The 72089-nt window shown below is 36.2% G+C and overlaps 2 protein-coding genes and 1 long non-coding RNA gene across 5 annotated transcripts; 1 reads left to right on the plus strand and 2 right to left on the minus strand.

Moving 5' to 3' along the window:
* Positions 1-12416: 12416 nt before the first annotated feature.
* Positions 12417-12882, plus strand: LOC127088202 (uncharacterized). Its single transcript, XR_007790146.1, has 3 exons — positions 12417-12511; positions 12593-12706; positions 12853-12882. It is a non-coding gene; the product is annotated as an uncharacterized LOC127088202 (long non-coding RNA).
* A 4784-nt stretch (positions 12883-17666) lies between these two features.
* LOC127083362 (protein MAIN-LIKE 1) lies at positions 17667-26586 on the minus strand. 3 transcript variants are annotated; one of them, XM_051023670.1, is made up of 4 exons: positions 26271-26586; positions 19248-19417; positions 18488-19162; positions 17667-18391 (listed from the first exon to the last, which is right to left on the minus strand). In XM_051023670.1, the coding sequence occupies exons 1-4, from the start codon at positions 26497-26499 to the stop codon at positions 17729-17731; spliced, it is 1737 nt and encodes a 578-aa protein (XP_050879627.1). In that variant the 5' UTR covers positions 26500-26586; the 3' UTR covers positions 17667-17728. The 3 variants fall into 3 exon arrangements, with proteins under 3 accessions (XP_050879627.1, XP_050879630.1, XP_050879628.1); XM_051023673.1 differs by lacking the exon at positions 26271-26586 and adding an exon at positions 19981-20112; XM_051023671.1 differs by lacking the exon at positions 26271-26586 and adding an exon at positions 19668-19812.
* Positions 26587-26949: 363 nt separating this feature from the next.
* LOC127083363 (zinc transporter 8) lies at positions 26950-28801 on the minus strand. Its single transcript, XM_051023674.1, has 3 exons — positions 27965-28801; positions 27727-27876; positions 26950-27486 (listed from the first exon to the last, which is right to left on the minus strand). Exons 1-3 carry the CDS (start codon positions 28586-28588, stop codon positions 27181-27183), a joined length of 1080 nt encoding a protein of 359 aa, XP_050879631.1. The 5' UTR covers positions 28589-28801; the 3' UTR covers positions 26950-27180.
* Between the last annotated feature and the right edge of the window lie 43288 nt (positions 28802-72089).

Here is a 72089-nt window from a genome sequence, read left to right on the forward strand (position 1 = left end):
GACTTCAAGGCAAAGAAGAAGGGATATGTCACTTATGGAGACAACAACAAAGGAGCTATACTCGGCAAGGGTAGTGTAGGTAATCCCTCCACCACTACTATTTCAAATGTCCATTTAGTTGAGGGACTTAAACACAATTTGTTAAGCATAAGTCAACTATGCGACATGGGCTATAAAGTGTCGTTTACAGAAACTTGCTGCATAATTGAACATGTTGAACAAAACCTTGTGTTTAAGGGTGTAAGAGTAAACAATATCTATATGCCTGACTTGTTTGATGTACCTTTAACAAATACTAAATGTCTAGTCACCTTGAATGATGATTCTTGGCTTTGGCATAGACGTTTAGCGCATGTTAACTTCGATTTGCTAAATAAGGTTGTATCTAAGGATCTAGTAGTCGGTCTACCAAAAATAAAATTTTCAAAAGACCACCTATGTGACGCGTGCCAAATGGGAAAGCAAACAAGGGTGTCTTTTAAATCTAAAAATGTAATTTCAACTTTACGACCCCTTGAGCTTCTCCATATGGACCTCTTTGGACCTTCTAGGACAAAGAGCCTAGGTGGAAATTACTATGGCTTTGTAATAGTTGATGACTACTCTAGATTCATTTGGACTATATTCCTTCATAGCAAAGATGAAACTTTTTCTGCTTTTAAAAATTTTGCAAATCTGTCCCAAAACAAAATGAATTCCAAAATAGTTACAATTCGTAGCGATCATGGTGGTGAGTTTCAAAATTATCACTTTGAGAAGTTTTGTGACAAGTATGGTATTGAGCATAACTTTTCAGCCCCTCGCACTCCACAACAAAATGGCGTTGTGGAGCGTAAAAATCGTGTTTTAGAGGAGTTGGCAAGAACAATGCTTAATGAGGGTGGATTACCAAAATACTTTTGGGCTGATGCTGTCAGCACAGCCTGTTATGTTCTAAACAGAATCTCAATTCGCCCTATTTTAAACAAAACTCCTTATGAACTTTTGAAAGGAAGAAAACCAAACTTGTCACATCTTCACGTATTCGGTTGTAAATGTTTTGTTTTGAATAACGGTAAGGAAAACATTGGGAAGTTTGATGCAAAAGCGGATGAAGGTATCTTTCTTGGTTACTCACTGTCAAGTAAAGCATATAGAGTGTATAATAAGCGTTTACTTACTGTTGAAGAATCTGTTCATGTTTCTTTTGATGAGTCTTATCCGAAAAATGTCGGAAAAGGTATTTCTTTTGTTGACGCAGGTGTATCTACAGAAGACATACTCAAGGAAGCTGTTGAGGAAACTGATCAGTCCAAATCAGCCGCCCATGAGAAGGAGGAAGATACTAGTCATGAAGAAATTGAGGAAGAAAAGACAGCTGAAGTGAATGATCTTCCAACAGCTTGGAGATCCTCAAAAGACCATCCCATTGACAACATCTTGGGAGACATTTCAAAGGGAGTAATGACTCGTTCTAAGATAAGTAATTTTTGTTCTCACTTCGCGTTTGTTTCACAAGTAGAACCTAAGAATGCCAAAGAGGCCTTGATTGATGAATTTTGGCTAATGGCCATGCAAGAAGAGCTTAATCAATTTAAAAGAAATGACGTTTGGGAACTTGTCCCTCGTCCGCGAGATCATCATATCATAGGCACTAAGTGGGTTTTTAGAAACAAACTTGATGAAAACGGAGTGATTACTAGGAACAAGGCACGTTTAGTAGCACAAGGGTATAACCAAGAGGAGGGCATAGACTATGAGGAAACTTATGCTCCAGTTGCTCGCCTTGAAGCTATACGTCTTTTGCTTGCCTATGCGTGTTCTAAGGACTTTAAGCTTTACCAAATGGACGTAAAGAGTGCCTTTCTTAATGGTGTCATAAATGAAGAAGTATATGTTTCACAACCTCCCGGTTTTGAAAATGCTGAAAATCCAGATCATGTTTACAAATTAAAACGAGCTTTGTATGGTCTTAAACAAGCCCCTCGGGTTTGGTATGAAAGGCTTAGCAAATTCCTAATTGATCATGGATATTCAAGAGGTAAAGTGGACAATACTCTCTTTATTAAACACAAAGGGAAGCACATTCCTTTAGTTCAAGTTTATGTCGACGATATCATATTTGGTTCAACTAACATACACTTGGTCGAAGAATTTTCTAAGGTTATGCAGGGTGAATTTGAGATGAGTCTAATGGGGGAGCTGAACTACTTCCTAGGACTGCAAATAAAGCAACTTGATGAGGGTACAGCAGTATGTCAAACAAAATACTGCAGAGAACTACTCAAGCGCTTTGGAATGAATGACTCAAAATCGATTGACACCCCAATGCCTACCAACGGAAATCTAGATAAGGATGAGCACGGTAAGTGTGTAGATGTCAAAAGGTTCAGAGGTATGATTGGATCTCTCTTGTATCTTTCTGCTTCTAGACCTGACATCATGTTTAGTGTTTGTATGTGTGCACGCTATCAATCAAATCCTAAGGAATCGCACCTAAAAGCGGTGAAGCGCATATTTAGATATCTTCACGGAACACCTAAATATGGGCTTTGGTATTCCAAAGGAAGTGGTTGTAGCTTAGTAGGGTACTCCGATTCTGATTTTGCTGGCTGCAAATCAGATAGGAAAAGCACAAGTGGTACATGTCACCTGTTTTCAAATTCCTTGGTCAGTTGGCATAGCAAAAAGCAAGTTTCTGTGGCTTTGTCAACTGCAGAGGCAGAATACGTTGCAGCCGGTAGTTGTTGTGCTCAGATTTTATGGCTGAAGCAGCAACTACAAGACTTCAACATTCAACTCAAACGTATTCCTATCAAATGTGACAACACTAGTGCCATAAACCTTACTAAAAACCCTGTTTTACACTCACGCACTAAACACATAGAGATTAGACATCATTTCCTTCGTGATCATGTTGAAAAAGAAGACGTTGTCTTTGAGCACGTTGATTCCAAAAATCAGCTTGCTGATATTTTCACTAAACCGTTGGCAACGGAACCTTTCTTCAACATTCGTCGCGAATTGGGAATCTTAGATCTTTCTCAATTGATGTCATAAGCATGTTACCTCTTAATTATATTATGCCTCACCATGGTTGATAAGAGCTGTTTTAGATGTCAATTATCCATCACGAGAGTTCTCCAACAGAGGTAATATCAATCCTTTCTACAATTTTCTTATTGCTAAGTGATTGTGTATGATAGAACAAATGTTCTTACTCTAGTTGATATAAAATTTGATTGCATATACTCCTTGTCCACATTGTGTGCACATTAACAATCTGACTTCTGAATCTCTCTTGAGCATAATCATCATGACATAGTGCATAATGCATATTCATACTGCATTAAAATTCATTAAAAGCTAGTTCAGCATCAGTATGCATCGACACAAACGAAGCATGCATCGATCCATACATTCTGAAATTCAAATTTTTTAAACACTGCTTCAGGATGCATCGATGCATCCATCGCATGTATCGATACACATGCCCATTGTGAATATTTGGCATCGACGCATGACCATCTGCATCGATACATACTGATGCTATCTGAATTAAATGCATTTCTTTCTCTCTCATGCATCGACACATCAGCCAATCATATCACTTCCTATCTCAAGACTTCATATCATCTGCCCTCAAAAACCCCAAAACCAGTGGCTAACCCTAATCCTCATCATCTTCACTCTCTCTCTAAAACCCTAAATCTCACATCACCATGCCTCCACGCACTATTCCAGCCAGAGCCAAAGGAAAAGGAAAGGGAAAGGAAATAGCCGGTACATCTCAGCAACCACCAGAAGTTCCTTCAAATGCCTTAGAGCTACTTCATCCTGCTGTTGCTGCTGAATTTGAGGAGTCCTTCAAGACAAGGTTAGTCATGAAACCTCACGTCTTTGATAAAACAGATGCTATTCACCTACACCTAAATGAAGTGGTTGAACTCTTACATGCACAAAGACTTGGGTCGTTTCTGTCAACAAAGGATGATTATCATGAGGATTTCATTCGGGTCTTTTATGCTGGCTTACAAACTGGTAGAGGCTATATGTTCTGGTGTTCTATCGGAGTCAGAACATATACCTTTGAAGCCTCTGATTGGGAAACGGTATTTCAAATGCCGCCTCCGTCGATGGCTTTCAAGTGCTGGCATGACCTGCATTTTGATCCTGAATTTGACATGAAGGACTTTACTCCATCTATCCTAAAGATAGACAGACCGTTGAGTGATGATGAACACGTCACGTCTGGTATGATCAAGCAAACTCCGCGTATTCTTCACTGGATTATTACACATATTCTGCGTCCAACAAACAGTGGACATTCGCGGTTGGACAGGCCCAGCATACATCTTCTCTACATTTTGTAAAATAAAGTGCTCTTAAATTGGGCTAATTACTTTGTAAAACGTCTATTTTTCGTGCGAGACAGCTCCAAGAATGTGGCTCTAGGTTATGCCTCTCAAATAATGAAAATTCTTAAGTTTTGGAAAGTTGCAATACCTATTGTTCCTCTCCTATCTCCATCCGCTGCTCAAGAGTTTGACTCTGCCACTCTATCGCATATGGGATATCGGTGGGACAAGGACCGCAAATGTTTCTATTTCTTCGAAAGAAAATCCAAAACCAGAATTTACAACTTTGACGTGCCCTCGGAACGCATCTATGTTGCTGAAGATCAGCCTGGTGAAGAAATGCAGGATGCGGCGGAAACAGATGCACCACAAGCTGAGGCCAATGCTGGTTGGGGTGATTGGGTGCCACGAAGGTGGTCTCCTACCAACTATGTACCTGAACCTACAGCCCCTCCATTCTCCGGTGCTACTTCAGCCTCAACACCAAATGCGGACATCACTCATATGCTTCAACAGATGGAAATTGTCAACAAAGAACGCCATGAAGAAGCACGGTACTGGCATGTTCAACAATCTGAATGGCACAACGAGCATCGGGACTGGCATGATGAACATACACGGATGTATCAAAATCAACACGCTTGGCACCAAGATTTGGTTAAATGGCATCAGGTTTTCTACAACGAAATGTCTGGCTTTATGGACGACTGCCGTGAAAATCCTGGTATTATGGACAGCTTTAGAAGCATTGAAGTTCAGAACCGATTTAGGCAATACTCCTTCATGGGCCAAAATCCGGACACAATGCCTCCTCCTCCGCCTCCGCCAAGCTACAAAGATCCTGACAGACATGATGAGGAGTCCTGTGGTGGCCACAATCCAAATTAACCAACCACTTTTTCATCTCACTGCATTTCATTTCATATTGCTCAAGTTTTATTTTGTTGCACAATATATGGTTTAGCTTATGTAACTCTTAAACTCGTTTGTATCTTTAAAATACTTTTCTATTTCTGTTTATCTCTATTGTTATTGCCCTTATTCGTCATTCTTTGTGAATGATTCTTTACTTTGAAGCTTCATTCTTTGTGATTGATAGCCTGTTATCCATCTTTTGCCATGTCCTGCTACACTATGCTACCTTGATAAATCTGTTTCTTCCTCTTTTTGATGTTGACAAAGGGGGAGAAAATGCAGATATGCACAAACTCAGGGGGAGTATCACACATCTTGCCAAGAATTTGCCATCATCAAAAAGGGGGAGTTTGTGAGAGAATTCTTTACCTTGAATTAATTTTTAATGATAGCAAATTGTGTGATCATCATCCAAATGTTGGTTATGCATTGCATTACATGATACATTTGTGTTTTTATTATGTTTTCCATCCCACTCTATTTGTTGCATAACTGTACATATAAACCTACATTGATACTTCCCTTAAAATAACAATTAAAATGCATTTTATGTCAGTATGCATCAATACATAAGCCTCTGCATCGATACATACAGCATGTGATAAATCACTAAACCTTTCTGTTCAGTATGCATCGATGCATACGAGTCATGCATCAATACATGGAAGGCTAAAGACTCTATGCATCGATCCACACGATCCCTGCATCGATACATGACCAATTGAAACAGCCTGTGTATCAATACATGCGCATTAGGCATCGATACATACTAGTGAAATAATCACATGCATCGATACATACGAATTATGCATCGATACATGATTAATAAATTTCACCAAAAATTCACATATCTTACAGTATGCATCGATACACACTCTTATGCATCAATACATAAAGCTGTTTTGTGTTATAACAATAACTGTTTTGCAGCATATATAAGACAGGTTATGACAGCAGTGCAAATTACAAATTCATTGAGGGAAAACAATTGAACACAAGATCAAAAGCAGTGTTGGAGCAATTGTTTGAGAGCAATTAGAAACCTGAAAGAGACTTCATCTTCTTCATCTTCTCAATCACTTTTCTTCAAGAACATTTACACATAACCATTCTTGTTCTTTGGATTAAAGAAGCATCGAGATAACGTTCAGTGGTACGATCAAGGATCTAGCTGTGGTTTGCAGTGGAACGATCGAGGATCTAGCTGAGTTGAAGATTGAAGGGGGTTTCTAGGAAAAACCTACTGGTTTGTCCTTCAAGAACTGGAGTGTTCTTGAGGGTTTGGGAGTCACGTTTGCAGAACATATTCAGCCGCAGCGTTGCGTTTGGAGATCGGGGGATTTCGCAAGCAGGTCGTGGAACCGGTGAATTGTTTGCAATTTCGTGCAGGAAAATTTTGATCGTGCTCAGATCAAGTGAAGGTTCATACAAGAAGAGGTTCTTAGAGTTTAGAATTCTGTCTTTGTATCATAACCTTGTATCAACGGATTCGACAAAAATTGATAATCAAAGTTCTCAATTTCATTTGAAATTGAGAGGGAGACGTACCCACACGCGAGGACGACGTGGGGAACTTCCTTACCAAATCTCTGCGTATCGTATTCTTACCTTACTCCTCTTTACGTTTTAAAACTGTTTTCGCAATTTCAGTTAGTGTGTGGTGATTGTTCCTGTTGCAAGACAGCAGTGGCAAGAAAACTTTTAATCAAACTCCATTGCTGTTTATCATCGATCACATACACACCAACTGTTTGACAAAACGGTTAGCTAGATTTTATTCATTGGAAATAGACTTTAATGATAAGTGCATTCAATTAGTTAAAATTCTGGTGTGAATTGTTTCTGTCATTCTCATTAAAATCCAGCAATTAAACTTGTGTGTCCGGCTTTCTAGTAGCGGTTCAGAATAGACGGAAGTCGATTCGGGACTGATTTTTCCGCCAACTTTGAAAACTCTGATAAAATTTCAAATCCGTTAAATTTCAAAGAGGTGATCTATTCACCCCCCCTCTCGATCACTAGCCACACCGTCTAACAGATATACACTCCACCAATTCATTGATAAGAACTTACCCTTCCGAAGATCCAAAGAACAAATCCTGAATGAACCAAATCTTGAGCTACCTGACTACATTAAACCACCTTACCCGATTCTAAAGAAGAAACCTATGGAGGAGACAAAAGGTAACCAATTCAAAAAGTTCATGGAGATGTTGAATAAAATAAACGTTAACATCCTATTCTATGAAGGTCTTGAATATATTCCTGTTTATGCTAAACTCATGAAGGATCTCTTATGGAACAAATCTTCTTAGAAACAAACACAATCACGTTCAGATGAAATCTAGAAAACAAGTTGAGGCCAAATGCTGGAGCATCGTGTTCCACATGTTGCCTCTACACAAAATACATCATGTACATATTTTATTTTACCTAATGCAGCCAATCACATAGAACAACATTATTCATCCAAGAGAGTACACATGTTACGAAAGTAGGTTTTGTGTAAAAGTTTATCTCTTTTCTATAACTTGCTATGTTTTTCTCGTATTCGATTCAGAGAGTCAATTGGGTGTGTCGATATAGATAACCGTGTATTCTATGTCCTACTTTTTATTTTGTTAATTTTATTCCTTTTCACTGAATCCCCAATATTTCAATCGCCTTATCTACACATTGCTAGACTAAAAATCGGTAATCAAACATATCTCCATGTGGTTCGATATATATTGTACTGCTTTCCATTATCGTGCACTTGCAGTTTGCATCAATCATCATATAGATAGCCTGGTTTATTTTATGCAGCATGAATATAGAGTTTGAAAATTCAAATTATGATTCTAAAAGGATTGGTTAGAATATTGAAATATGGATTTGTTAAATGGTGATTGAAATATGCTTATTTTTTATTTGATGTCAGTATGATGCATCCTAATGATGTCTACAAAGCTACTACATCTAAGGATGGTAAAGCGGGTGGTGTGCAGGTTGATGTTCTAAAATTATTTACTAATAAATATGATTTTACTATATGTGAAATATACTTCATTGGTTATGCCCAAAGGCTTCCAAATTAGAGTTTTGAATTGTTATTGGGAGGTCGGATTATGGTTGTGATAGAATACATGCATTTATTACAATGAGATGCAAAAGAAATGGAAAGTATAATGAACCTATCTGAAAGTTAAAATTCAATGACACTAGAACAAGAAAATTATGATGTTCTTTTAAGTTGTGCGGGTACCATAGGGTGAATACTACATGGACATTTAATGTACATTACATTAAAAGTTAGTTAGTCATCTGATTATATATCATTTGAATGCTGAAGAGAATAAACTTGTTCCTAACATGTCATTGAGCATGTTTCAGCCAAATAACATACTCGTAACTTTGAAAAGAAAAAGACCCGTAAGTGTCATAAATATTAGGCAATTATACAATGTTTGCATTTGAAACAACAAGGTGATAAGAGGTCCAAGATCTGAAATGCAACAATTATTAAAATGGTTGAATGATGATCATTATGTATCTACTTATAGAGTGTGTGAGGATGGCAAATTGTTCGAGATATATTTTGTAGTTATCCTGATTCCATCAAGTTGCTCAACACCTTTACCAAAATTATTTTCACGATTATCTTATACCTTGTCTTAATGGTGAATCACTAGAGGCAAAATGAATGTGTTTCTTTGAAATTGATCATTGATCAGTGCATTTTGATGCACATTCTTCTATATTTATACTTATGCATTTCCATGTTCTAGTTTGGTTATTTTCCCCTTTTAATGTGTTTTTATAATTTATCTTATTTTTACACTTATTTGTTTTTCGCAGTTTATTTTCAGCATTAGCAGTCTGCATGAATAAATTCATAACTGGAGATAGGAGTATCGGATCGAGGCGTGCTACCAGTCGTTGGAAAGCTAAGAGAAAGGGCTACAACTTTCATGTTGAAGCCAAAAGTTGATTCGGAGTGAAGACGTCTCAAATAATTCGTTGAAGTTTCGTACTTTAGGAAATATTTTCTTTTGGGCCATTTGTTGAGCCGAATTTAGGTTTTCCGGCCCAGTTTGAATTATAAGTGAAACCCTTATTCTGTTTAAAAGGGGGCAACCTTGGTACAGTAGAAAATACACATTATTGATGATAACTTTTTGTTTTTTTTCATACTTTAAGTGCTTTTCTTAGGACCTTTCAAATTGTTTTTACAAATTATCTTGTTGAACTTATAATTAAAAGTAAATTATGTTGGTTAATAAGCTGAAGTAAGTTAATCCAAACATTCTTAAGTCATTGTAGAAATTCATTGCATTTCATTTTCAACTCAAATAGCTATCATCTATTTTCATGTTATTTTATCTGTTAATGACTTTTTTCAAATAGCCAATTTTTACTTGATTTCTATTTTAAATTTTGCAACCTGCTTTTCCTTCAATTCATGTATAATTCCCTAAATTTTGTTCTATAAAGTATATTTTGTTTACTCTACTCAGTTTCAAAATGACATGTCCTTATTGTATTGTAATGTTATAGTTTAGCTTTGTGGTTATGACTTGTGAGATGTATATTGTATTGTTACAGGAACTTTTCTTATAACTCGTGAAATTTGCAAGCATCTAACAAGAGAGTGTATGTTGAAAGAAGAAATTGAAAAGTCTAAAGCAGAAAACAAGTAAGAGCTTGCACCATTTATTGTTTTTTTTCATACTTTAAGTGCTTTTCTTAGGACCTTTCAAATTGTTTTTACAAATTATCTTGTTGAACTTATAATTAAAAGTAAATTATGTTAGTTAATAAGCTGAAGTAAGTTAATCCAAACATTCTTAAGTCATTGTAGAAATTCAGTGCATTTTATTTTCAACTCAAATAGCTATCATCTATTTTCATGTTATTTTATCTGTTAATGACTTTTTTCAAATAGCCAATTTTTACTTGATTTCTATTTTAAATTTTGCAACCTGCTTTTCCTTCAATTATGTTGATTATGGCTCCTTCATTTTTCAGTGATGGATCAGCCTAATCAAACTATACCTACTCAATATGTCATGAATGAAGTTGGTTCAACAGCAACAACTGAAGTTGTTGGAGCAGAATTAGTTAATACCCAACCTACAAAGAAGAGGAAAGCTAGTGCAAGTGGTTCTAGGCAATCATCTGCTTGTTGGGAGCACTTTATTAGATTACCAGATGACTTAGTTGATACACCAACTGCAGCTTGTAAACACTGCCACAAAAAATACCTATGTGACCCTAGGACTCATGGCACCACCAACATGAACCATCACATTCTAAAATGTGCAAAGAAGCCTAGAACCACTGATCCCACCCAAACTATTCTGACATACCCCTCTGCAGAAGGATCTAGTCTGGGTCATGTTAGCTCCAAATTTGACAAGCAAGCTTGTAGAAAAGCTTTGTCAATTTTTGTGGTTCTAGATGAACAACCATTTAGTGCAGTTGAGGGGGAAGGTTTTAAGTACTATTCTAAAGTAATGCAGCCCCAGTTTACTCTCCCATCTAGGCGTACAGTAGCTAGAGACTGTTTTCAGTTACACTTGGATGAGAAACAAAAACTAAAAGCCTTCTTTAAGTCTGACTGCAATAGAGTAGCACTTACTACTGATTGTTGGACTTCTATCCAAAATCAAAACTACTTAACCCTTACGGCACACTTTGTGGATAACGAATGGAACTATCAAAAGAGAATTATAAGCTTCACAGTTATTCCAAACCACAAGGGTGATACGGTAGGTAGGAAGATTGAAGAGGTGTTAAGGGATTGGGGAATTAGGAATGTGTCTACCATAACTGTTGATAATGCAACTTCAAATGATGTAGCTGTAACATATTTGCATAGAAAAATATCAACTATGAATGGGATGATGGGGGTTGGAAAATATTTTCATATGAGGTGCGCTGCTCACATATTGAATTTGGTGGTAAATGAGGGTTTGAAAGATAAGCATTTGTCTATTACTAGTGTTAGGGATGCTGTTAGATTTGTCAAGTCCTCACCTCATAGGGCAGCCAAGTTTAAAGAGTGCATTGAATTTGCTGGAATAACTTGTAAAAAACTAGTATGTCTCGATGTTTCAACTCGTTGGAACGCGACATATTTGATGCTTGAGGCTGCAGAGAAGTTTCAAGCTGCTTTTGATAAGCTTGAGTATGAAGAGTCGAGCTATAGGGAGTTATTTGGAAAAGGTAGTCCTCCTAGTAGTGATGATTGGGACATTGTTAGAGCTTTTATCTCTTTTTTGAAGTTATTATATGAAGCAACTAATGTTTTTTCCACCTCTCAAAGTGTGAGTTTGCATAGTGCTTTTCACCAAGTGTCTGCGATCTATTGTGAGCTGAAGCAAGCTACTATGAACTTGAATGGTGTTTTTGCAAGTGTGGGTGGGGACATGATGGAAAAGTATAATATATATTGGGGGTGTGCTACTAAGATGAACAAGTTGATTTATTTTGAAATTATTTTGGATCCAAGATACAAGTTGAGTTATATTGAGTGGACTTTTAAGGATATGTATGGAGTCGGATCTGTGTTTGCTACCGGGTTGATCAAATCTATAAAAGAGAGCTTACAAAAATTATATGATTGACATAAGCAAGCTTATGACCAAAATCATAATAGGCAACCTCTTGGTAGTGGTGAAAACAATGTTTCCAATGATGAAACAACAGCTGGCCGTCCTTCACTAATGGCTAGAGCCGATGCTTTTGAGCAACATTTAGAGGAACAAGACTCGATTGATCAACAAAATGAGCTTGAGGGGTTTTACTCTAGTAAGTGTGTCAAAAGGGATCCTAAATTTGACCTTCTTGTGTGGTGGAAACACAATTCAACACAATATCCTATTTTATCTACAATAGCTAAAGATATTTTTGCCACACCAGTGTCTACAGTTGCATCAGAAAGTGCCTTTAGTATGGGAGGGAGAGTCTTAGAAACTTATAGGAGCTCCCTAAAACCTGAAATGGCAGAGGCATTAATTTGCACCCAGAATTAGTTAAAGTCGTCTTTTACCTATTTCAAAGACTTGAACCTCATGGAAGATTTTGAGCTTTCTGAAGATATTATAGCAGGTAAAATTATTTTTAAAAATTTTATATCTTTATTTCATAATTGTTATATATTTCTAAAAAAAAAATTATTTCATTATTTTAGAATTTGAAGAAATTTCTTCTACAACAAGAAGAGGATCTTTACCGTCTCAGCCACAACCTTCTGGTTGTGCTTGAAAAATATGGAGGTATATTTACTTTATTAATTTGATTTATTTATTACTTTATTCCTTTTTAAAGCTTAATATTTTTCTTGTTTAATTTTTCAGTTCAACTATGTTTTTTGAAGTCATATGTGACTTATATTTTGTGACTACTCAATGGTCAAACAATATATATTTTGTCCTGTGGATTTTGAAGATATTCAAGCTAGCCAAATTTTGGTATGCATCAAACAATATATTATTGTATTAATTATCATTAGTGATTTTTTAGTTGGATTTACTACTAATTAATTATGAGTTGAAGTTGGTAATGTCATGGTCAGTTGTCCATTAGTTATATGAAGTATTGCTAATTGTGTCAATAGAACATTTTGAGGCCATGCAGGAACAACTTGGTAAAACTGTGACGATACGCTATATAGCCAGGATCAATTGATACATTTTGCAACATCTTGGTAAATGAGCAGCAACATATGCCATATAGCCAGGATCAACTTGGTAAATGAGCAGCAATAGAGGCCGTGCAGGAACAACTTGGGCTGCAGCAAATGCAAGGTAAGGTAAGGGTTATGATTTAACATTCTTGTTTTTAGGCTTATTGTAGTTATCATTTTAATAGGTCAATATGAAGTATTGCATACATTAAAAACTTATGCCATACCCAGATTGCCTAGCTGATCCATTACAGACTGGCCAACAGAACATTCTAGCTTACGCAATCGCAGAATTCCAGTTGTTATACAGCCCATGGATTCAATTTCAGGTTTGCATAAAAAAGTGAGGCTCTGGAACTCATCCTTGGATATGGCCCTGTTTGGATAAACAACATAATCTGCAGCTTATGTTACTTTCAAAACTTTAGTTAATGGTCACTTTCAATTGATGATAAGATATTTTGACGTGTGCCCAAAATACACGGTAGTTACTAGTTAGAGTAAGTTGTTGACAGCAAAATGAAAGGGAAGTGTAAAGTTACTGTAACCATCATTTTGGACTGGTAATTTGTAGTTGTATATATTTACTGAAGAGAGAGCGTGGTAATATTTAAGTAACATAATTTGGATTCCAGTAGTTGGATAAGCAACCATTCCAGTAGTTAGAGTAAGTCTGAGTTTTGGAATATGATCCTGTTTGGATAAGCAACATAATCTGCAGCTTATAGCATAAGTGTTTATCATATAGCTGTGATTCTTGGTTCTATTTAAGTAAGTTATTTAAACTTTATTATTTAATAGTGGTCCCTGTTTTGTTTCATGTTTGTTTAATAGTGGTCCTAATATATTTATTTGATTTTTGTTTAACAGGTTCAGATTTTGTGGTCCATTTCAATTTCTCTTATGTGGTTATGTGGTTTAACAGGTTCAGATTTTGTGGTCCATTTCATGTTTCTGTTTATGTGGTTATGTGGTTTCTTTTAGTGTGACTAAAATGTAGTTTAATTTTGACAGGATTTGGCAACAACTTGTGTGAAGGTTCTTGGAAATGATAATGTTTGTCAAACACCCTGTCAAAAATTAGCATTTACATATGACAATACCAACTTATGTATTTGATAACATTTACTCATAACAAAAATATTTCAATGTTGTATTAATTTGGATTTATATTATATTTAATCATCTAAACTAGACATTGATAGTTTATATCCATTGGTCATGTGAATAATTATTGAATTTTTAGATTAGCTTATATCCATTGGTAAAATAAAATTTAAAGAATTTTTTAAGAAATAATTTAAAAATATTTTTGGGATTAAATATTGGATTAGTCTATTAACCCGAAATACCCGTATGTATTAACCCGAAATCCGTCTAAACCGAACCCGTTAAAACCGTATTTAAATTTGGGTGGAAATGGATCTTTAAAAGCTACCCGCGGTTTGGGTGGTGGTTTTGGGCCCGAACCCGCCCAACCCGGCCCGTTGTCCAACCCTATATATGACTCATCTCCTCTCTTCTCTTTGGAAAATTTTACCTTGTACCCCTACAATTAATCCCATACCCCTACAAAATTTTAAAAATTCCCATTTTACCCTTAATTGGTTTTAACCAATTTACCATTTCATTTTTACCATTCATTTGAAAATTACAAAAATTACACTTTCACACCCCTCGCACCGGAACTCTTTGGAGAAGACTTCCGGTATGTATTTTTCAAACCGGAAGACTTTTGGGAAGACTTCCGGAACACAAAAAAAGCAAACCGGAACACTTAAGGAAAGAGTTCCGGTTCACATAAAAAAATTTCAAAAAAAATTTGCATACCGGAACTCTTTGGAGAAGTGTTCCGGTTTGCTTTTTTTGTGTACCGGAAGTCTTTCTTTAAGTCTTCCGGTACGTTTTTTTTTTAAAATTTTTTTTTTTTTTTTTAATTTTTTTTTTTTTTTTTTTTTTTTTTTTTTTTACAGAAATGGAAAATCTTCCCAAAATATGTGTAGATATTACTGATGCGTTTATGACGACGGAAAGATTTGGTACACGAGAAGAGGTTATCAGATGGATTAAAGAGGTTGGAATCGACAATAAAGTAACTGTTATTATCAGTCGTTCAGATACTGAAACGGGGAAGAGAGGGAGAAGTAACAAAATAATATTTGGCTGTGATAAAGGTGGGAAACACAAGATTAGTGATAGTGGTACCCAAAGTGCGTCCAAGAAATGTGGATGTCCATTTAAAATCAGGTCGACTCCGACGAAAGATGGATCTGGTTGGAAGATTGATGTAAAATGTGGGTTACATAATCATGGTTTACCTGATAGATTAGAAGGTCATTCGTTTATTGGTAGGTTGACCACAGATGAGAAGCAACATGTCGCTGATTTGGCGAAGAGACATGTAGCACCTAGAAACATTTTGCTTTCCTTGCAAGACAAGTTTCCTGAGAATGTCACTCGTATTACGCAAGTATACAAGCATAAGAGTGTGATAGAAAAAGAGATAAGAGGTCCAAGGAGTGAGATACAACATCTGTTTAAGCTTATTGAGGATGCAGGATATGTGTATTGGAGTAGAAAAAAGGATGACTCGGAAGTGGTGAGAGAGATATTTTGGGCACATCCTGATTCAGTGAAGTTGTTGAATATATTTCCGATTGTGTTAGTTATGGATAGCACCTACAAGACAAACAAATATAGACAACCTTTGTTTGAAATTGTTGGCATGACATCGACTGAGTTGACTTTTGCTGTTGGATTTGCATATATGGAGTCTGAGCAAACAGAGAATTTTTGCTGGGTATTGGAGAAATTAAAAGAGTTGTTTGTGAAGAAAGACATGTGTCCACAAGTGATTTTGACAGATAGAGATCTTGCTTTGATGAAAGCAATTGAAGTTGTGTTTCCCAACTCGATTAATTTGCTATGTAGATTTCACATTAACAAAAACGTTGGTGCCAAATGCAAACAACATGTGGTGAATGACCTGCAAAAGACGATAGACACATTATGGATGGAAGTTGTCTGGGCTAGTGATGAGGTTGAGTATGTTCAGCGGTTGCATCAACTTGAGCAAGCATGTGTTGATTATAGTGGATTTATTAATTATGTGAAAGACACATGGTTGACTCCACATAGGCATAGATTTGTTGGAGCATGGATTAATCGAGTCCTACATTTGGGTAACACAACGACTAATCGGTACGTCTTATAATTTTATATTTGATATTTTTTTTATGTTTTTTTATGTGTTATTTTCAATATCTGATATTTTTAATACTTGATATTTTCAATATCTAATGGTATTTTTTATATCTGATATTTTTAGGGTTGAATCTGCTCATTGGAAGTTAAAGCAGATGTTAGGAAACAGTATAGGTGACATGGTCAAATGTTGGGAAGCCATGAATAACAACTTGAGGTTACAACTGGGAAACATTAGAGCTTCATTTCAAAAGAGTTTTTACGAAGTTGAGAACGCGCACGTAAGTCCCTTTTATGGTTATTTGCGTGGTTCCGTATCTCGAGCTTCTTTGAGACGTATTGCTGAAGAGTTATTGAGAGTTGATTATGTTGGAACTAACAGGCAAATATGTGGTTGTACTCTTAGAACATCTTATGGGTTACCTTGTGCTTGTGAGTTAGGAAGATACAGAGTAGGTGGTATACTGATACCCATTGATGCTGTTCATGTTCATTGGAGGAAACTAACTATGGAAGTTGAGTTAGAGATAGGTGAAGATGATGGATCAGAGGTGGATATGACAGCTGCAATGGATGAGTTGTGGAGACGATTTAGGTCATTAGATGTTGTTGGGAAAAGGGCATTAAGGAGTAGGGTATGTGAACTAGCATACCCAACAATGACAACATTGTGTCCACCACCTGAGAAAATAAAAACCAAAGGAGGAGTGAAGAAGAAAGGGAAAAAACCAGCAGATTATGATGTTTATAGGGACCCTTCGTATCATGAGTATGTTGATAAGGCATCTCAATCTTCACAAAGGCAATCTCAACCATCACAGACTTCGAAGAAGATCAAATTATCAAAGAAGCAACCACAATTCATTGTTCAATTTCCTAATCATATTAGGTCATACATTGAAGATGTAGTTAATGTTGAATCAGATGGTAATTGTGGATTTAGAGTCATTGCATCATTGCATGGATATGGTGAGGATGGTTGGTCAATGGTTCGCAGAGAGTTGGGGTTGGAATTAATAGACAAGGATAGGTCAACTTTGTATGACAAGTTATTTTCTAATCGGTTGTCAGCTGTGAGAGAATCTTTGATGATAGAATCGTTTGGTTCACAGCCACCTGAAAAATGGATGAGTCTACCAGATATGGGTTACTTGATAGCGAATCGTTATAATGTTGTACTTGTTTGTTTAGGCAATCCGTGCATCACTTTCTTTCCGATGACAAGTTCACATTCACCAAATGTCTCTATTTATTGCATTGGTTTTGTTAACCAGAATCATTGGGTTCAGGTATGTATTTATATGTCTAAATATTTTAATTATTCCAGTTAATATTTTATGTTATATGACTTAATCTTTTAATTATTTTACTTTATCAGGTTAACATGAAAGAGGGGTTTCCATTGCCACCGGTCACATTAGATTGGAAGAAATTTCGTTCTCATATAGCAACTACTTGGATGCTAGGATTTGCAGGACGTATGCAACATTGGCAATTACTTACACCTGTATTAGCATGATTATGTAATCAAAACATAAATATGTAATCAAAACATGAAATCTATATTATTATGTCTATTATATTCAAAGCTTAATACATATAATCAATGTGAACGAGAAATATGCAAAGCTTCAAATAAATCAGAAAACTGTGGATCTTCCTCTTCAGCATTAACCTGTCTCAGATAGCGACGAATCAATGTAGATACACGAGCCCAATCAGGATCAGATGGGCCGACGTCATATACAGGAACGGGTACCTCTCTAGGAGCGTCACGATGGGGAGGGACCAACCGTGGATGGGAAACGCGATAATACCACTCCAGATAACCGTCTACTACCTCAGATGGAGTGGTGGCCACGGAAGATGAACCGATCACATCGACAACACTCTGATGGTAACTGATCCAATCAACATCAATATCCGTCGCCATCATACAATCCAGAGGTGGGGATGGAACATACTGCCTATACCCGAACTGACGTAAACATCTATCAGGCAAGTATGGAACAACTGTTTCACCCCACTTCAAACAGTCCCTGTAAAGACATATCTCATCAAATACACGCCATGCTCTATGATCCTCAAATGGTCGCCAGATGACGTCGGTAGGTGTCAGCTCGTCCAAAATAGGTCGTAAATCATCGACCTTCAGGACTCCCTGTCTATACGACCATCTCATCGCTCGGGGAAGACCACAGTTTCCAGCAGGATTCCAATTCTCCCCTCTTTTTCCAACAGTTGGAAAATACTCGTGAATCCAACACTGTTACAAAATAAAAACATAATAAATAAAACAAATTAAGTTACAATATTTTATAAAATGAATCCAACACTTAATTAACAAAATTAAATTATATACCTGTAGGAGAGTAGGATATCCACCTAGCTGTTTGCAACTGTACATGGACGCATCTCCAAGATATCGGTAGAGGGTAACTAGTGCAGCTGCTCCCCAACTATATCCTGAACATCCATCCAAGTCCCTAAACAGGAGGAGGTATCGTGCCTCTACAAGTGTAAAGGTCTTATCAGCAAATATGGTGGAACCCACCAACATCAATAGATATGCTCTAGTCGCATATGCCCAGCTGGAAGCAGCCCTATGATGTACGAATATATCATATAACCACTCCAACTTGTAATACGACCCCCTGCAGCTCCGAACATGTGACTGTGCCTGACTCTGTGACACTCCTAGGTAGTCAACAGCAAGTTCAACAGCTAGCTCTTCAGTCACATCCTGAGGACTCCAAAAGATACCCCTAATGGGCAAGTGAAGTAGACATGCGACATCATCTAAAGTAATGCTCATTTCACCAAACGGCATGTGAAATGAAGATGTCTCTAGATGCCATCTTTCCACAAATGCAGAGACAAGATTTGTGTCTATCTTGTTCAGACTCGTTCTCTGCAGTGAAGCTAAACCGGATCTAGATACCCAACTCTCCATCTGTGGTGGAAGAGCCAATGGAACCCTAGAATTCAACTTCAGGCCATGTCCGGCAACCTTCAACTCTTTCTTTGGTCCTCTTTCCTAAAAACAATTAAAACACATATTAGAAAACAAATTATAAAATATTCAACTATTATTCATTTTCAAATATAGTCCGTTTACTTACCTCACCGAACCATATATGTCGAGCAACATGATGCTCGTACTTCACCAAAAGAGATGTATCGTACGGCCCTCCTGGATATCCAGTCGGCTCAGCTGCAGCTGCAGATGAAGATGCACCCCGGTCTAACGTGCGGACTGGAATCCGGCCATCTGCACCTCTTCTTCGAACCACTGCAAAAATAATATTAAAAAAAATAATTAAAAAAAAAAAAAAAAAAAAAAAATTACGTACCGGAACACTTCAAAGAAGAGTTCCGGTACACATCATCAAACCGGAAGTCTTGAAGAAAGTGTTCCGGTATACAAGTATACAAACCGGAAGACTTTCTAGAAGACTTCCGGTTCAGTGTCCATAAAAACAACAAACCGGAACACTTAAGAGAAGTGTTCCGGTATACACTTTTCAAACCGGAAGACTTACTCTTAAGTGTTCCGGTATACAATGCAAAAACGCCAAAAAATTTTCTTCTCCGGAAGTCTTCAACGAAAATGGTAAAAAAATTTTGAAATGGAAAATATACCCTATTTATATGAGGGTATTTTGGTCAAAAAAATTTAAATGTAGGGGTATGGGTATAATTGTAGGGGTATAGGGTAAAATTTTCTTCTCTTTGAAGTGTCTGTACGGAGTTTGAGAAGTTTTTGTCCATATTCAGCTTGTGGTCCCCTTCTCAATTTTCTTCATTTCCAAAACTTCACTGTTGGTAAGAAAATAATTCACCACTGTAACTCACTTGAATATGTGCTTTCTCCTCTTTTTTTTGGAAGTGGACTGATTTTTGTGTTTGTGTCGCAGTAGCTTCGATGTGGATTGAGGTCGTTTTCTGTTCTCTGATTCTCATAATGACAGCAGCAAAACGCTTGGGATTGTACTCTGCATTACGAGCTTGTGATGGGCATCTTCACAAGACTGAGTTGGCCGGCATGCGGAGGAGCTCCGTTAGCTTGACTTTGGTCCGTTGCCAACAAAGCATTTGATGTTTGAGATTGTTACTGAGCACGCAATCTTAATGGCACTTGTTTCCGCAGCATCAACTGTAGTTGCCACATTCCAGCATGGATTTCAGCACAAGAAATGAAAATATTTTCCAAACAGCATGTTCAGTAGGTTGATTTCCTTCACAAGATGTGGGGTAAGAGTTGGCACTGTAAGTATCTGCACAGAGGACATGGATACTAGTGGATATCTCTTTAGAGGAAGGTCACTGCCCTCTATTTCTTGAATAATAAGATATATCTACTGGTTTTCTGTTGACACTGATGTTCTTTGAGGTTTTATCATAAAGTGACAAAGACTCCTTTAAGCTGGTATCAGAATTCACCAAATGACTTCTTAGAGGGCTGTGATTTCGTTCATTATAAACATGTAGACTATCTTCGGTTCCCTCAGAATCACTGTCAGAATAGGAAGTCAGACTAAGTTCTTGATCACCAAGTGATAATTCTGGTTCGCTCCAGCATGGATCTGCACTACATGTGTCAATGCCAACTCTCTCCGTTTTTATTTCTTCCTCCAGCAATTTACCATCTTCGGAATCTCGGTCCTCTTCATCTGGATGCTGAACTTTAACCACATCAGGAATCATCTCATTTCTTTCTTGACCAGACGACTCTTCTGATTTTTTTAGCATTTGCTAGCCGCTGATCAGATAGAACATCACTTCCACTGGAAGAATTGCTTTTATTTCTATTTTTTCCTGAAATTAATTCCCCCACTCCAAATAAACCGTGTATGTTGCTTTTGACCGAACCAGAATCGTTGCCAGGGGATCCCTGCACCTTGATCTGTATAACAACATCAAAATCTATATCATGTTGACGCCTCACATGAATGGGCGGTTGGCACTCAAACACACTGTCCTCAACCTGTATTGCCCTGCCCTTTGGCACCTCACATTTTGAGGAACGAGATTGTAAGCTCTCTGATACAGGTTGATCAAATTGCTCCTGTGCGGATATCATAGACAAACGGTACTGCTTCCAGGTGTTTTCATCAAAACCAAAATTGAAGTAATCTGTTATGTCAGCTCCAGGAAGTCTCCACGGCTTACCAAAAGGTATTGGTCTGTGCAGAAGTCGAGGCCTCTTCTCTTCTTGCTTTCGAAGAACCTGTCTGGCCATACAATTCTTAATTTGTGACCTTGTTTTATTGGGACAGTCCTGCCAACAATTGAGATCGGCCATATACTGTGTTCGAATGACAACCATAAAGCCTCTAGGAATTTAATGTCACTGCTCTGCTTACCGAAACTTCAGTTTCCGGCTTAATCATATCAAGCAAAAGATAAATAAGAGTGGCCCTTGTTACACTATGTGCACAAGTGGCCCTTGTTACACTATGTGCACATAAGTTTAAAAAGAGTCTCTGCAGAAGGCCTTTTCCCAGGGGTTGTGCCAAACGTAGAAGCCGGATTAAAGCTTTTAATGCATTTGCATTAAGTAGTGGCTCAACTTCAATCTCTTTCACCTTCAAGGAATCCGTAAGAGCGGACCTCCTGTCTTCGAAAACTGTTGGTTGCCCAGACTGATTACTTTCAGCATCAACACCACCCATCTCAACATCAACATTAGCATTTATTGTTGGGTCATTTGGATTAGGAGTCTCCAAACCAGAGTCCGGTAACTCAAGATTAGCAGGTTGTCCGGAAACATTAGATGTTCCATTGCAAACCAATGGTATAACTGGCACATTTTGGTTGTTAGTAAGTTCATTAGCAGCCCTTCCGTATTGTACATCAGCACTAGACTCAATAGATGAGTTTACAAATTCCTGGGGTATTGCTACATTATCACTGGGAGTAACATTTATTTCATTTACAGTGCAATCAAGACCATTTGGCATGATGTTCAGTGAAAGTGGTTGAACAGACGTAGGCTCGTTAGTGTGCAGGCTTTCTTCACCTGTATCTTGACCACCAAAGTCTACATTTCTCTCTTCCTCACAAGTAGCACCATCAACTGAAAGGTCTATTTGCTGAACTATGGTTTCAGCACCATTTTCCTGCTCCAGACCTGCAAACTGCTGAGAAGTAGAGTCAGCCCCAACATTCAATGATGGATCATCGTGTGATGGAAGAGCATCCGACTGTTTCTCTTGTTCTTCAGAATTACGTATTTGCCAATCTGTAGGATTGCTTCAAAAACCGGCGAGTTTTCTACTCCAGGAGTCTGACCAAGAATCTCAATGTCCCTCAACTTCGCAAAGTAAAAATCAACATTCCTTCTCAAGGCTATCAATGTATAACTTCAATTTTGTCATCTGTTGCACCAAGAGTAGTGGAATGCAAAGGACAGCTGAGGTTCTGATTTGTCGTCATCCACTTCAAGTGTTTCCAATCGATTGTCTGCAGCAGGTAGGACTAAAGGAGTTTTCCTTCTTTATTTGCAGGGCATAACCGGTTGAAAAGAGCTTTATCTGATTGTGTTGATTCATGGAAAATCCGGGCATCAATTGCAGCGGCTAGAAGATTGTTTGCTGACATCATCTCCAATGCTAAGTCCAAGACCTTCTTCTGCAGCCAAAGAGAGTTCCGTATTAGGCTTAATTGTTTGGGATCCCAGATTGCTGCAAAACAGATGTCTTATTCAAGGAATCATCTTGTCTGGCAAAGGAAAACCTGGACTGATTCTTGTCTTGGATTTTCCGCAAAGCAGGTGCTTTGAAGGATGTATATGGTTCATCAATTTCATCCAACAACTTAACTAGTGAATCTTCCCATGCATCTAGTTCCAAAGACAAAATGTTAGATGTAATGTTGTTTTCTCCGATGTCTGAAGCAACCTTGTTATCAACATCTAAACCAGTGTCCTCTCTCTCCACAACCTTCTCAAATCCTGCCCCCAAGGGTTCAGTAAAAGTTTCAGAAGGTTTCCTTAAATGATTCTGGTTACAAATTTGATTTTGATGCTTCAGTTCATGGTTTGATTGGTTTGGATTCTGAGGATAATGAGGTGAATGATGCCCGAATGCTAAATTGTTAGTGCCTTTCTCAATTAACATAGTTTTCTTTTTGGGAACATCACTAGAAGATTTTCCACTGTCAGCAGAAGTGGAGCTGCAATCAGTACTTTCCTTAGAAGTGCTCAACACACAATTTTCTTGGGAAGTACGGCATTGGGGCTTAAACAATGACTGCAACACCTCAAGTGCGGCTTTTGTTTTGGAAGAATTATATGGCTTAGTCTGAGAACAAGATTCAGAATCCTCGACCTCAGAACCAGAGTAACCAAGCAAAAGATCACAAGACTGATCAGATAAAGAACTGTTCAGTGTGGCTTTGGGAAACACTGAAGACGTGCTAAGTCGAGTTTTGCAGTTTGTGGCAGGGCACTGATTGTCCTCACCAGTTAGATGTTCACAAATGCACTGGTTATAGAAAACATGACCACATACTGAAACAACAGCATCTTCAGGAGCATCATTACAGATACCACAGAGAGCCAAGGAAGCCTCTAAACATTTCAAAAGAAATAGTTGTTTTTCCGTCTCAACTGAAGATTTCCGGAGAGTAGTAGAATTGTAACGCTTAACAAGCTGAGGGTGGTCGCAGGCTTGTCTAAGGCGCAAAAGCATCAATAAAATGTTGACATAGTTTTGCTTCACAGTACCAACATCGGCGTATTCTTGAAACTGTGCACGTGAATCGGCCTCTAGCTTGGAATAGAAATCTCGTTCCTCCTGTGAAAATTCCACTTTTTTCAACTCCACATATTTAGTTGGCAAAGATATAATAGGCTCCCCATCAAGAAGTGAGCCTTTTGTCCGACGTAACATGATCGTCTTTAAGATAGTTTGCAGCTTTCTATACCCTTTTGATGGATTTCTGCTGATAGGAATCTTGATTGTTGAACAGAATGATGTGTACACAGCATAAGGATCATATCTTAGAAATCTAAAGTAACTGTAGAGATCATCAATTGAATTCTGGATTGGAGTTCCGGACAAGCACCATCTGCGCTTAGCTCGAAGACCCCAACAGGCCCTTGCAACTTGAGTTCTGTGATTCTTTATACTTTGGGCCTCATCCAGGACAACTCTAAACCAGGCTGCTTTTGCAAGAGGGCGTGCAGCATCTTCAAGCATCATGCTGTCCAAAGCCTTCTTCTTGCCGCTTTTTGAACTAGGAGGGCATTTCCTTTTCTTACTCGGCATAGCATGATCTTCATAAGTTTCTTTTTCTACGTCATCTTTGTCAACCAGTGGCTGCTTAGGGACCTCCATGCTAACAATTGAATAAGTAGTCAAAACAAAATCATACTTGGCAAGCTCATATGGATCTTTGGTTCGACTGCTTCCATGGTACACAAGCACAGAGAGATTTGCTTTGCAGGTTACTTTATTATGCAGTTCGTCAGCCCACTGTCGCAGGACACTAGCTGGACAAACAACAAGGGTTCCTGCAGATGGCGTGCCCTTTGTGTGCACCGACAAATTCACACCTGTGATTGCATTTCTGTTACATGTATCTTGACACATGTTAGATTCCTTTTTCATTACACCATTCTCAGAAAGTGGGTCATCATCCAAATCCAAGGTTTCTAATGCACTTTTTGTGCACTTTTGCATGTCTTGAGCAATGGAGCCCTTTCCTTTAGTATTAAAGAAATAGTTGACGCTGTTTTCCCAAGACCCTGATCATCTGCAAGAATTCCTCCAGAACAGTATAAACTTGATGTTTCCTTCTGAACCATCCGCGATAAAGCAATTCTCTGGTGACGTAAAAGAGGAACTGCCAACAGCCCATCTGGGGGACTAACTTCTGACTTTGGCTGAGACAGATCCTGCAATGCAACTCGTAATATGTACTGCTCGTCGCGTGGCTTTGGTTTTGTGCCTCCCGCCATATACGGTTTGGTATAGTCAAATCTAGAAGATTGTGACATATTAAGAGAATTATTGAGTTCAGCAGATCGACTTGTAGGTGCAGGGTGACTGATGTCTTCAATAATGCAAACATCACAGTCATCTTCGTCATTGGATCCCTCAGTACTTCTTTTGGATTATATATCTGAATTAGTTAGTGTATTATATATCTGAATTAGTTGTGTATGTGATATCAGGTGGTGAATATGGATTTCAAGATCTGGTTAAACCCCTGGAATAAATTGTCTGTGTGTTATGTAATATCTAGACAAATCTCTAGAACAACTTGCTTGTGTATTCTGTTTACGTGATAACAAAGGATGAATCCGAATTTCAATATCTAGACACACATTTAGAACAAATTACATGTGTGTTCAGTCCATGTGATGTCAATGAATGAATCTTGATTTCAATATCCAATCATGTATTTTATTTGCATTTGACGTGGTTAAGGTGTGTCTAGATTCTATTTTCTGAATTCCAAAGGTAGTTTCGAAAATTTGCCAAAATAGTTACGAAAAAAATGCGATGAACCATCCTATCAAAAGATACCTTTGGTTTGGGCTGAAGAGGCCCACAAAGGACCAATAGGGGAAGAAAGCAACCCGTTACCACAAGAAGCATATACGTGTGGCAATTCCCATCTCTAGAGGACAAAAGGGGTTGCCCACAAGAAAGAAAAAAAGACATTACCAATCGCTTTCTGGCCCCCTTCCTAGAACCTTCAAAGTAGAATTAAAAGGTGCAAATGCATATACTATATAGGCACATTCCTCCACTGAAGCAGATCCTAAAGGGAAACTTGACCCCACATGTGAAGAGATCACAGCGAATGAGCAGGAAGCACTACTACTCACGCAATTGCTAGCCATCCCCTTCAGACAAATGGGAGATAAATCCAACCATATCACATCGATTAAACTAATTTAATTGAAATTGAAATTGCAATGATAAAAATATGAACTCCTCTTTTGGTAATCAATGAAAATAAATAAACAAAAAAATCATCAATCTTAATAATTCTGGAAATCATTAACTACTTTAAACGAAAATATTGGAATGCAATGATAAACTAAACTAATAATTCTTTCTATAAACACTCCTAAGCCCATTTAGCTATAAGAGACATAGCACCAGCTCCTAATAGAAGAGATATATTACCGCCTAATCGAAGAGTACCACTCTTTTGCATCCTTGGATTCATAAAATCAGCAGCAAGAAGATCTACAAGTGCCATATAAAGCAAGATTCCAGCTGAAGCTGCATTGAAGATTCCTTCAACTATAAGGGCTGTTGGACTGTTCTCATCATAAACACTACTGATCCCTATGCCAATTCCAATTCCAACTGGAGTTGTTAAAGCAAAGAACAATTGGACTGTTCTCATCATAAACACTACTGATCCCTATGCCAATTCCAATTCCAATTCCAACTGGAGTTGTTAAAGCAAAGAACAATCCCATGACAGTAATAGATAGATTCTTGAAATTTGCCTACAATGATTGCATTACAACAAGTCAATGTACAACGTTAATCTTTTCTTGCTTACTTTCAATTAAGGTGCACAGTTTTTAAAATACAATTAACACAGAATTTGTAAGAATCAATTTTGTTTTCTAATTACTTTTTTTTAACTAAATTATTTCCAAACCTCTTTATATGTTTATATTTAAGATACTGTTTTTCATGATTTATATGACTTAAATTAGAAATTTATTCGAAGTGTCATGCGGATGTTATGAAAAACGAATGTCACTTAGGTGAGGGTTAGAATAAGCTAAAAATCAAAAGTATGACAAATTAGATGTTGAAGTTGATTTGCAGTGCCTATATCTCAAAATGAAGCAAGTTGAACTTTATTATGTAATTCTAGATTGTTTGAATTTGTTGTCTCAAATGTTCAATACTTCTTTAGTTCAGAAGCCGCCTGCCGCACATGCATTAGTTGGTGTAGCTAAGTTATAGAATTTGTTATAAAGACACCAAAACAGTGCTATGAAGCAGAATATAATTTTACAAAAAGAGAAATTGTTTCCTAATAGAAAAATTAAACTAAAAACTCTAAAAACACCTAAGCCCATTTGGCTATAAGAGACATGGCACCAGCTCCTAACAGAAGAGATATATTACAGCCTAATCGAAGAGTACCACTCTTTTGCATCCTTGGATTCATAAAATCAGCAGCAAGAAGATCTACAAGTGCCATATAAATCAAGATTCCAGCTGAAGCTGCATTGAAGATTCCTTCAACTATAAGGGCTGTTGGACTGTTCTCGTCATAAACACTACTGATCCCTATGCCAATTCCAATTCCAATTGGAGTTGTCAAAGCAAAGAACAATCCCATGACAGTAATAGATAGATTCTTGAAATTTGCCTGCAATGATCGCACTTCCAATAAGTCAGCAAAAAAATGTAGCTTTAGGTTTGGTTAGTGTGAACAATTTTTAATGAGCTATTGTAAAATATTGATAATAAATGGTTTTTCTATTCTGCATAGTCAAACAAAGTAAATGTTTTGCAGAAAGCAATCCTTTTACAAATGAAGAAGTTGTAAAGAAGCAGTAAAGAGAATATAAAAGCACTTTCCAAAAAGATGATATAAGACTATAAGTACCTGAGTTATGCAACTTCCAAGTCCCATGCCCTCAAAAAATTGATGAAAAGTTAAGGCAGCTACCAGTGGCTTTATGGTCTTTGGACTCTCCGAAGTACCAAGAGAAATTCCTATTATAAGAGAGTGAACAACAATCCCCAACTCCAATACCTATAACAAAATCAAAACAATGCATCACAATCAATTTAAACTATAAGTTAAGCATATATCAATCAATTAATTTGAAGTATATTATTACCTGTGATATAATCCTATGACGAAGAAGTTCTGATGATCGATCCGAAGAAGAAACCTGCCCGTGTGCATGACCATGTGAAGCATGCGTATGAACATGCACATGTCCTTCATGACCTGCATGCTTCTCTACATCTGAGCATGACTCGTGATTCTCGACTTGTTTCGGTGTCTTCTTAGAATTCTGGTTTTGAAAATAAGAAGTGGCGTAAGTCTCCACCATAAGAGTCCCCATAGCCGTGCACATAGCCACAAAACCGGTGAACGGAAAATCACCCCAAGGATGTTCCTTTAAACAAGGTGAAGTAAGATTTTCAAAAGCATCTGGAAGCACATGTATGAAAGCGGTAGATAATATCACACCGGCAGCAAAGGTTTTGATGACAAAAAATATATCCTTCTCGGGACTTAACGCCGGTATAACTTTGCTAAGAAGGGGTATACAAACACCGATTGCACCTGCCACCATTATCGATATTAAAGCTGCTATCTTATAACGAAGAGCTTCGGATTTGTTTCTATCTTCATCTTCCTCATCGCATGTACATTCTGCAGCAATTAGGGTTGGGATTACGAGAAAAATCAAGATAGAAAAGGCAAAAACCTTGATATTCTTGTACAATTCCATTTCAATTATTTGAAACTAGTACCGTGAGAGATTGATAAATTGAGAGTGTGTGTTATTGCCGGGAACGTGGTTTAACTATGCAATCTCTATATATAAGAGAAGGTTAGGGTTTATATATAAGAGAAGGTTAGGGTTTTCTGGAAGTAGGTTAACTATACTCACAGTGTTGTATAACTGTCGACATATTTAAAAGAGTAGCTATAATAAAAGACTGTTTTTGAAATGGTTTAGAAAGTTAAATAACTAAAGATGAAAACTTATTCATATTATGTTGAAACTTTTTTTTTTCAGTGTACAAAATGACGTAATTTATTCTCATTTTTTTTCTTAGAAATGTACACTTCCTAATCTTATGTAAATAAATAAATAAAAAATTACAGTTCAAAGTCATAGTCAAGTTTCCAATCAATTTTTTTAATATATTTAATTATCTCTAGTTGTTTACATATTTTTTATTCTTAATTATTTTAAAATAAATTTAAATTCAGAATAAATTTAAAAAATTTGTTAAAAGTATGCAAGAAATTTTTATTTATTATATTAAACCATAAGTTTGTTGTTTTTTTTCTTTTCAAAAATCTCGAAGGAACCTTTACACGTAGTTAGGGGTGTGCATGGATCATGAACCAAACCAAATTGAATCATATTCGGTTTGGTTCTTAAAACCATTTTCATAAAACCAATTTATTTTTTAGAAATCGGTTTATAAGTGAATCGGTTCGGTTTTAAATCGGTTTTTCAAAAAAAAATACTTTAAAACCAATTTTTTATTTTCTTAAAAAAATCAATTTCAAAACCAATTTATTAAAAAAAAATAGTTTTTAAAACTATATTTTTAAAAAATCAATTTTATATCAAAAATAATTTTATTTTATTTTAACTAACTTTTTTTATTTTCATTAATTATAAAACTATTTTATTTTAAAAAAATATTTATTTTAAAAAATTACTTTAAATTTGACTTTTATTAATCACCACAAATAATATCTCGATTGAAAACAATCCCAAAATATGATGTGTTACATAAAAACGGTCGTAAAATAAAATAATTATGAATTATATCTCTATAAATCATAATTGTTCATAAAATAAATAATTCATCAAAAAAATTGTTCAAATTTCTAAAATCTCTCGTAATTGTTCATAAACAAATTTTATGAGGTTTTAAAAAAAAAAATCTTTTAAAATTTAAAAAACATAAAAAAAAAATAACAAATATTCAGAAAAAAGAAAAAAAAAATATATATATATATATATATATATATATATATATATATATATAATTGAAAATAATAATTATATTCTGAAAATAAAAAAATCTATTTTTTTTTAAAAATATTTTTTTTCTGAAAAAAATACAAAATATTTTTGATAAAAAATATCTTTTTTATTTAGAAAAAAATAATAATTTTATTTGAAAAAAAATATGAAATATAATTTTTTCAAAAAAAAAAGTCCAAATATAATATTTTTGGTGAAAAGAAAAAAAATATCTGATTTTTATTTTTAAAATAATTTTTTTATAAAATTTAAAAAAATTTAAAATATAAAATTGATTTATAATGTGATAAAACATGAAAACATACGAATATAAAAATTTAACGTATAGTAAAATTTGGATAACCAATAACAAAACCAAATTTTTATAATGGGTACCGGTTTATATTTGGACAACAAAATGGATACCCAAATTTTTATTTAGCATTTGGTTTGGTTTTTTTAAACTGTATCAATTTGGATACCAATTTGGTTATGGATAACCGGTTTTTTTTGCACACCCACGTAGTAGTGTTTGTGGTTTAACTATGCAATCTCTCTATATAAGAGAAGGTTAGGGTTTTCTGAAAGCAGTTTAACTATACTCATAGTATTGTAAAAGTGTCGACATATCTAAAAGTGTAGCTATAATAAGAGACTGTTTTTGAAATGGTTTAGAAAGTTAAGTAACTAAAGAGAAAACTTATTCCTATTATGTCGAAACTTTTTTTTTTCAGTGTGCAAAATGACGTAATTTATTCTCATTTTTTTTCTTAGAAACGTACACTTCCTAATCTTATGTAAATAAATAAACAAAAAATTACAGCTCAAAGTCATAGTCAAGTTTCCAATCAATTTTTTTTATATATTTAATTATCTCTAGTTGTTTACATATTTTTTATTCTTAATTATTTTAAAATAAATTTAAATTCAGAATAAATTTAAAAAAATTGTTAAAAGTGTGCAAGAAATTTATATTTTATTATTTATTATATTAAACCACAAGTTTGTTGTTTTTTTTCTTTTCAAAAACATAATCAAAGTGACCCATGACATTGGCATGCGTATTTGTTGAGGAAAACCTCGAAGGAACCTTTACACGTAGTACTGTTTGTGGAATGAAAATACCGTTATTGTTGAATTGTAGTTCCTTGTGTCGAAGCAGGTTGCTCGATAGAGTAAGGAAGTGTCGAACCACCTATGTCTATTTTATTAGTGTTAGCTATTTTGGGTTTTTATAGTTTTGGGCTTTTATAGTTTTGGACTTTGCCTTGAGGTCCAAGTTAACCTAAATCTATAAATAGAGGGAGTAACCCTTATTTTTGCACTGAAGTGAATAGAGTATTCATAACATTGTATTCCCAGTATTTTGTAGTTGCAAAGTGAATAAGAAGTTTTCCACAGTTTGTGGACAGAGAGAAACTCTGCAGAATTTTAATTCCTCTTCTCCTTTATCGTTCTTTACATTCTTTCTTTCTCCATTGTTCTTTCTTTTCTTTTCATTGCTATTGTATGGGTGATAACAATCTTGTTCATCAAGATTGATTGAAATTCTCCATAGGTTTTTGGCGATTTCTAACATCTGGTATCAAGAGCTCCGTTTAATCGATTTCAAACGGGCATTTTCCAGCAAATCTTCTGATTCTCAAGAACAACAATTATGAGAATTGGTGCAAGCAGATAAAGATTGTGTTCTGTTATCAAGATCTTTGGGATCTTGTGAAGGAAGGAGTAGCAACGCTTGCAGAAGCCGCGACGGATCAAGAAAAGGTTGCACATAAAGAATTGAAGAAGAAAGATTATAAAGCTCTCTTTATAATCCACCAATGTGTTAATGCAGATAACTTTGAAAAGGTTAGTGATGCAGAGTAAGCAAAAGAAGCATGGAAAATTCTGGAGAAATCGTTTGGAGACGCGGAGAAGGTTAAAGAGGTGAGGTTACAAACTCACAAAAGAACGTATGAATTATTTCAGATGGAAGACAATGAAAGAATAACTGATTTTTTCACCAAGGTTACGAAATTGGTGAATCAAATCAAGGTATGTGGAGAAGTGTTGACATCAAGATCTATTATTGGAAAGATCTTGAGGTCGTTGGCTCCAAAGTTCGACCATGTGGTAGTAGCCATAGAAGAGTCGAAAGATTTGTCAAAATTGACAAAGGAAGAGCTTCAAGGGACGTTTGAATCTCATGATTAAAGAATGGCTGAAAGAGCTGCAGGAAAGTCGAATAGTGATATGGCTTTGCAGGCTCAATCAACAAAAGAAAGGAAAGGCAGAGGCAGCTGGAATGGCAACAAAGGCAGAGGAGGTTACAACATTTCAACTGGTCGAAATCAGTAAGAAGGAAATTGGTCGAATTAGAGAAAACCCTGGAACCAACGCAACCAAAAAGGTGGTGTTGTAGATAGAGGAAGAGATGGTGGTCAAAAGCCAGACAAGAGTCACATTCAGTGTTACAATTGTCAAAGGTATGGTCACTATTCTAGTGATTGTCCAGAAAAGCAGAAGAATCAATAAACTTAAGTAAAGCTGGTGAAACACGAAGAAGAAGAGACGTTGCTGATGTTTACAACAAAAGATGAAGAGAGATTCAAGGACCAATGGTACTTGGACTCAGGATGTTCATCACACATGTCTGGAAGAAAAGATTGGTTTGTCAACATAAAGCCCTCAATGAAGAACATGGTGAAATTTGCAAATGACAACACTCTAGCAGCTGAAGTTGTTGGTGATGTTCTGATTATAAGAAAAGATGAAAAGAGGTTAATAATTTCAAATGTGTTATACATACCAGGCATGAAGAGTAATTTGCTCAGCATATGGCAGTTAGTCGAAAAGAACTACAGTGTGTCGATCGAAGATAAGATGGTGATAGTTCCCGACTCAAATGTAAGGTTGATCTTGAAGGCTCCAATGTCTCAGAATAAAACCTTCAAGATTGAGCTTAATGTGATGAAGCATAAGTGCCTTGGAACAGCGGCCAACAGAGATGAATAGATATGGCATTACAGACTTGACCATCTCAATTTCAAAGACATTAGAGATTTGAAGATAAGAAATATGGTTTCAGGATTACCAGAAATCGACATTCCAAACGAAGTGTGTGAAGAATGTGTGCAGGCAAAGCAGCATAAGAGAAACTTCAGTAAGGATGTAGGAAGCAGGTCGAAGGCAATTCTTGAAGTCATATACTCTGATGTATGTGGTCCTCTCCAGGTGGATTCAATTGGAGGTAACAAATACTTTGTTACATTCATAGATAATTTCAGTCGAAAACTGTGGTCTTACTTGATCCAGAAGAAAAGTGAAGTGGTCGAGGTATTTGGCAAGTTTAAATCTATGGTCAAAAGACAGAGCGATCGAAAGATCAAGATTTTAAGAACTGATGATGGTGGAGAATGTAACACCCAAAACTGCTTTCAGGATTACCGACTGACCCCACAAACCAACACGAGTCTTTTCAGCATGTTTTGACCTCACTCACACACTTTCCGAGAAACTTCCCAGAAGGTTACCCATCCAAATACTACTCCAAGTCAAGCACTCTTAACTATGGAGTTCTTATCTGTTAGGCTAACGAAAAGAAGATGCATCTTATTGGTATAGGTAGTACATATTAATCCTTATAAGCATTCCTTCAACTATACAGTCCCATACCTGCACAACCTTAGGATCCCTCTCATTCCGATGTGAATTCACTTTTTCCCCTAGAATCTTCCAGGAGTGTCTCATTGTTGTGCCTCATGCATCGACAACCACTCCATCGCCCTCGGATGTTACATGTAACCACTTTTCGGCCTCTCTAGCCTCGGGTGTTACACGCCCACCAGCTTCCGCTTGGTTCGTCCCCAAACCACATCGTACTGGGAGAGGTCTGGCTCTGATACCATTTGTAACACCCCAATTTGCTTTCAGGATTACCGATTTACCCCACAAATCAACACGAGTCTTTTCAGTGTGTTTTGACCTCACTCACACACTTTCCGAGAAACTTCCCAGAAGGTCACCCATCCAAATGCTACTCCAAGTAAAGCACACTTAACTATGGAGTTCTTATCTGTTAGGCTACCAAAAAGAAGATGCATCTTGTTGGTATAGGTAGTACCAATTAATCCTTATAAGCATTCCTTCAACTATGCAGTCTCATACCTGCACAACCTCAGGATCCCTCTCATTCCGATGTGAATTAGGTTTTTCCCCCTACAAGCGGCTAGGAGTGTCTCATTATTGTGCCTCATGCACCGACAACCGCTTCATCTCCCTCAGGTGTTACATGTAACCACTTTTCGGCCTCTCCGACCTCAGGTGTTACAGAGAATATGTGTGGAAAGACTTCGATGCATTATGTGTGAAAGAAGGGATTGTGCATGAGGTGGTGCCATCCTACACTCCACAACATAATGTAGTCGCAGAAAGGAAGAATAGAACCATTATGAATATGGTTAGAAGTATGTTGAAAGGCAAGCATCTACCCAAAGAATTATGGGGAGAAGATGTGTCGACTGCGACATATATCCTGAACAGATGTCCGATGAAGAAGCTAGAAGGAATCATGCCAGGAGAATGTTGGTCTGGTGTCAAGCCTAGCTTGAGTCATCTAAGGGTGTTTGGATCTATAGCACATAGATATGTGGCAGATTAGTTGAGAAGAAAACTTGATGACAAGTCGAGTCAGATGATCCTGATAGGATATCATTCGACTGGAGGATACAAGTTGTCCGACCCAGTGAATAAGCATGTAGTGATTAGCAGGGACATGATCTTAGATGAGCTTAGAGAGTGGGATTGGACTGAGAACGTCAAGAAAGATTCAGTAAGAATATTTTATGATGAACCAGCTAGTGAAGTCGAAAGAGAAGTTCGACAGAAAGAAGTCAGAGGTGAAGCAAGTACAAGCAGACCTCAAAGAATAAGATACATGCCTGCAAGGTTGAAAGAATGTGTGATTACATCATATGATATGGTCGGTGAAGAAGGTAAGTTGGTACATTATGATTTCTACGCAGATGTCGTACCTGTCAATGCAGTTGAGACATTGAAAGATTCGAAGTGGATGAAAGCAATGGACGAAGAGCTGAAGTCAATCGAAGTCAACAACACTTGGTCACTTTTCGACATGCCCCAAAATAAGAAGCCAATCGATGTGAAGTGGGTATACAAGGTGAAGTTGAATCCCAAAGGAGAAGTGACTCAACACAAGGCGAGACTCGTGGTGAAAGGATTTCTTCAGAAAGAAAGAATCGACTTCGATGAAGTTTTTGCACATGTTGCTAGGATCAGAACAATCAGGTTGGTTATTGGTCTAGCAAACATGAACAACTGGAAAATGTGTCAGATGGACGTGAAATTTGCATTCCTTAATGGCCCCTTAGAAGAAGAAGTTTATGTTGCACAACCAGCTGGGTTTATGAAACATGGTGGAGAAAGAAAGGTGTACAGGCTGCATCAAGCCCTGTACAGACTTAAACAAGCTCCAAGATCTTGGAAGAAGAAGATAGATGACTTTCTAAGGGAGAAGGAATTTGTGAAGTGCACAAGTGAACATGGAGTATATGTAAGAATAAGCAAGAGTAAATTGCCTATATTATGTCTCTATGTCGATGACCTGTTGATAACAAGTAGTTGCAAGAAAGAGATCGAAGACTTCAAAGGTGATCTCAACAAGGAATTCGAAATTTCATATCTGGGTGACATTTCATATTTTCTTGGCATCGAATTCTATAAGAGTGGTAGAGGTTTGATGATGCATCAAAGAAGGTATGCAGGCAAAATTCTCAAGAGATTTGAGATGCAAGATTGCAACCTAACTTCAACTCCAGTTGAGCCTAGACTACAACTGTCGAAAGATTCAGATGAAGATGATGTCGACCCAACCCAATACAGAAGAATTATTGGGTCACTTTGATACCTTTGTCACACAAGGCCTGACTTAGCATACAGTGTGGGTATGGTGAGTAGGTTCGTGTAGAAGCCAAAGGTATCACATCTAGCAACAGCGAAGAGGATACTAAGGCATCTGAAAGGAACTCTCGACTATGGAATTTTGTTTCTTGCAGCTGATGAAGGAAAAGAATGCAAATTAGTGGGATACACTGACTCAAGTTGGTGTAGTGATGTTGAGGATCAAAAATCCACAGGTGGTTATGTGTTTATGCTAGGTGGTGCACCAGTTGCTTGGAGTTCGAGAAAGGAGCCAGTAGTGGCATTATCATCGTGTGAAACAGACTACATAGATGCTTCTCTTTATGCAGGTCAAGCAACATGGATGGTGAATTTGGTCGAAGAAATAACAGCGAAGAGTCATGGAGCAATTACCATGAAGATCGACAACGTGTCAGCTATCAATTTGGAGAAGAATTTGATATCACATAGTCGAAGCAAGCACGTCGAAATTAGGTTTCATTATCTTCGAGAGCAGGTAGCAGATGGGAAGATGAATGTGGAACACTGCAGAACTGAGAATCAGATTGCAGACATCATGACGAAGGGAGTGCAGATCAAAGTATTCAAAAGACTAAGAGCTATTATGAATGTAGATAGCTTAGACACAATGAATTAGGTGGTGTATTAAATTGTAATTCCTTGTGTCGAAGTAGGTTGCTCGACAGAGTAAGGCAGTGTCGAACCACCTATGTCTATTTTAGTAGTGTTAGCTATTTCGGGCTTTTATAATTTTGGACTTTTCAAGTTTTGGGCTATGCCTTGAGGTCCAAGTTAACCTAAATCTATAAATAGAGGGAGTAACCCTTATTTTTGTAATGAATTGAATAGAGTATTCATAATATTGTATTCACAGTATTTTGCAGTTGCAAAGTGAATAAGAAGTTTTCCATAGTTTGTGGGCAGAGAGAAACTCTGCATAATTTTAATTCCTCTTCTCCTTTATCGTTCTTTACATTGTTTCTTTCTTCATTGTTCTTTCTTTTCATTGCTATTGTGTGAGTGATAACAATCTTGTTCATCAAGATTGATTGAAATTCTCCATAGGTTTTGGGGGATTTCCAACAGTTATTTCATGATGAAATAGGATTGGCACGAATCTTAGGCATGCTCACAAATATTTATTTCAATTTTTTAAGTGTTATTTTTTAGAATTTTTTTTAAAGTGTTATTTCAAAATTCAAAGTAATATTGATTATTGCTTTGTTAAGCATACCCCTACTTATTTATTATATATAGAGAAAAAAATTAAATAAATTTATAAAAAATTAAGAGTCAATAGAAAAAAAATTATTATTTAAAAAGTAACAACAACAATTAATTTTTTTGGTAAGTATAAAAAGTAAAAAGATAACACTTAAAAAAAAGAGGGAGTATTGGCTATTATAGTAGCTCTTAAGAAAAATATTTTATTTTTATTTTTCTTGTAACAAATTATAAGTAAAAAAATATTCACTTTATTTTATTTAAATATCTTTTCCAAAATAAAATTCAATATAAATTGTATTTAATTTAACTTTTCTCTTATTTATCAAAATTATTTTACATTTTTTTAATAAAACATATATTTCAAAAAAGATACAAATTTATAATTTCTTAATAAATGTGAAATATTACTTTTTTTTAATTTATTCATAAAAGATTGGGTGTAGATTCACCAAATCATTTAATAACATTTTATTTATTATATTTAATTATTATTTATTTATTAGTTTAAATTTTGAACTCTGAAGAGAAACTTTTCAAATGATTGTTTTGATGAAGGCAAATTACAATAATGTGCTTATGTAAAAAAGAATGGATCAAGACACATATCAAGAGTTAGTGCAATAAAGTCTAATTTTTCAAGTATTAAAGATCAAGTCTTGGATGGTCTTAAGGATTGATCATGACATTATAAGGTACAAGTATACATTTTCTCTATGTTGAATATAAGTGCTAAAAAATTTATGCACAATCATATCATACTGCATTACTAATTTTCTCTTGCATCAACTTGGTTAACATAATTTTTGTAATCGGTTAGATGTGCTCAACGTTAACTTCATTAACCTTTTCCAGTTGGTGTAATTGGTTACCATATTTCCTGTAACCGGTTACATGCGTTCAAATTTCAAAAAAAAGTTAACACCACTTCATGTGTAACTGGTTGCACTCTTTCTGGTAATTGGTCACCACTGAAGTGGTGGCAGTGTTTCAGTTATTTTTTTATGCAAACAAATTTTAAAATGTGTTTTGAACCATGACATCTATTCATGCATTTGTACACATTTGGAGAGGTGTTAAGACACTATATAAATAATATTTTTCAGATTTTGAAACACACATTTTTCATCTACAATTCAAAACTCATTTTCTCTCATTTTCAAAACCAAGTGTTCTTAAACAGAATTTTTGTTTAAAATTTTTCACTTAACTTTCATTGCAATTTCATATAGTTTCAACCACATACATCACTGAGCACTTGTGTTACATATTGATAATTGTTTACTTGAAGGAGAAGATCAACCCAAGTGATTGATACATTGTATACTACTTCAAAAACTCTTGTAGAAATTCAGAATATTGTTGAATCCCTTGATGTCCAGAATTATTGGAAGCAAGAGAGTGATTAAGGAAGGATTGTTCTCTTAATTCACTTTGTGTAAATCATAAGAGGATTATCTTTATTGATATGTTTAAGGTCTTGTGTATAGAGGTTAGGATTGGTTGTACAAAGTCCAAACAAGATAGTAAAATCTCTTACTGCATAAGGGAACTGGAGTACTCTCGGATTGTGTGAGGAACTAGGATATATCGTTGTGTTCTTTATTTTTCCTCACTTTAGTGCTTTCATCACGTGGCATTCAACCGAAAAAATAATCACATCTAAGTTTAAAACCAAAATTTATTTAAAGTACCTAATTCCCCTTAGGTGCATTCCATACCTACCTTTGACATTAGAGCGAGTTATTGGTAACTTTCTTCTAAGATCCAGAAGATGGATTCCGCAAGCGTAAATCCGGTTTTCAAGAGGGTTTGGGATGAGGGACAATGATCTCCCTAGGGTGAAACTTCTTAGATGCAGACCCATATCTTTAAGGACGGTGCTTCCAGAAAGGTGACTTCTTTTATAAAAATACCATACATTTTCTCTTTCCGACTTCCATGAACTTCTGAGGAGGCTTCTTCTGTTATCTCAATATTAGATTTATCTTTCATCCAAATCTTCCTAAATGGTATAAGATGGAAATGTATCATGAGCTTGCTCATAACATGTTTATGATTGCTTCTATCTTTTCTCTCATTTCTATTGGACGAGTTAATGTCTTGGCCCTGGATAGTCACTTCAAGGAAAGGTATACTTAGAAGGGGAAGGCTGAAGCTATAGAACTAAAGTGTGTCAACCTTCAGAAGAAGCTTCTTGAGTTGCGGGAGGGAGTTAGGGATACTAGCTCTTTCCAAGAGGATGTTGAAGCTAACAAAAATATACCTGAACGTATCGCACACTCGAACATACAATAAAGTCTCCATCAAACTTTATTTATTTCCGAAGGAAAGGAAAAACATCGATAAAACCCGGGGAAAGAGATATGCTAGGTAAGGAAGTCGGTTATGTAAGGGGAAGGTATTAGCACCCCAAACATCCATGGTACTCCATAGGAACCGTTTTGATTGTTCTTGCTCGAATGGGTGTTATCTAAAGATTACTTACAAAAGAATGGGAAAGGAAAATAAAATAGATAAAGTGCTCGGTGAGGATTGGGGCCCTCATGCTTACGTATCCCCTAGTGCAATGAGGAATTCAGAGCTCCGTAGTTCAAAGAACTAGTGGCGGGAGATGAAAAGAAATTATGATCAAGGTATGGCCTAAACAAAAGGATTGTGTTGTTTTGAGCTCCAACAAGGGTGAAAACATGAACCCAAGAGTAAGATGGCTCATACCAGTACGTGAGCTATCATGACTTCCGATATAGGGTAATGCCGAAAATACGAAGGAATAGGTGTTTGGGCACAGTTCCAAACATCTCTTGGTTCACAAGGTGATGCAAAAAGGAGTAGAAATAGGTAGTGTATTTGGCTCAAAGATAACTGGTATATCACATGGAATGAATGAAGGTAGAATATGAGTGCATCATGGAGATGAACGGAATGAAGTGACCAAGGTCACATAATTAAATATTTGGAAATAAGTGACTTGAGGAGGTGTTGTTTGAAACCGAAAGGTGAAGGTGTATTGGAATCCATAGGAGAAATTATATTTGTACCATAAAAGGAAACAACTTTAACCGATACGTGGACTAGCATGGTTGCCTCTTGTCATACCCCAAAATTCACCATACCCTTCACAAGTTCATCTAGGTCACTAACCCTAAGCATTTGCATCTCCTGACAGGCATTCATCTCATCTACATATCCATAGTATCATAATGCATTCCACTTGCATTTTAAAAACATAAAATCATGGATTCAAGGGTTTTTATCACACAAGGCATTGAATAGGATGTGAGCATTTCATATTGGTTGTCTCCATCATGGAGCATAGCTTGAAGCCCTGATTTTGGGACCATAGTTGTGGTCATGACTTTGATTCAGGGGTGTCGGATTGTGAGCATCATTATAATCAATCGAATCTTTGAAACCCTAATTTTTGACAATGGAATGCGTTCAAGATTAAAGCTTATCAAATTTCTAAAATCTCTCGTAATTGTTCATAAACAAATTTTATGAGGTTTAAAAAAAAATCTTTTAAAATTTAAAAAACATAAAAAAAAAACAATTTTTTAAGAAAAAAAATAACAAATATTCAGAAAAAAGAAATATATATATATATATATATATATATATATATATATATATATATATATATATATATATATATATATATATATAAATTGAAAATAATAAAATTATATTCTGAAAATAAAAAAATAAAAAAAATCTATTTTTTTTAAAAAACATTTTTTTTCTGAAAAAAATACAAAATATTTTTGATAAAAAATATCTTTTTTATTTAGAAAAAAATAATAATTTTATTTGAAAAAAAATATGAAATATAATTTTTTCGAAAAAAAAAGTCCAAATATAATATTTTTGGTGAAAAGAAAAAAAAATCTGATTTTTATTTTTAAAATAATTTTTTTATAAAATTTAAAAAAATTTAAAATATAAAATTGATTTATAATGTGATAAAACATGAAAACATACGAATATAAAAATTTAACGTATAGTAAAATTTGGATAACCAATAACAAAACCAAATTTTTATAATGGGTACCGGTTTATATTTGGACAACAAAATGGATACCCAAATTTTTATTTAGCTTTTGGTTTGGTTTTTTTAAAATGAATCAATTTGGATACCAATTTGGTTATGGATAACCGGTTTTTTTTGCACACCCCTACACGTAGTAGTGTTTGTGGTTTAACTATGCAATCTCTCTATATAAGAGAAGGTTAGGGTTTTCTGAAAGCAGTTTAACTATACTCATAGTATTGTAAAAGTGTCGACATATCTAAAAGTGTAGCTATAATAAGAGACTGTTTTTGAAATGGTTTAGAAAGTTAAGTAACTAAAGAGAAAACTTATTCCTATTATGTCAAAACTTTTTTTTTTCAGTGTGCAAAATGACGTAATTTATTCTCATTTTTTTCTTAGAAACGTACACTTCCTAATCTTATGTAAATAAATAAACAAAAAATTACAGCTCAAAGTCATAGTCAAGTTTCCAATCAATTTTTTTTATATATTTAATTATCTCTAGTTGTTTACATATTTTTTATTCTTAATTATTTTAAAATAAATTTAAATTCAGAATAAATTTAAAAAAATTGTTAAAAGTGTGCAAGAAATTTATATTTTACTATTTATTATATTAAACCACAAGTTTGTTGTTTTTTTTTCTTTTCAAAAACATAATCAAAGTGACCCATGACATTGGCATGCGTATTTGTTGAGGAAAACCTCGAAGGAACCTTTACACGTAGTACTGTTTGTGGAATGAAAATACCGTTATTGTTGAATTGTAGTTCCTTGTGTCGAAGCAGGTTGCTCGATAGAGTAAGGAAGTGTCGAACCACCTATGTCTATTTTATTAGTGTTAGCTATTTTGGGTTTTTATAGTTTTTGGCTTTTATAGTTTTGGACTTTGCCTTGAGGTCCAAGTTAACCTAAATCTATAAATAGAGGGAGTAACCCTTATTTTTGCACTGAAGTGAATAGAGTATTCATAACATTGTATTCACAGTATTTTGTAGTTGCAAAGTGAATAAGAAGTTTTCCACAGTTTGTGGACAGAGAGAAACTCTGCAGAATTTTAATTCCTCTTCTCCTTTATCGTTCTTTACATTCTTTCTTTCTCCATTGTTCTTTCTTTTCTTTTCATTGCTATTGTGTGGGTGATAACAATCTTGTTCATCAAGATTGATTGAGATTCTCCATAGGTTTTGGGCGATTTCTAACATCTGGTATCAAGAGCTACGTTTAATCGATTTCGAACGGGCATTTTCCAACAAATCTTCCGATTCTCAAGAACAACAATTATGAGAATTGGTGCAAGCAGATAAAGATTGTGTTCTGTTATCAAGATCTTTGGGATCTTGTGAAGGAAGGAGTAGCAACGCTTGCAGAAGCCGCGACGGATCAAGAAAAGGTTGCACATAAAGAATTGAAGAAGAAAGATTATAAAGCTCTCTTTATAATCCACCAATGTGTTGATGTAGATAACTTTGAAAAGGTTAGTGATGCAGAGTCAGCAAAAGAAGCATGGAAAATTCTGGAGAAATCGTTTGGAGACGCGGAGAAGGTTAAAGAGGTGAGGTTACAAACTCACAAAAGAACGTATGAATTATTTCAGATGGAAGACAATGAAAGAATAACTGATTTTTTCACAAGGTTACGAAACTGGTGAATCAAATCAAGGTATGTGGAGAAGTGTTGACATCAAGATCTATTATTGGAAAGATCTTGAGGTCGTTGGCTCCAAAGTTCGACCATGTGGTAGTAGCCATAGAAGAGTCGAAAGATTTGTCAAAATTGACAAAGGAAGAGCTTCAAGGGACGTTTGAATCTCATGAACAAAGAGTGGCTGAAAGAGCTGCAGGAAAGTCGAATAGTGATATGGCTTTGCAGGCTCAATCAGCAAAAGAAAGGAAAGGCAGAGGCAGCTGGAATGGCAACAAAGGCAGAGGAGGTTACAACAATTCAACTGGTCGAAATCAAAAAAAGAAGGAAATTGGTCGAATTAGAGAAAACCCTGGAACTAACGCAACCAAAAAGGTGGTGTTGTAGATAGAGGAAGAGGTGGTGGTCAAAAGCCAGACAAGAGTCACATTCAGTGTTACAATTGTCAAAGGTATGGTCACTATTCTAGTGATTGTCCAGAAAAGCAGAAGAATCAATAAACTTAAGTAAAGCTGGCGAAACACGAAGAAGAAGAGACGTTGCTGATGTTTACAACAAGAGATGAAGAGAGATTCAAGGACCAATGGTACTTGGACTCAGGATGTTCATCACACATGTTTGGAAGAAAAGATTGGTTTGTCAACATAAAGCCCTCAATGAAGAACATGGTGAAATTTGCAAATGACAACACTCTAGCAGCTGAAGTTGTTGGTGATGTTCTGATTATAAGGAAAGATGGAAAGAGGTTAATAACTTCAAATGTGTTATACATACCAGGCATGAAGAGTAATTTGCTCAGCATATGGCAGTTAGTCGAAAAGAACTACAGTGTGTCGATCGAAGATAAGATGGTGATAGTTCCCGACTCAAATGTAAGGTTGATCTTGAAGGCTCCAATGTCTCAGAATAAAACCTTCAAGATTGAGCTTAATGTGATGAAGCATAAGTGCCTTGGAACAGCGGCCAACAGAGATGAATAGATATGGCATTACAGACTTGACCATCTCAATTTCAAAGACATTAGAGATTTGAAGATAAGAAATATGGTTTCAGGATTACCAGAAATCGACATTCCAAACGAAGTGTGTGAAGAATGTGTGCAGGCAAAGCAGCATAAGAGAAACTTCATTAAGGATGTAGGAAGCAGGTCGAAGGCAATTCTTGAAGTCATATACTCTGATGTATGTGGTCCTCTCCAGGTGGATTCAATTGGAGGTAACAAATACTTTGTTACATTCATAGATGATTTCAGTCGAAAACTGTGGTCTTACTTGATCCAGAAGAAAAGTGAAGTGGTCGAGGTATTTGGCAAGTTTAAATCTATGGTCAAAAGACAGAGCGATCGAAAGATCAAGATTTTAAGAACTGATGGTGGTGGAGAATGTAACACCCAAAACTGCTTTCAGGATTACCGACTGACCCCACAAACCAACACGAGTCTTTTCAGCATGTTTTGACCTCACTCACACACTTTCCGAGAAACTTCCCAGAAGGTCACCCATCCAAATACTACTTCAAGTCAAACACTCTTAACTATGGAGTTCTTATCTGTTAGGCTAACGAAAAGAAGATGCATCTTATTGGTATAGGTAGTACATATTAATCCTTATAAGCATTCCTTCAACTATGTAGTCCCATACCTGCACAACCTCAGGATCCCTCTCATTCCGATGTGAATTCACTTTTTTCCCCTAGAAGCTTCCAGGAGTGTCTCATTGTTGTGCCTCATGCATCGACAACCACTCCATCGCCCTCGGATGTTACATGTAACCACTTTTCGGCCTCTCTGGCCTCGGGTGTTACACGCCCACCAGCTTCCGCTTGGTTCGTCCCCAAACCACATCGTACTGGGAGAGGTCTGGCTCTGATACCATTTGTAACACCCCAATTTGCTTTCAGGATTACCGATTTACCCCACAAACCAACACGAGTCTTTTCAGTGTGTTTTGACCTCACTCACACACTTTCCGAGAAACTTCCCAGAAGGTCACCCATCCAAATGCTACTCCAAGTAAAGCACACTTAACTATGGAGTTCTTATCTATTAGGCTACCAAAAAGAAGATGCATCTTGTTGGTATAGGTAGTACCAATTAATCCTTATAAGCATTCCTTCAACTATGCAGTCTCATACCTGCACAACCTCAGGATCCCTCTCATTCCGATGTGAATTAGGTTTTTTTCCCCTACAAGCGGCTAGGAGTGTCTCATTATTGTGCCTCATGCACCGACAACCGCTCCATCTCCCTCAGGTGTTACATGTAACCACTTTTCGGCCTCTCCGACCTCAGGTGTTACAGAGAATATGTGTGGAAAGACTTCGATGCATTATGTGTGAAAGAAGGGATTGTGCATGAGGTGGTGCCATCCTACACTCCACAATATAATGTAGTTGCAGAAAGGAAGAATAGAACCATTATGAATATGGTTAGAAGTATGTTGAAAGGCAAGCATCTACCCAAAGAATTATGGGGAGAAGATGTGTCGACTGCGACATATATCCTGAACAGATGTCCGATGAAGAAGCTAGAAGGAATCATGCCAGGAGAATGTTGGTCTGGTGTCAAGCCTAGCTTGAGTCATCTAAGGGTGTTTGGATCTATAGCACATAGATATGTGGCAGATTAGTTGAGAAGAAAACTTGATGACAAGTCGAGTCAGATGATCCTGATAGGATATCATTCGACTGGAGGATACAAGTTGTCCGACCCAGTGAATAAGCATGTAGTGATTAGCAGGGACATGATCTTAGATGAGCTTAGAGAGTGGGATTGGACTGAGAACGTCAAGAAATATTCAGTAAGAATATTTTATGATGAACCAGCTAGTGAAGTCGAAAGAGAAGTTCGACAGGAAGAAGTCAGAGGTGAAGCAAGTACAAGCAGACCTCAAAGAATAAGACACATGCCTGCAAGGTTGAAAGAATGTGTGATTACATCAGATGATATCGTCGGTGAAGAAGGTAAGTTGGTACATTATGCTTTCTACGCAGATGTCGTACCTGTCAATGCAGTTGAGACATTGAAAGATTCGAAGTGGATGAAAGCAATGGACGAAGAGCTGAAGTCAATCGAAGTCAACAACACTCGGTCACTTTTCGACATGCCCCAAAATAAGAAGTCAATCGATGTGAAGTGGGTATACAAGGTGAAGTTGAATCCCAAAGGAGAAGTGACTCGACACAAGGCGAGACTCGTGGTGAAAGGATTTCTTCAGAAAGAAAGAATCGACTTCGATGAAGTTTTTGCACATGTTGCTAGGATCAGAACAATCAGGTTGGTTATTGGTCTAGCAAACATGAACAACTGGAAAATGTGTCAGATGGACGTGAAATTTGCATTCCTTAATGGCCCCTTAGAAGAAGAAGTTTATGTTGCACAACCAGCTGGGTTTATGAAACATGGTGGAGAAAGAAAGGTGTACAGGCTGCATCAAGCCCTGTACAGACTTAAACAAGCTCCAAGATCTTGGAAGAAGAAGATAGATGACTTTCTAAGGGAGAAGGAATTTGTGAAGTGCACAAGTGAACATGGAGTATATGTAAGAATAAGCAAGAGTAAATTGCCTATATTATGTCTCTATGTCGATGACCTGTTGATAACAAGTAGTTGCAAGAAAGAGATCGAAGACTTCAAAGGTGATCTCAACAAGGAATTCGAAATTTCATATCTGGGTGACATTTCATATTTTCTTGGCATCGAATTCTATAAGAGTGGTAGAGGTTTGATGATGCATCAAAGGAGGTATGCAGGCAAAATTCTCAAGATTGATATTGTGTGAGTGATAACAATCTTGTTCATCAAGATTGATTGAAATTCTCCTTTATGGTTCTTTACATTGTTTCTTTCTTCATTGTTCTTTCTTTTCATTGCTATTGTGTGAGTGATAACAATCTTGTTCATCAAGATTGATTGAAATTCTCCATAGGTTTTGGGGGATTTCCAACAGTTATTTCATGATGAACTAGGATTGGCACGAATCTTAGGCATGCTCACAAATATTTATTTCGATTTTTTAAGTGTTATTTTTTAGAATTGTTTTTTAAAGTGTTATTTCAAAATTCAAAGTAATATTGATTATTGCTTTGTTAAGCATACCCCTACTTATTTATTATATATAGAGAAAAAAATTAAATAAATTTATAAAAAATTAAGAGTCAATAGAAAAAAAATTATTATTTAAAAAGTAACAACAACAATTAATTTTTTTGGTAAGTATAAAAAGTAAAAAGATAACACTTAAAAAAAAGAGGGAGTATTGGCTATTATAGTAGCTCTTAAGAAAAATATTTTATTTTTATTTTTCTTGTAACAAATTATAAGTAAAAAAATATTCACTTTATTTTATTTAAATATCTTTTCCAAAATAAAATTCAATATAAATTGTATTTAATTTAACTTTTCTCTTATTTATCAAAATTATTTTACATTTTTTTAATAAAACATATATTTCAAAAAAGATACAAATATATAATTTCTTAATAAATGTGAAATATTACTTTTTTTTTTAATTTATTCATAAAAGATTGGGTGTAGATTCACCAAATCATTTAATAACATTTTATTTATTATATTTAATTATTATTTATTTATTAGTTTAAATGTTGAACTCCGAAGACAAACTTTTCAAATGATTGTTTTGATGAAGGCAAATTACAATAATGTGCTTATGTAAAAAAGAATGGATCAAGACACATATCAAGAGTTAGTGCAATAAAGTCTAATTTTTCAAGTATTAAAGATCAAGTCTTGGATGGTCTTAAGGATTGATCATGACATTATAAGGTACAAGTATATATTTTCTCTATGTTGAATATAAGTGCTAAAAAATTTATGCACAATCATATCATACTGCATTACTAATTTTCTCTTGCATCAACTTGGTTAACATAATTTTTGTAATCGGTTAGATGTGCTCAACGTTAACTTCATTAACCTTTTCCAGTTGGTGTAATTGGTTACCATATTTCCTGTAACCGGTTACATGCGTTCAAATTTCAAAAAAAAGTTAACACCACTTCATGTGTAATTGGTTACACTCTTTCTGGTAATTGGTCACCACTGAAGTGGTGGCAGTGTTTCAGTTATTTTTTTATGCAAACAAAATTTTAAAATGTGTTTTGAACCATGACATCTATTCATGCATTTGTACACATTTGGAGAGGTGTTAAGACACTATATAAATAATATTTTTCAGATTTTGAAACACACATTTTTCATCTACAATTCAAAACTCATTTTCTCTCATTTTCAAAACCAAGTGTTCTTAAACAGAATTTTTGTTTAAAATTTTTCACTTAACTTTCATTGCAATTTCATATAGTTTCAACCACATACATCACTGAGCACTTGTGTTACATATTGATAATTGTTTACTTGAAGGAGAAGATCAACCCAAGTGATTGATACATTGTATACTACTTCAAAAACTCTTGTAGAAATTCAGAATATTGTTGAATCCCTTGATGTCCAGAATTATTGGAAGCAAGAGAGTGATTAAGGAAGGATTGTTCTCTTAATTCACTTTGTGTAAATCATAAGAGGATTATCTTTATTGATATGTTTAAGGTCTTGTGTATAGAGGTTAGGATTGGTTGTACAAAGTCCAAACAAGATAGTAAAATCTCTTACTGCATAAGGGAACTGGAGTACTCTCGGATTGTGAGAGGAACTAGGATATATCGTTGTGTTCTTTATTTTTCCGCACTTTAGTGCTTTCATCACGTGGCATTCAACCGAAAAAATAATCACATCTAAGTCTAAAACCAAAATTTATTTAAAGTACCTAATTCCCCTTAGGTGCATTCCATACCTACCTTTGACATTAGAGCGAGTTATTGGTAACTTTCTTCTAAGATCCAGAAGATGGATTCCGCAAGCGTAAATCCGGTTTTCAAGAGGGTTTGGGATGAGGGACAATGATCTCCCTAGGGTGAAACTTCTTAGATGCGGACCCATATCGTTAAGGACGGTGCTTCCAGAAAGGTGACTTCTTTTATAAAAATACCATACATTTTCTCTTTCCGACTTCCATGAACTTCCGAGGAGGCTTCTTCTGTTATCTCAATATTAGATTTATCTTTCATCCAAATCTTCCTAAATGGTATAAGATGGAAATGTATCATGAGCTTGCTCATAACATGTTTATGATTGCTTCTACCTTTTCTCTCATTTCTATTGGACGAGTTAATGTCTTGGCCCTGGATAGTCACTTCAAGGAAAGGTATACTTAGAAGGGGAAGGCTGAAGCTATAGAACTAAAGTGTGTCAACCTTCAGAAGAAGCTTCTTGAGTTGCGGGAGGGAGTTAGGGATACTAGCTCTTTCCAAGAGGATGTTGAAGCTAACAGAAATATACCTGAACGTATCGCACACTCGAACATACAATAAAGTCTCCATCAAACTTTTTTTATTTCCGAAGGAAAGGAAAAACATCGATAAAACCCGGGGAAAGAGATATGCTAGGTAAGGAAGTCGGTTATGTAAGGGGAAGGTATTAGCACCCCAAACATCCATGGTACTCCATAGGAACCATTTTGATTGTTCTTGCTCGAATGGGCGTTATCTAAAGATTACTTACAAAAGAATGGGAAAGGAAAATAAAATAGATAAAGTGCTCGGTGAGGATTGGGGCCCTCATGCTTACGTATCCCCTAGTGCAATGAGGAATTCAGAGCTCCGTAGTTCAAAGAACTAGTGGCGGGATATGAAAAGAAATTATGATCAAGGTATGGCCTAAACAAAAGGATTGTGTTGTTTTGAGCTCCAACAAGGGTGAAAACATGAACCCAAGAGTAAGATGGCTTTTACCAGTATGTGAGCTATCATGACTTCCGATATAGGGTAATGCCGAAAATACGAAGGAATAGGTGTTTGGGCACAGTTCCAAACATCTCTTGGTTCACAAGGTGATGCAAAAAGGAGTAGAAATAGGTAGTGTATTTGGCTCAAAGATAATTGGTATATCACATGGAATGAATGAAGGTAGAATATGAGTGCATCATGGAGATGAACGGAATGAAGTGACCAAGGTCACATAATTAAATATTTGGAAATAAGTGACTTGAGGAGGTGTTGTTTGAAATCGAAAGGTGAAGGTGTATTGGAATCCATAGGAGAAATTATATTTGTACCATAAAAGGAAACAACTTTAACTGATACGTGGACTAGCATGGTTGCCTCTTGTCATACCCCAAAATTCACCATACCCTTCACAAGTTCATCTAGGTCACTAACCCTAAGTATTTGCATCTCCTGACAGGCATTCATCTCATCTACATATCCATAGTATCATAATGCATTCCACTTGCATTTGAAAAACATAAAATCATGGATTCAAGGGTTTTTATCACATAAGGCATTGAATAGGATGTGAGAATTTCATATTGGTTGTCTCCATCATGGAGCATAGCTTGAAGCCCTGATTTTGGGACCATAGTTGTGATCATGACTTTGATTCAGGGGTGTCGGATTGTGAGCATCATTATAATCAATCGAATCTTTGAAACCCTAATTTTTGACAATGGAATGCGTTCAAGATTAAAGCTTATCTAATTCATCTGGTCATTCATGGAAGCTCGTTGATTGGCTTGACATTTCATCAGAGGTTTAATTGGTCATGTCCCTCATGCTTTTATTAAGGTGTATTCCTTCAAGGTGTTACAATTTGTTGCCTGGTAAGTATCATTTGGTTGGTTTGGCATGATTGAACTTCAAGTCTTGGAACTTGGCATATTTCGTCTAGTCTGAAGGCAATGTGTTGTTCAATCAAGTCCATTTCATTCATTCTATCGAGTCATTATTCAAGTCCATTCCATACAAGTCATTACATATCATTTCATCCAAAAATACACACTTTTACCTAAGTTGACATTGGGTAAACTATTGACTTTTTGGTCAACCGGTTGACCAAAGTCAACCATCTAACCAAAATCCATTTTTAATCATCTTCATATTTTTAAATCCACTTTTAATCACCTTCCTATTTTTAAGTCCATTTTTTAATCATCTTCATTTACATTGCAATTCTATTCAATTCATTCAATTTCAATTACAATCCTATTACATTCAATTTCCAAATACATTTCCATTACAATCCCATTTTCAAATTACATAAAAACATAAACTCCAAAATAAACCATTTCATATGCATTCAATCATCATTTAAAACCATAATTCATTGAGCCATTATAATCCAAATCCTAGCCATACATTTAATTTGATACACAACCATTTCCTAATTGACCATTCCATACATAAACTATGTTATTTGAATTTCAATTTTGTCGTAGAAATCATTTCATTTACATCCCAAAATATAAACTAATTCATTTTTACTTACAATATTCAACCATACATCCATTCTATTATAAATCCAAATATTACAAACATTCCCATTACAATAAAATTACAATTCAATTTCATATCCAAAGTCATATACTTCATAGCCCATGGTTCTGATAGCAGTGCATTCCAAGTAGCTCTATAAGTCAAGTCTATCCAAAACACTAAAGATGAATTACAGGCTGGAAACAAGACATTTGAGGCTTACAATACTAGGTTTGCATTCCCCTCCGAGGAAAGTGGGTCATGTCGCATTACGCGAAAAAACCGGCGGGAAAAAGAAACAGAGCCGCCACCGTGCGTTATTTATCCCAAAGGAGGGAAAGGAAACGCTCGAAGTAAACCTGGAAAGGAAATGGTCTTACGACCAGAGATTGATAGGTACGGGAGTCGGTTATGCGAAGGGAAGGTATTAGCACCCTTACGCATCCATCGTACTCGACGGGATCCACGCTCAGAAAGAATAGAAGAAAGGTTGCTAAATAACTGCTCAAAACTGCACACACACTGGAACGAAACACAGATGAAAGATGGAAGAAGCGGGACTCGGCAGGATATCGCATCCTGGGCCTACGTAGTTTGTTTGAAACAAACATCAGAGTCGACGTAGTTCGGGGAAACGGGAAACGTGCTCGCTAGGATGTCGCATCCTATGCATACGTATCTTCTCTAACTAGAGAAAGAATCAGAGCACTCGTAGCTCGGCTAACGCACGCCAAACAAAACACACAACTAGAAACGGAAGGCAAATCGTTGGTCTTACATCCAACTCCAGACACACAGGCAAACAAGGAAACCGAATGCCAATCGCTGGACTTATATCAGACTCCGAACCAACAAACACACACAGGAAACCAACTGCCAAACGCTGGACTTACGTCAGACTCCACACAAACAAACACACACAGGAAACCGACTGCCAATCGCTGGACTTATGTCAGACTCCACACAAACAAGCACACATAGGAAACCGACTGCCAATCGCTGGACTTATGTCAGACTCCAACAAACAACACAAACAAAAAGGTTGAAAAAGCAAAAGGTTGCCCGGAGAGACCAGCTCAATCTCCTGCCTACGTACCTCATCTGGTATGAGGATCAGGGCGACGTAGTTCCCCTTAACAGGGAAAAACTTCTATCCTAACCAGAGACTAGGGAGATAACAAGCTAATAGGGAGACTACGACTCGAGCCTAGCAGTTGTCATGCATACGATCCCTATGTTGAGGTCTCTAATCCTAACTCGCACAGGAAGCAAGCTAGCCTAAGCATTAAGCAAACATAAGCACAAGAGACCAAGCACACACACTATATGCAAACAAGTGGCTCATACAAGGTTGGGCTTTAGTCAAGGGGTCAAATCAACCTCGACAAACAAGCCAACTGGAAAGGGGTGTTTTGAGCTCTTAACCCTAACATTGAGAGTTAGGGTGAAGCAGATGAAATGGGAGATGAGGGTAAGACCTCACAGCTCTTATCCCTGGCCTGGGAGAGCTTCAATCAATGAAAGTGTGGGAGTCCAGAATGAGGAACTCTATTCCACAATGACTGACTCAACAAGATTTTGGGTTTTTATTCAAAATGCGTCAACATATAGTGTGAGCAAGATGAAAGACACAACTGAATAGCAGGGGATGGATTGCACATCCCTTTTATCTGCCAATGCCTCTTCACTTAGGAGGTCTTTGAATGTACAAGGCACAAAGATAAACAACCACAAACATTGCCTCTTAAGGAGGGCTTTAGACAGGTGTCTGCCAACATAACATGACAGGTCTTCCAGACTACATGAAGTCAGAGGTCATTACCTGGGTGGTATGCCAACCACAAGTAAAGCTAAGCAACTCAAGCAATAAGTTAAAGCTACTAAAGTACCTGTGTAAACAACCAAACAATCAGCACAGTATTCAGACAAACCATTCACAGACAAACAAACAGCACAAGGCATAAGAGGCAAGCAACTCAAATTGCTTCATCAGTCACACGACCTATAAAACAGAAAATGTTAGTGGAACACATCATTTTGCGTCTCAATTTATGAGATCAACATCATCCATCAAGACTAGAAGCTTGAACCTGAAATGCAACAACTCAAATGTGAGTTCAAACCACTAGCTCAAAGGCTAGGGTCAAAGGTGGGGCAAAAAGTCAAAACAGGACTTGATATTCAACATGAAGCAACTTCAAAAAAAGGAGAACATGTCCTAAAAAGGACCAAATCAAAATCATCAATCTACATTATTTCATGTGCAAGAGAAGGCAAAGGCAAATTCAAAGCTCACAAATGATCATCATGCATGAAAATTCCATATCAAAACAGAAATGACTCAAACAATCCTGGAAAAAATCATGTGCATACAACATGTCCAATAGAATCAACATACCAAAAATCATAAACAGAGAAGCTCATTTGATATGGAAATGAAAATGTACAAGTTGATCATCCAATTGTGTGACACAAATTGTCACACCTAAAGTACATGTGTATAAAACAGAAATGGCAAATGAGAAAAATGCACAGTCAAGCCTCAAACATCCATCAACATGTTAGGAACAATCATGCAAAATTTCATGGCATTTGGATCAATATCAATCATTTCACAATGGAAAGAATGGAGCAAGGTCACATATGTACACATGTTCACAGAGTCTAGCACAATTCAAAATCCAGCCATGCACAATTTCAGAAATTTACATCAAAAAATAAATAACATTTCAATGAACAAGTAGCAAAAAAACAGGAATTATTTGGATGATTTTTCAATTTAATATGATTTTTCAAAGATCATGTATAAAATGAAATCAACATGTGAAATATGAAGAAATAACAAAAAGAAATGGAGAAAAGAGCAATGTATGGATGCTGGATTCGAACTCAGGAAACAGAGCTCCAAGAAGCGTTGGCCAAAACGCACAGCATCATTAATTGATGTGGCGTGCCAGTCAGCAGTCAGCGCTTATGTGGACTGGTCAAAGGAGCGTGAACCAATGGTTTTGACACCAGCGTGCCATGCAAGCAGATGACAAGGACATGAATTAAAAAAGAAAAACGCTGCAACCAAGAATCGAAGGGGGACGCTCGCTGGACCAAAACGGCAGCGTTTTGGCTTGGTTCTAGGGTTTTGCAGGCGGAGGCGCGCACTGTTCATACATGGCAGCAAGCGGTGGAAACCACTGTCTCCTTCGTTGAGACGGTGGGGGAACAGTACCTCACATGAAAATTGTTTTCCAGATTTTTACAAAATTATATACCATTGGACTCGTCTCAATGTGTAGGTTCCAAATCCACAAATATTTAATCCTAATTCTTCATAAAAAATTCAAATCGAATGGAAACATGTTTATGCATCAAGACTTTAATTCATCATATCTCCATGAATATTGCACCAAATTTCAAGATTTTTATATCAGAATTCTCACCATGAAACACTCTACAAGATTATGTGCATAAAAGAGATAATTAAGAGATTCAAAAATTGCACCTTCTTGAAGCTTCAACAATGGCAGTGGTAGATTCAAGTGTCCAGCAGCATCCAAATCCCTTCTATCAACCTTGTAATGACCTCTGAAGTTGAAATTGAAACTTGGAATGGATTGGATCTAGTTTAGATTTGAATTTCCATTATCATGTTCTTGATCTTCAAGTGCTCAATTCTTCACCAAATTTTGCAATCAATGACTTGATCTGTACCAAATGATGATCAACAATCCAGAATATGCAATAAAAAACAAGTGTTCTTTGAAGAATTTTTGAATTTGGAAGAAGAGAAATTTTGGAGGGAAATTTTGGATCTAGATTTAGAATTGTGTAATTGTGAAAATTCTGTTGTGATTAGCTATTTATATGACATGTTAATCCATTTTCTAATCATGTTTAGGCTTGGCTAATTATTTTTTAATGAGAAAAGAGGTGTTATGCAAAATTTGGTTTTTTCACCCCATGCATGCAAGCCTACATGAACAGTAACAATGGCCATGCATTTTCACTCAAAACCATGTTATGAACATATTGGAATGGTTAAAAAGTCCATATGATGCACCAATTTTGAATTCATGATTTTCCCTCCAAAATGGACATGAATATGCATATGATCATATGATGAATTTTCATGCAATGTGATGAAAGATTTGGAAAGTTCATGTCATGAGAAGAAATATGCAAAAAGAGCCACTCAATTTGGAGTTATGAGTCAAAAGTTATGGCCTTTTGAAGTTCCATGCACACTTGGCAATGATTGGATCATATCTCCTCAACCATTCATCATAAATTCATGATCTTGGACTTTTTGGAAATGGGAGAGAAAGATCTTCAACTTTCATGTTGGACAAAATTTCATTTGAAGCTTCTTTGATGTTGGAAAGTGAAGTTGAAATTGGTTCAAAAACTTGCCATTTTTGGAAACTTGAAATTATAGGTCACTTTCCATTTTGGGAAACTTTTGATCTGGCTTCAAAATCTTCAAGGTAGATGTTTAACATGATGAATAAACCTCTTTGGGACATGAATGAAGTGTCTCAAACCATTTCTCCATCTCCTAGCCCTCAGTTGACTTTCTGTTGACTTTTATGGGTCCCAGATGACCTGAAACTGTACTGTGGACTCTGAGCTTTCAACACTTGGCCAAATTGCATCAAAATGAACCTTGAGTTCACATAAGCTCATTGGAACACTCATAGGGCCCTTATCTCATGGAAAACCTTGGCTCCTTAGCACAGATGAATTCTCCTGATGCCAGTCTTGACTGATGAGATGCAATGTACTATGCAATATTAATGACCTAAAAATGAAATGAATGTACAAATGAGGGGTGCAAATTTGAGGTGCTACAGGTCACCATCCATATTCTACTATTCTTTCAAGGTTGGTGGCATTTATTTCATTGTGCTTGGCGCTTACATTAACTATGATAAAACAAGTATGCATACACACTGAAAATCCATTATTAAATATGTGAGTCTTGGAAGAAACCATTATTTTGCATACTCTTTTATTCTTATTTATGTGAAAGAAGTTGAAAGAAAGCACAGAACGCCATGACTGTATCACCAAGGTCATCAAAGCCTGGAGGATCACCACGATCACCAAATTCTGAATCATCTTCACGATCTTCAAAACCTTCAACGCCGGCATCTCCCTCATTAATTGAAGTGGCAGATCAAGTGGCTGCTAGCACGCTTTCCACCATAGTCACGAGTCAATACGTAACACAAGTGGTAATTCAAACCAATGCGCGAGATTAGATCAATTCAAATGGATCATGTGGCTCTGATGACTGCCAACTCACCAGTGGAGCCAAAGCTCCGGTGTCCTTCTCCAGTGAGCTTCACCAGACTGGTTCAATCACAACCATCACCAAAATTAAAAATAAGGACATGAATTTAAAGTAAAAATGCCACTGAGCTCGAATCTGGCCTCAATTTATCCTAAATCCAAGTATATTGAGAGATACAAGGAACTGAAATTTGAGGTGTACGATCTGAGTTGCTTCGATTCGACCTCAAAGCAACTCAATCTTGTTACCTACATTGGTAAGACTTCAGACAACCAAGGATCCAAGAGAATTATGGAGAATTTAGTGAGAATCAAAGAGATGAAAATTTCTGGAAAGTACCTTTAATGCATGTCTGAATTCGATTGATCTTGCTCTTGCTTATGCTTGACCTTGCTCAGGGCATTTGGAGGAGTAGAATTGAATGATCAAAAGGTTCAGGATCCTTGGAAATTTGAATCTCAAAACAGTAAGATTCAAACTCAATTTCCAATGGAAATTATCAAGATTATTCTCTGAAATAAAAGGGTTTGAAGGTTTGGAAGCAAAGATGGCGTGCAGGGTCCTTATTTCTGAGCATAAATGGCTATATTTATAGCCAAATGGATTGATATTTGCACACTTGAAATGGGATCCAAAAATAGCAATGTGTATTTACATGGGTGCACGGGCGTGTACAGGCCCATGAAATCACTTCTTCTGATCCATAATTGAGTACAAGCAATGTTGAGATCATTTTGGAATGCTAGGCAATGGTGTATGGAATGTTCAAGTTTAATCTTGCCAAATGATGATCCAATGTTCAAGCCATGCACAGTCCATTCAAATCTTGTCCAAAATGGATGAAATTGGACTTTTTGGAAAGGTTAGATCAAGAGGAACAACTTTCATGTTGAAAACTTTTTCATTTGAAGCTTGGATCATTATTAATTTTGAGGTGGAAGTTAGGAAAATCAAACATGTCAAAAAAGTTTCTAAGTGTCAAGCCATATTCACTTATTCCACTTTGGCTAACTTTTTATGTGAGCTTCAAATGAGAAAAGTGTATTCATCAAAGTTATATCTATCTCAGATTACTTCAAAATAGTCATAAATGTGACCTAATTTGGATTTAATATGAAGGAGTTATGTATTTTTGAAGTTGAGAAAAATCACTTGTTCAATGACATTGGTCCAAAATGACCTATAATGTATCCTCACATCACATGCACATAAAAGTTGAATTTGCTCTTCCTCCAAGCATCAAAGTCGAAGTAGACATATTGAAATTGATTATGCAACTTGCAAATATTTCATCTCATAAAAATTGAGCAAGTTATGGCCTTGGGAAGTTGATCTCTAAATTAGGGTTTAGACAAAATGACCCATAATCTTTCACCATAAAAAATGACATTCCAAGCAAAAATAGCTCTAGACCTCAATATGAAAGTTGTTTGTTATGTAATATAGAGTAACTTTAATCTTGGAATAATTTTCATATGACAAAATGTGTAGGAGATAGGGTCTAGGGGACCCCAGTTTTAATCAGATGAATTCCTCTGGTCAACCACCATGAACCAACTTGCTAGCTTATAATTCTCTTGACTTTTGAGATTCATGGGAAATCATATATGCATAAGATGATGAAACTTCAAGTATCCCTTGAATTATTTGATCAATTGGTGAAGAAGCTTGTTGAAGAAGTTACACAAGATACCCAGATGAACTAGGGTTTCCAAGGCAAACCAACTCCAAACTCTTGATGATTTCTTGATCAAAATAACATGTGGAGCTCATGGGGATCCATATATGATGTCTAGATCCATATTAGACCAATCTTGACTGAGCTATTTGCAATGAGGGTCTCAAACCCTAGATATGAGCTTGATAGATCAAAGGTGAGCATGTGCATTACCTACAAAAGAGTTAGACAAATACAAAGGCATATTATTTGGTATTTTGGTTAGTAAAATATGATATAATAGAAAGCATGATACAATCAAATAATGCTTGGTGATCTCTCCCAATGCAAACCTAATGAATGAGGGGTAAGGAGGATGCCAAGGTATGATCTCAATGCCAATGCATATGATGAGATAGCATGAGGGATCTTAGGGTCAAAATTAGGGTCTTACAACTGCCCCTATTTAAGGACGTTCTAACTAAGGAGATGAAGGTTAAAATCTTCGCATCGACTCAGTAGAATGGGCTTAAATAACAACATATAGAAACAAATTTTGGTCCCTAAGAGACCTCATGATGCCTATGATATGAATGTTAAAATAAATCTCTATGGGGAATGTTGCCACAAAGGAAAAGAATCTGGAGAGACTGAAAGTCCGCAGGAGCATAATGCATTCCGTAAGGAAAACTCACTGGGGAGACAGAGACTTTGAGGGGATAAAAAGAGTTATGCATAGGCCAGGCTACGACTTAAAACAACAGGGGGACTAAAGGGATTCCAGGAAAATAAATCAATGAAAAGACTTAGTCGAGGAGCAAAAGGAACATCTGCAGGGGAAACGGGTAGATCAGGACAAAACTGAAATACTCGAACCAAACAGGAAACAACGATCTCACTAAGGAAATGCGCGCTCAAACTCAACTGGGGAAGAAAAGATCTCCAACACAAGAGGAGCAGAAATATATTATCCACAACCGGTTACTGGGTAAGGAGATAACAAAATCTGACAGGGAGGACATTTGTTACCGGTTAGGGTAAACATATCAAGGATGACTCGCTGAAGGCAATCATGACGTGTATTCATTACCGGTTACTGGGTAAGCATAAAACTGTTGGGGAAAGCCGAAAATAGGATTTATAACTACCAGTTACTAGCCAGAAGACCAAAGGGAGAGAATATCCGTCACTAGTTAAGTGAACATATCAAGGATAGACTCAAAGGAAAGAAAATCTGTCATCGATTAAGATGAACATATCAAGGATAGACTTGCCTCGGGATGTTAAGAAGGATATCCGTCATCAGTTAGGATGAACATATCAAGGATAAACCGCCTGAACAAAGTAGGAATTACATCTATCAAATGCTGGATAGAATACCAAAAAGAGAATATCCGTCACCGGTTAGGATGAACATATCAAGGATAGACTCTGAGGGGAGAAATGGGAATTATATCTATCGATTACTGGATAGAATACCAAAAAGAGAATATCTGTCACCGGTTAGGATGAACATATCAAGGATAAACTCTACAAAGGGGAGAAAAAACAGGATTTACAACTACCGATTATTGGGCAGAAGACCGCAAAGAGAAGGAAACCTGTCATCGGTTAGGTTGAACATATCAAGGATTAACTCTCTAGGGGATGAAATAGGGATTACAACTACCTTTTTACTGGGTAAAATACCACAAAGAGAATATCCGTCACCGGTTAAGATGAACATATCAAGGATAAACTCAAAGCAGGGGAAGAAAATATTCGTCATCGGTTAGGATGAACATATCAAGGATATAATTCCTGGGAAACGTAAAAACGAATCCGCTGGGGAGAAAAAAGGGTACTCTTGTCGGGTATTGGGCAGGACGTAACAAACTGCAAACTAAGAAGAATATTACCAGTTACTGGGTAATAGACTCTTAGAGGACCAAAAGCATCTATCTAGGTAAGATCTAGAAAGAAACGGTCAATCAAGACTCAACCTAATGAGGATATAACTCAAGGGGAGTGGTTCCTTCCAGATAAACAACTAGGGAGGAAACTGAAATAATAATCATCCATGAGGAAATAACTCAGTGGGGAATAGAAGAAAGGTTAAAGTCTTTCTGCTTAAGGGGATGACACTCTATAATTGAAAGAGGATAGACACACCAAATCTGTATAGGGAACAATACCACTATAGCAGGGGATCAAAGTAAATGAATCACAAAATGTAATAATGCAATAATGAAATTTCTAAATGTATATGTATATGTATATATGATGATTACGCTGACAAAACGATCACAAAGGATACGACTGTAACTGATTTGAATCATCTATACAATTTTCGGCAAATCCATACAAGAGGGGAACAACTGTTGGAGAAGAGATCAAACGCCTCGAAGGCTCAATCCTGGCTGGGGAAGAACAAGCATCTGCTGAGGAAACTGTTATCACGCCTGCGGGGAATTTTAGGTTAACACCATATCAAATGGGAAACAACCCTACAGGGGAATACCACAAATAACTGCTCAAAATCAAAGAACCATTATGACTGGGGAATAATCTGATGATGATTTATAGAGAAGCCAAAATTCTTCCGAAATCAAACAAACTGTTGAAATAGTGCCTACAAACCCAAGGGAAACCAACAAACTTGGCTGGGGAAACCAACAAACTTCGGATGCTAAAACACTGTTGAGGATGACACAGGGATCACGCCAATTGCTTGGGGAGAACCTATAATGCTCCACATTTAGGGCTTACCACTTTCAAACCAATGTTGATATTCCTTTTAAATGAAATGGATTGCTTAAAAATAACTACTTTTATGTATTTAAGAAAAACATGATTTTGATCTAAAATTTAATTTCAAAAATGATCACAATAAAATTTAAATCTATTTGGCTGAGTAATAAATAAGAGTAGAAACAATTGGATAAAAGCTCAACTTTATTTAATAGAATGGTGGTCTGTAAATGACAGGACTCCATAGATCTTTACAAAAGTTGAAAATTGGTAATTTACATGGAAAAATGGCTACATTGAATACAATGATCACTGATCCTTCTACCAACTCTTGATATCCACTGTGCTCTTGGCGACTGCTAGAGATAATGAATCAAAATCTGACAATATGCTCAAGAATGTCTTCAAAACTGAAGATCAGCAGGATACAATTACTTGCCGTAGTCCCTAATTTTGCATAAATTTCCCCAAGGTGGGGTACCCAATTTATCGGGATAATTCTTTCAGTTTTATGTCTCTAACTTTTTCCTAGACCGCCCTTTCGGGTTCAATCCACTGAAACGCACATTTTTCCTAAGCCACCCTTTCGGGTTTTCAACTTAGAGAGTTGTTCTTTTATTTTTAGGCGAAGTATTTTTTGACTGCATTTGCGTTCATAGGACGAGTAAACTCTTCACCATCCATAGTTGTTAGAATTAAAGCATCACCTGAAGGCTCTCTTGACAACATATGGGCCTTCATAATTAGGAGTCTATTTGCCCCTAGAATATGGTTTGAAATATAGAATCTTCTTGAGCACAAGGTCACCTTCTCTAAACACACGAGGTTTGACCTTCTTATCAAAAGCTTTCTTCATTATCTACTGGTATAACTAACCGTGACACATGGCAGTCAACCTCTTCTCTTCAATTAAATTCAACTGGTCAAACCTGGTTTGACACCATTCAGCCTCAGTCAACTTGGCTTCCATCAAAACACACAATGATAGGATCTCAACCTCTACTGGGAGCACAACTTTCATGCCATAAACAAGTGAGAAAGGGGTTGCCCCTGTTGAAGTGCGGATAGATGTACAATACCCATGCAAAGTAAATGGGAGCATCTCATGCCAATCCTTGTATGTCACAACCATCTTTTGGATGATCTTCTTAATGTTCTTGCTTGAAGTCTTTGCAAAGAGCTTCCATCATATTATTGTTCAAGTTTGATCCATTATCAGTAATGATCTTACTTGGCACACCATAACGGCATATAATCTGATTCTTGATAAACCTCACAACAACTTGCTTGGTTACATTTGTATACGATGTCGCTTCAACCCATTTTATGAAGTAGTCAATTGCCACCAAAATGAAACGTTGTCCATTTGAAGCTTTGGGCTCAATCATGCCAATCATATCAATTCCCCACATGGAGAAAGGTCGTGGAGAGGAAATGACGTTCAACAGTGTCGGAGGAATATGAACCTTATATGCATAGATTTGACACTTGTGGCACTTCTTCACAAATTTGCAGCAATCAGATTCCATTGTCAGCCAATAGTAACCTGCTCGCAACATCTTCTTTGCCATGGCATGTCCATTGGAATGAGTACCAAAGGAACCTTCATGGACTTCAGTCATCAATAGGTCTGCTTCGTGTCTATCCACGCATCTGAGTAGAACCATATCGAAATTTCTCTTATAAAGTACATCACCATTCAGGTAGAAATTGCCGGCTAATCTTCTCAAAGTCTTCTTATCTTTCAAAGATGCCCCTGATGGGTAAATCTGACTTTGAAGGAAACATCAAAATACCACGACCTCTCATCTTTGACCTCTTCAACAACAAACACATGAGTTGGCCTATCAAGACGCATCACAGTCAAATTGGGAACCTCATTCCAATACTCTACTACAATCGTTGAAGCCAACGTTGCAAGAGCATCTGCCATCCGGTTTTCATCTCGAGGGATATGATGAAACTTAACCTTTGTAAAGAAAGTTGAAATCCTCCTTGCATAATCTCTATATGGTATCAAACCGGGTTAATTCGTCTCCTATTCACCTTTGATTTGATTCACAACCAAAGTTTAATCTCCATAGACGTTCAAATACTTGATTTTGAGATCAATGGTCTCTTCAAGACCCATAATGTAAGCTTTATATTCAACCATATTATTTGTACACTTGAAAATCAATCTAGCTATAAATGGAAAATGCGTGCGTTGAGGAGTAATAATCACTGCCCCAATGCCATTACCATACTGATTAACAGCTTCATCAAATACCATGCCCCAACGGGATCTAGGTGTAGTGGTAAATTCATGATCATCAAGCTATGGATAAGCTTGACATCAATAAAACCAGAGTCGCCACCGCGCTTTTATTGTTTCCAAGGGAAAAAGGGAAAGTGCGAACAAAACCCAAAAGTAAGAAGTTTTCAAATCAAAACTAATAAAATGTCAGAGATTACAGGTCAGGGGGTTGATTACACAGAGGGAAGGTGTTAGCACCCAAAGTGTCCTAGGTACTCCTAGGGAGCCCTTTTTTGTGTGCATATGTATTTTATATAAAATGATGTTTACAAACAAATAGAATGGGGGGATGAGAAAAGAATTCATTAATTATATTTTTGTGTTTGACAAGACCTTCGGACTTGTGCCTACGTACCAACATAAAAATGAGGGATCAAAACTTCGTAGTTCGTGATACAAATTTCAAAGTGGATGCATTGCTTTTAACAAAATTTAAATTGAAAGGCATAAAGGCCTAAAAATGGTTTGAGTGGGTTAGTTCTTTTTGGATTTTTGAAAGTTTAAGTCGAGTATAATTAAGTTTATTTACAAATTTGATTTAAGAAAAGAAGTTTGAAAATGCAATGGCATAAGGCCAAAGTTTCTATCTTTTTGCAAAGTGGTCAAAGTTTAGAACAAAATAAGTTCAACAAAAGAAGATTTTTTTAAAAAAAAGGAGGGAGAGATTTTTGAAATTTAAGAAATGGGGAGAAGATGAAGAGACTAATCGTATGCACAAAATTAAAAGTTAAGGGTTGAAAAGATCTGACCAATGGGCAGCAATCCAATAGACAAGAATGTCAATAGAAACCCAAATTCCCTTGAACATTTAGAATCAAGCAACACACAAATGCACAATTATATTATCTTGAAGAGCAAGGCATCAAATAAAGATAGCCAAATCCAAGCTTAGCCACTCCATGATCTTCTTCAAATTAGCCCATGTAACAGATGAATTCCACAAGTCACAAGTTCAAAATAACAGCTTTATAATGATCATGTTGTAGATGAACTCAAAAGGATCTTGAATGATGTATCAAATGAAGTTTCAAATTGCAAGCACTTGGTTTCATAAAAGTTGGCATTGGCCAAGTCCTTTAGCATAGGAATGTTGCCTAAATTCTAAGTCCATTTGTCCAAGATCAAGTCAACAGTCCACCCAAAAGTTTTTTAGGGTTTTTTTGTTGTTATTATGTACATTAATGGTCAAAGACCAAACAAACAATCAAAATATACACAAACAAGCTAGATCACACAATATGGTCCAAGTGGACAAAGTGAAAATTACATTAACATAAAGAATTAGAATGGTATGAATAATGGCAAATGAATAAAAGACTAAAATGAAATTGCATTAAAGTAAATGGCTTGAAATTAAATGTTAGTTGTTAATGAGTTAGAAGTTAGTATTGTTTTGTTTTTGCTTTTTTTTTTATTTGAAGTCATTCTTTGGAGAATACTCAACCCACTTATCACAAGCATGGATCCTTGAACCAATACATCTTCCAAAGGAAGGAAAAAAGGCCAAGTTTCCACACAATACCATGAAAGACGGGAGACTTAAAATCTCACTAACTAGAATGATATGCCTTTTGTGTCATAAATTTAGCGCTATGTTAAGCAATCGTAATTGAACTTATGTATAAGTCACAACTATTTGAGGGCGGGCAATAGAGTTTTGGTGTTAATGCATGTTAGAGACATAGTATAACGGACTATGCTCATGAAACATACCACACACAAAAAGAATATGCAAAAGAGGTGGCCTAATCTCATCCATACTTATGTTGATTTTTCAATCAACTAGCCTTAGGACTTTGAGATATCATAGGCGAAATGAGATGAATGCATAAAGAAAGGGAATGAGATGAAGAGGGAGGGGAATGGATCAAAACTCAAATTGGTCAAAAGGAGGATTTTTACCAAATTAATATCATCCATTCATTTTGGGAGATGGAATGTACATTCCATCAATCCCCTAAATCCAATGATATTAACTTGACAAAGTCAAATCAACCTTGATCAAAGTCCAGCAACAAGAGTCAAACTCAAACAAGTCATCACAATTGGTCAACACAATTAATTGGAATTTATTCAAATTAAAAAGACTAAAATAATACATTTAAATTAAATATGGTTTGTCAAATTTTTAAAACCTCATCAAAACACCAAAGAAATTGCCATGAGATTTAGCATAGGTCAACAAAGGTCAAAGGACCTTGGAGAAAAAGTTTCAGAATTTATAAAGACGTAAAAGTATTTTTAAACAATTAAAAACAAACACAAAATAAATTAAATCATGAAAAATATTAATAATGATCGAAAAATAATTTTAATTCAAAATATGAAAGAGGAAATTATTTGAAATTTTTTGGTGAAACTCTCATATTTTTAGGATCAGTATTAAAATTAATATGAATTAATGAAAATAAAAGGATTAAAATGAAAATCAGAAAATAGCAAAAAACGTGGACCACTTGATCTCCCTTATTAATTGAGGTGGCAGATCAAGTGGTGGAGAACACGCGTTCCATGGTACACGCTAATCAACTCATCCACACGCCTGGTATTCACAATGAGCGCTCCAAATTAAAACATTTTAAAACAGATCAATGGCTCTGAATACTTCCAGCGCATCGCCGGAGTCCAAAGGCCGATCATCTTCTCCGATGACCCTGGTCGGACTGGTTCGATCAGCACCACATAAAAAATAACAAAAGAGGACATGATCTAAAAGATAAAATGGGGTAGATCACGAATATCACCTCAATTTTACTAACTCCACATATATAAAGAGATATGAGGAGTTGAATTTTGAGGTGCATCAACTCAGTTGCTTCGATTTGACCTCTAAGCAACTCAATCTTCTTGCATATATTGGTAGGACTTCAAACAACCAAGGATCCAAGAGAATTGAGTAGAATTGAGTGAGAATCGAAGAGATTAAGTTTTCTAAAAATTACCTTCAATTCTATGCAGTTCTTGATGTTGCTTGCTCCAAACACGATCTGGTCACACTTGAGAAGCTAGCAGGAAGTGATTAGAGAGGTTGCAAGGCTTTGGATCCTGGAGTTCTTGAATCTCCAACAGTTGAGATTCAAACTCAAATTTCAAATTGAAATTTCTCAGGTTTTCCTTTGGAATGAGAGGGTTTCAATGGGGGGTAAAGCTGGCGTGCAAAGTCTTGTTTAAATAAGCTCAGAAGCATTCTATTTATAGTCAAAGGGAATGATATTTGCACACTTCAAAATCTGTCCAAAATTGGCAATGTGGATGACAGGAGTGCATGGGTATGTACAAGCCCATGATGCAATGCATTAAGGTCCAAAATGATTCAAGTTGAAATCTGAATGAAGCTTGAATGGAAAGGCATTGTGTAATGAAGTTTGTACATTTGATTCTCTCCAATGATGCAATCCTGTTAAAGTCATGCGTAGACCTAGCAATCTTTGTCCAAAATGCATGAACTTGGGTTTTTTGGAAAGCTTGGATCAAGGAGAACAAGTTTTATGTTGAACACTTTTTCATTTGGAGCTTGGGACATAGAGAATTTTGAGGTGGAAGTTTGGAAATTTCAACATGTTGAAAAATTTTCGAAGTGTCAAGCCATATATCTCAATATTCCACCTTACTTAACTTTTTATGTGAGCTTCAAATGAGAAACATGTCTTCAATAAAGTTGTATCTCTTTCAAATACCTTCAAACTAGTCACCAATTTCATGTCATTTGGATTTAGAATGACAGAGTTATGAATTTTTGAAGTTGGGAAAAATCACTTGTTCAATGGTATAGGTCAAAAGTGACCTATAATGTAACCTCATATCACATGCTCAAAAAAGTTGAATTAGCTCTCACTCCAAACATAAAAGTTGAAGTAGACATCTTGAATTTGATTTTGCAACTTGGAAAGCTTTCATCTCATAAAAATTTAGCAAGTTATGGCCTTGGGAAGTTGACTTTCAAATTAGGGTTTAGACAAAATGACCTATAATGTTTCAACATAGAAGATGATATTCCAAGAAAAACTAGATCTAGGTATCAACATGAAAGTTGTTTGGAATGTCATTGAGAGTTACTTTTCTCTTGTAATCATTTTCATATGGTGAAAATTGTAGGAGATAGGGTCTAGGGAGACTAAGTTTTGATCAGATGAAAGAGGGGTAAGGAGGATGCCAAGGTATGATCCCAATGCTAATGCATATGATGAAATTGCATGAGGGATCTTAGGGTCAAAATTGGGGTATTACACTAGGTTTTGGCCCTTCTTCAAGCAATGGTTCATCATAATCTTTAATTTTCAAGTACAAAATCTCTTCATCAGGAAAATCATATTGCACTGACTGGTAGTCTTCAATCGGTTGGTGAGCCAAATAGTCAGCCAAGACACTACCTTTGATTGCTTTCTGAGATCGGTATTCAATATCATACTCTAATAATAACATCTGCCAACGGGCGATCCTCCTAGTTAAAGCAGGCTTCTAAAAATATACTTGATTGGATCCATTTTGGATATCAACCAAGTAGTATGATTCAACATATATTGACGCAAACGCTTAGCAGCCCAAGCCAATGCACAACAAGTTTTCTCTAGCATAGAATACTGAGTCTCATAGTCGGTGAATTTCTCACTGAGGTAGTAAATATCATATTCTTTCTTTCCAGTTTCATCTTGATGACCAAGAACACAACCATACTCTCTTCAAGCACAGTCAAATACATGATTATCGGTCTTCCTTCCACATGCGGAGACAAAATCGGAGGCTCAAGCAGATACTCTTTGATACCATCAAAAGCTTTCTGGCGGCCTTCGGTCCAATCACAAGACTGATCTTTCCGAAGAAGCTTGAATATAGGTGCACATGTGGTAGTCATATGTGAAATAAACCTTGAGATATAATTCAAGCGGTCGAGAAAACCTCTGACTTGCGTCTCAGTTTTAGGTGCAGGCATTTCTTGTATTGCTTTGACCTTGGCGGGATCAACTTCAATACCCTTCTCGCTGACAATAAAGCCCAAACCAGAACGAACACCAAAAGTACACTTATTGGGATTCAAGCGGAGTTTATACTTCCTCAAACGCTGGAATAGCTTCAACCAATGCTCAACATGTTCCTCTTCATCCATGGATTTAGCAATCATATCATCAACATAGAGTTCAATATCTTTATGCATCATATCATGAAAAAGAGTAGTCATTGCTCTTTGGTAAGTTGCACCAGCATTCTTTAAATCGAAAGGCATCACTCTATAACAGAATGTTCCCCAGGGTGTAATGAATGTGGTCTTCTCCATATCTTCAGGTGCCATCTTGATTTGATTATATCCGGAAAATCCATCCATAAATGAAAAGACTTTGAACTTAGTTGTATTGTCTACCAAAATGTCAATGTGTGGCAGAGGAAAATCATCTTTTGGACTGGCTTTATTCAAATCTCTATAATTAACACACATACGAAACTTTCCATCCTTCTTTGGAACAAGCACAATATTGCCCACCCACTACGGATACTTTTAAGACCTCAATTTTGACCCTAAGATCCCTCATGCAATTCCATCATAAGCATAAGCATTAGGATCATGCCTTGGCATCCTCCTTACCCCCTCTTTCATTGGGTTTGTTTTGGGAGAGATCACCAAGCACTTTGTGATTATGTCATGCTTGTATTTTAGCATTTCACTAACAAAAATACCAAAAATATGTCTTTGTATTTGCCTAACTCTTTTGTAGGTAGGGCATGATCTCATTGATTCATCAAGATCACATCTAGGGTTTGAGACCCTCATGAAACAAGAGTACAACCAAGAATTGATTAAATAATGGTTATGGGCATCATATATGAGTCCCAATGTTCTCTACATGTTATATTGATCAAGTTTGCTTCAAAAGTTTGAAGGTGATTTGCCTTGGAAACCCTAGTTTGACTGGGTATCTTGAGTAACTTCTCCAACAAGCTATCTCACCAATTGATCAAATTCCTCAAGGGACACTTCAAAATTCACCATCTTATGCATATGTGATCTACCATGAGCCAAGAAAGTCAAGAGGATTGGAAATTAGCAAGTTGGTTGATGGTGGTTGGCCAGATGGATTCATATGATCAAAATTGGGTCTCCCTAGACCCTATCTCCTACAATTTTAACCATATGAAAATGATTCCAAGAGAAAACTTACTCTAAATGACATTCCAAACAAATTTCATGTTGAGACATAGAGCTAGTTTTTCTTGGAAATCATTTTCTATGTTGAAACATTATAGGTCATTTTGTCTAAACCCTAACTTGAAAGTCAACTTTCCAAGGCCATAACTTGATCAATTTTATGATATGAAATATTTCCAAGTTGCACAATCAAATTCAATGTGTCTACTTCAACTTTGATATTTGGAGTGGGAGCTAATTCAACTTTTTTGAGCATGTGATATGAGGCTACATTATAGGTCACTTTTGACCTATACCATTGATCAAGTGATTTTTCCAAACCTCAAAAATGCATAACTCTATCATTTCAAATCTAAATGACATGAAATTGGTTACCATTTTAAAGTATTTGAGATACATACGACTTTGATGAAGACACTTTTCTCGTTTGAAGCTCATATAAAAAGTTCAGCAAGGTGGAATATTGAGACATATGGCTTGACACTTAGAAAAAATTTGATATGTCAAATTTTTCCAAACTTCCACCACAAATTTCTCCAAGTTCCAAGCTCCAAATGAAAAAGTGTTAAACATCAAACTTGTTCCTCTTGATCTCACCTTTCCAAAGAGCTCAAATTCATTCATTTTGGATGAGAAATGCATAGGTTGCGCATGGCTTAAACAGACTGATATCATTTGGCATGGATCAATCTTCAAGCATCAATGTACATATGCCTTGCAATCTAAGCTAACTTCAAAGCATCTGAACTTCAAATTTGGACCTTCAGCTATCATTTCATGGGTCTATGCGCGCCCATGCAGCATTGCATCATCATTTGCCAATTTTGGAAAGTGAAAGTGAGTGTGCAAATATCACATGATTTAGCTATAAATATAAGCCTTTATGCTCAGAATTTCAGACACCATTGCGCTAGCTTTGATCCCCCATTGAAAACCCTTCACTCTCATAGGATAAACCTGATAAATTCATTTGAATTTGAGCTTGAATCTCCACTGTTTTGGAATTCAATTCTCCAGGAATCCATTGCTTCTAAACCTTTCCATTCTCCTCCTGCAAGCAATTGAAGTGAGTCCAAGCACAAGCCAGATCAAGATCCATTGTGTTTAGACCTCCATTGAAGGTAATTTGCAGAAATTTTAAACTCTTCGATTCTCTCAAATTCTTGCTCAACTTTATTGATTATTTGGTCGTCTGAAGTCCTACCAATGTAGGCAAGAAGATTGAGTTGCTTTGAGGTCAAATCGAAGAAACTCAGTTCATGTACCTCAATTTTCAATTCCACATATCTCTCTATATATTTGGAATTGGAATGAATGGAGGTCAGATTCGAGCTCAGTGCCATTTTTTCTTCAAGATCATGTCCCTGTCTTATTTTGGTGATGGTTCATGTTGACCAGTCCGGTGAGGCTCACCGGAGAAGATGACCGGAGCTCTGGCTCCGGCGATGACTTGGCCAACCTCTGAACCATAAGATCCATGTCTCATGCTCTAATCTTGATCGTCCCTTGTGATTACCTCATTTGCCACGCGATTGACTAGAGAACATGTAGAGCGCGCGTTTTGGATCATCAGATTTGCCACCTCAATAAATGAGGGAGATCTGATGGTCCACGTATTTTTGAATTTCTGATATTTTCTTTTAATAGCATTTTTTTGAATAATTCATATTAAATTTAATATTGATCCAAAAAATATGGGACTTTCACCAAAAAAATTCAAATATTTTTCTCTTTCATATTCTGAATTAAAATTATTTTTTAGATCATTATTAATATTTTTTATGAATTAATTGATTTTGAATTTGTTTTTAATTGTTAAAAAATATTTTTAAATGTCCAAAAATTATGAAAATTTTTCTCCAAGGTCCTTTGACCTTGTTTGACCTATGATAAATCTCATGGCCATTTATTTGGCATTTTGATGAGATTTTAGGAATTGGACAAAACATATTTGATTTTAATGCATTATTTTATTATTTTTAATTGAATAAATGCCATTTAGATTGTGTTGACCATTTGTATTGATTTATTTGAGTTTGCTTGTTTGTTCTTGGGCCTTGGTCAAGGTTAATTTGACTTTGTCAAGTTAATATCATTGGATTTAGGGGATTGATGGAATGTACATTCCATCTCCCAAAATGAATGAATGATATTAATTTGGTAAAAGTCCTCCTTTGACCAATTTGTGATCTCATTCATCCCCTTCCCTCTTCATCTCATTCCTCTTCTTAATTCATTCATTTCCATTTGGCCTATGACATCTCAAAGTCCTAATGCTAGTTGATTGAAAAATTGACATGAGTATGGATGAGATTAGGCCACACCTTTTGCATATTTTTTGTGTGTGGTATGTTTCATGAGCATAGTTCATAATACTATGTCTCCAACATGCATTAACACCAAAAGTCTATTGCTCGGCCTCAAATAGTTGTGACTTCTACATAAGTCCAATTACGATTGCTTAACATAGTACTAAATTTGTGACACAAAAGGGATAAGCATTCTAGTTAGTGATGAGATTGTAAGTCTCCCCTCTTTTATGGTATTGTGTGGAAACTTGGCCTTCTTTCCTTCCTTTGGAAGATGTTTTGGTTCAAGGATCCATGCTTGTGATAAGTGGGTTGAGTGTTCTCCAAAGAATGTCTTGAAATGAAAAGCAAAACAAAACTAACTTCTAACTTACTAACCATTAACTTTTAATTTCAAGCTTTTACTTTAATGCAATTTACTTTTAGCACTTTATTTCATTTGCCATTGTACATATCATTCTAATTGTTTATGTTAATGTAATTTTCACTTTGTCCACTTGGACCATATTGTGTGATATATTTTGTTTGTGTATACTTTGTTTGTTTGTGTGGTCTTTGACCATTCAATGTACATAATGAAAACAAAAACACTAAAAAACTTTTGAGTGGACTCTTGGCTTGATCTTGGGCAAATGGACTTAGAACTTAGGCAACATTCCTTTGCTAATGGACTTG

Source organism: Lathyrus oleraceus, chromosome 5, assembly GCF_024323335.1.
Source record: "Lathyrus oleraceus cultivar Zhongwan6 chromosome 5, CAAS_Psat_ZW6_1.0, whole genome shotgun sequence".
NCBI classification, from domain to species: Eukaryota; Viridiplantae; Streptophyta; class Magnoliopsida; order Fabales; family Fabaceae; genus Lathyrus; species Lathyrus oleraceus.

What these genes read in the sequence shown, in the direction of transcription:
- LOC127083363 (XM_051023674.1), bottom strand. Translation starts at nt 28,588, where the DNA reads ATGGAATTGTACAAGAATATCAAGGTTTTTGCCTTTTCTATCTTGATT. An exon ending in GTCATAGGATTATATCACAG is followed by an intron (nt 27,877 to 27,964) that starts GTAATAATATAC and finishes ATTTTGTTATAG; the next exon opens with GTATTGGAGTTGGGGATTGT. An exon ending in TTGGAAGTTGCATAACTCAG is followed by an intron (nt 27,487 to 27,726) that starts GTACTTATAGTC and finishes CGATCATTGCAG; the next exon opens with GCAAATTTCAAGAATCTATC.
- LOC127083362 (XM_051023670.1), bottom strand. Translation starts at nt 26,499, where the DNA reads ATGATGAGAACAGTCCAATTGTTCTTTGCTTTAACAACTCCAGTTGGA. An exon ending in TGGTACTCTTCGATTAGGCG is followed by an intron (nt 19,418 to 26,270) that starts GTAATATATCTC and finishes TTATTTTTGCAG; the next exon opens with TGGTTCGAAGAAGAGGTGCA. An exon ending in GATATCCTACTCTCCTACAG is followed by an intron (nt 18,392 to 18,487) that starts GTATATAATTTA and finishes ATTTTGTAACAG; the next exon opens with TGTTGGATTCACGAGTATTT.